Source organism: Neomonachus schauinslandi, chromosome 7 (assembly GCF_002201575.2).
Source record: "Neomonachus schauinslandi chromosome 7, ASM220157v2, whole genome shotgun sequence".
Lineage (NCBI taxonomy): Eukaryota > Metazoa > Chordata > Mammalia > Carnivora > Phocidae > Neomonachus > Neomonachus schauinslandi.
This window is the reverse complement of record NC_058409.1, coordinates 7,791,908-7,863,996: the sequence shown is the minus strand read 5'-3', so window position 1 is coordinate 7,863,996 and position 72,089 is coordinate 7,791,908.

Here is a 72,089-nt window from a genome sequence, read left to right as displayed (position 1 = left end):
GGAACTGCTTCAATAAATGATCTTTAAGATTCCCTCCTACCGGGCACCTGGGTGGCTCAGCTGGTTAAGTGACTGCCTTCGGCTCAGGTCATGATCCTGGAGTCCCAGGATCGAGTCCCGCATCGGGCTCCCTGCTCAGTGGGGAGTCTGCTTCCCCCTCTGGCCCTCCTCCTCTCATGTGCTCTCTCTCTCTCTCAAATAAATAAATAAAATCTTAAAAAAAAAAAAAAGATTCCCTCCTACCTTCCCTCCCTTCCTCTCCCCATCCCTGTAATGACTACTTACTGACAGCCTAATATGTGCCAGGCAATCAAAATCAAACATGGCATTGGTCTTCATGGGGTATGTGATCTATGTTCTAAAGGCATCGCAGACTGGATGAAACAAGAACAGCTAGTTCCTAAGTGACTTTATATGCTCACTATTGTTACCCCATTGTATGGCTAAGGTGGCTGAGATTGGGACAGAGTCAATACCTCAGTCTGGCTAAGATTCATAGAGCCAGAAAGGAGAAGGGCTAGCATTTGAGCCTAAGTCTGTCCTACTCCAAAGCCCATGCCATTTCCATTCTGCTGTCCTGCTAAATTAAGAACGAGCTTAAATTGATCCTGATTACGTATTATACCTCACTAGCAGAGTAACTGATTTGTATTTTCTCATGGCTAAAAGAGCTGTATGATATTCACTGCTTGTTACGTTTCTGAAGGGCTGGTTTTGAAGTCTTTATTAGCATACATTTAAAATTCTGGTCAATTGTCTGAAATGCAAAATTCCTTAAAAATACTTTCCCCCTCAACTTTGAGGTAGAAATAAACTTCACTTAATAGAGAGTGTCCCTGGCTTGACCCAAAAGCTCAGTGAGCAGATGTCTCTGCAAAGATTTGTACACAGGCTGTTAGGAGTTTGGCTGTGGTTGAGGCTGGAGGTAGTAAGGTATGAGTATACTTAGGCTACAAAAGTCAAGTCCACTCCCAAGTGAATTTCTGGTAGGGCCATAAGGTTGATACCAAAAAATGCCACATTCTTTCTCACTAAGAATTCTGATAAATGCCTCCTCTGTAGGTGATGTCAGCAGGTGCTCTGAGGTAGCAGGTCTTGGTGTATCAAATCCACATTCCTGATTTGAAATCCCAAACCCCTGGCAATATGGCCCGACTCTGTATTTCTGTGCCTTGCCTTCTGCCACTGATCCCTTCCCCTACACAACTATGCTTCAGCCACAGCAGAAAGAAAACCACTTTCTAAATATTCCTCTAAGTCTCCAAACTCTCTATAAATGGTATATCCATCTCAGGCTTCTTACAGCCTGGAAAACTTAACTACCTGCTTTTCTCTGAAATCTCAACCCCATGGGGGCGCCAGGGTGGCTCAGTCGGTTAAGCATCTCCCTTCAGCTCAGGTCATGAACCCAGGGTCCTGGGATCTAGCCCCGCATCAGGCTCCTTGCTCAGTGGGGAGCCTGCTTCTCCCTCTCCCTCTGCCCCTTCCCCCGCTCCTGCCCCTCCCCCCACGTATGCCCCTCCCCCCTCTTGTGCTCTCTCTCGTTCTCTGGCTCTCTCAAATAAATAAAATCTTTAAAAAATAATAAAATAAAATCCCATCGCCAGGGAAACCGATCCCTCTTCCTACTTAGTTTTCAGAGAATGTGCACAACTGTCTGGTACCCTGCTCATCATCTGTCCTCATCAGGGTGCAGGGCATGGGGGAAGAAGTCTGGACTGTGTCCTCTTCTCTTTTTAAATTCCTAGTCCCTAGCTCAATAATGACCCAAAATAGGCACTGAATGCATAGCAAATGCCTAAATGAAGATACATGGAAAGGAAATCCAGCCAAGAACCAAAACTCCACCAATGGGCATGTCAACAGCACAGGATGAGTCAGCCCTGCATTCTCAATCCACCACCAAGGTCATTGCTCTGTAGGACCGTGTGTTCCATATTCTAATTTACCTTAAAGCATCAATGTAATTCTCAATTTGGGTTTCCAATTTGAGGCGAGACCCTTAAGGTATTTTTCATTATTTTTTAAATCCCTTTTAATCACTTTTTAATACCTATCAGAAGCTTGAAATTGAAATGTTATAACCAGACTGCCCTGATTTTCCTGGGCTACACTTATACAAGGGAGGGTGTCCTCGGATCTGTACTGTAACTGACCTGATCGTTTCCCTCTAAGAAGGTTTGTCTTATTTGAAGCAGCATTATTAAACCAATAACACAGATAAAAGGATATGCCCAGACTGACGGTTACCAGAGGAGAGGCAGGTGGGGGGACAGGTGAAATAGGTGACGGGGATTAAAGAGTACAGTTAACATAATGAGCACTAAGGTACAGCATTGTCGAATCATTATATCGTACACCAGCCACTGATACATGCTATGTTACCTCGTTAATGTAAATTAAAATAATTAAAATATAGAAGTAATTAAAGTATAACTACAAATTTATAAAATTAAAATATAAGTAATTAAATCAAAATAATTAAAATTAAAAATTTAATAAAATTAAAAATATATATAAATGCCCAGAAAGAAAAGCTTGGGAATGTTTTTAAAATATACCGAAGACAGGGGCGCCCGGGTGGCTCAGTCGTTAAGCGTCTGCCTTCGGCTCAGGTCATGATCCCAGGGTCCTGGGATCGAGCCCCGCATCGGGCTCCCTGCTCAGCGGGAAGCCTGCTTCTCCCTCTCCCACTCCCCTGCTTGTGTTCCCTCTCTCGCTGTGTCTCTCTCTGTCAAATAAATAAATAAATAAAATATACCAAAGACAAATTCATGTGTTTGAATCAATGAAGTCTCTCCCAATCTCTGTTTCCAAGGACACAAAGTGACTGATAAAGACAGGAGCTGGTCTTCCCCAAGCTCTTCCTCTTATCCTCAGCCACAGGGAGGCCTCCTGCTATTCAGAGCTGAGAGACACGGTCGCCTCTCCCCACTCTTGTTTTGTGTTTGGCCACGCTTTTTTTTTTTTAAGATTATTTATTCATTTATTCATGAGAGAGAGAGAGACAGACAGAGGCAGAGGGAGAAGCAGGCTCCCCGCGGAGTAGGGAGCCCCATGCGGGACTCGATCCCAGGACCCTGGGATCCTAATCCCAGCCGAAGGCAGACGCTCAACCAACTGAGCCACCCAGGCGTCCTAGCCATGTTCTGATGATGCCTCAAAGAGACAGCCCCCCCTGCCCCATTGCTGGGTGGGCTCAGGCCCCCCGCTGAATACAGATCTGTACTCCAGCCTTAGCGGCTTCAGCCCCCGCTTCTCCAGGTCCCCAAGCATTGCAAGTGAAAGCCAGTTCCAATGATTATCCTGAAGGTAAAAAAGGAAAGGGAAGGCTTCCAAAGGGCCACCTGTCACCTGGACGGGACTGTGCAGAAGAGGAGAGCAGAGCGGCAGGTTCTGAGGACGCTGGGCAGGGCCCTCTGCCCTTTGATCCTAGGACATGAACACCCCAGCAGTTTCAGTGCTCTGCATCCTATACACCCTATGGTATAGAACCCCACAATCCAGGATCCGGGGTGGCTGCTGTGGCTGACCAGACTCGCCACCACACTGAGCCTCACTGCCACATGAGGTCCCGGTGGTGTCGGCGTGGTTCTGGGATCCCCCATCCAGGACAAGTGTGCGCTGGTGCGGGATCAGCATCTTGGCTAAAGCAGACCCCCGCTCCCGAGGGGTAGTGGTGGACGTACCCACAAGGCATCACGCCAACGGCACACGAGCCTGCTTGGCTGGCAGAAAATGCTTAGAGCTCCAGACATCGCAGGGCCTGCTTATGCCAATACCTCCATCTCCAGAGTGCTTCTCAGATGAAACAGCCATTTAAGTAGAGTGATACAGATTTAAAAGGAAAAATGGGCATCTTTCTACCGTTGCCATCAAATTCCTTCCCAGGAGTAATTCCCTATACCCCCAGACTTTTTTTTTTTTTTAAGATTTTATTTATTTATTTGACAGAGAGAGACACAGCGAGAGAGGGAACACAAGCAGGGGGAGTGGGAGAGGGAGAAACAGGCTCCCCACAGAGCAGGGAGCCTGATGTGGGGCTCAATCCCAGGACCCCGGGATCATGACCTGAGCCGAAGGCAGACACTTAACAACTGAGCTACCCAGGTGCCCCACCCCCAGACTTTTTATTCATCACTCTTAACACGTTTTACAAAAACCTACACTTATCTTTTGGAAAACGTTAAGTGATAGAAGAACAGCAAAATAGCAAAATGGATTAAAAAGAGATGTAAACAATCCCTAAATAGGGAACAAGGAGACGCGGCACTCATGTATCAGGGGACCTCAGACCAGGGACAAGGCTCTCTGCCCAAGGATCCCCCTTTGCCAAATGAGAAATTGGAATACATGATCTCTAAAGGTCCCTCCGGCTCTCAAATCACATCTATTCCGGTTTTGTCCTAATTATTCCTCTCTCACTTTTTCCTAATAAATTCATAGCAGAGGTCCCAACAGGGGTTGGATTGCACATAATGGCGCGGGCTTCTCTGGTAGATGACAGGAAGGATGTTGTTTGTCTCCTGAGCGACCAGCAGCAGACCTGACATCTACTGAAGACACCAGCAGCCCCAGAAACTTGAACCAAAGAGGAATTTGGGTCAGACATGGCAGCCAAGACTATTACATGTCACAGAATATCCATGCTATCCACTGGGAACCACGCCCCCCCCCACCTCGGGACAACTGGGGAAGAATTTAAGGAAGGCTGGAATTCCTACAAAGCCCTAATGGGATAGAGTAGTTATCTATTGCTGAATTGCAAACCATGCCAAACTTAGTAGCTTAAAAAAAACTATGTGGCTCACTGTTTGGGCTGGGCACCACAGGCCGTTTCTGCTGTTTGTCCCCCGTGAGCTCAAGACATGCACCTGTAGTGAGCTAAATGACTCTGCTTCTGGCTCAAAGCTGGGCTGTGTGTCCTCTCTTTATCCAGCGAGCTAGTCTAGGCTTGTTCACACAGAACCAGCATGATGGGTCCCCAGAGCCACAAAACACGAGCCCAGCGTGCATTTTTCAAGACTCTGCTTGAGGCATATTTACTAACGCCCCACCAGCTAAAATAATTCACATGGCCAACTCAGATTTAAGGGGTAAGAACACAGACACTACCTCTCGGTAAGAGGATTTGTAATGTTACATTCTAGGTATAGGAGTGGAACGAGGGAAAGAATTTGTGGCCATTCGTACAAACTATCATGCAGAGAAATACAGATGTACGCCTGTCAAGGTGACCTTATTTTTATTCCCACTTCACGCTGCCAAGTCAAGAGATGAAATTATTCCTGCCTTTTACTCAGCAGCAGGTTTTATAGTAAAATTTCCACGAGAAATGAAATTTGTGAGCCTGCAGATCAGAGAGGAATTGGAAATCCTTTTTGCAAACTGTCAGCCTCGCTGAAGCCTTGGGACTCCATCCAAAGTTATACGTGGAAATGCAAATGTAGGAAATTCCTCGCGGATGGTTTGCTTCTGTATCTCCTATTATTCCTGCCCTTCCGAAATCCAACCCCCTGAGCTCATGTCTTCAGGCAAGTCACTCAATGACACCTCTAAGAAGTTCATGAGTCATCACAGCTAGTTGGAATTTTCAAATCCCTGAGGCGCATGGCTGTGAATTGTACATCTCTTCGATCTCCAGTCTGTGTTTGGCAATTCAACTGAGCATGATAGTTTCATCTGACACTCATTTAATTCATGTTTCTTACCAATTAACTGTGCAATAGGCACTGAGCTAAGAGCGTAGATACAACAAAGATTGGAAGGAGGGAGGACGGGAGGGCAGAAATGCACCTGCCTTCTTGTATCTTGCAGTTCAGTGGGACGGAAACCCCATAACTTTTGCGAGAAATGAAGTTCAAGAACTTGGATTCATTTTCAAAATCAAGGTGAATTTTGCATTTTGAAACCACCGCCCCTGAATCGCTTTTAATATCCAGCGCCTGGTCTCCACCGAAGAGGGTTTACGAGTGATGGACTTTCTTCTTTTCCCTGTTAAATCGTCACCAAGTTATTTTTAATTCTGGCAGTGTCCTCAAGCTCTGAGGACATTAATTTCTTTGGGCAGTGGAAGAAAAAACTCTTGAGTCAATTTCCTCTTACACGGAACCGGCCTCTCACTCAGTTCACACTTCAAAGGAAGCTCGCTTCACCACACTGAGCTGGGCATCACGAAGGCAGGGTGAAAACTGGGCGGGGGGGGGGGGGGGCAGTGTCATTGCCCCGAATGTTTTTCTTTTAAAACCCACAAAGGCCAGTCCTCCACAGATTTGAAACGAGTCCACGTTTAGCCTCTGGCCCATCTGTCCTTTCAAATCCTCTTCTTAGTGTTTTCTGCTCTATTTAACTGTATGCGTTGTATGGATTTTTTTGCCGCTTTGTGTTTTTTTTTTTTTAATTGACAACTCATAGTATTCGTCTCCTTGTGGAAGTTTTCATTTTCATAGGCTACCTTTAAATTCCACCCCCCATCCACCCCAGCCTTTAAAATTCCTGCAAGATTAAGTCTATTGATGAAATTTCACGTAATACATTAAGAGAGAGATTTTGGTGGAATGTGCCTCTTCTCAAGGCAGATGCCATCAACTCAGGAGCTCAGAGCAAAGAAATTTTGCCTAGTTTTATTCATCAGTTTAAAACCCCTACATTTTCCCAAAGACATACAGATGGCCTATAGGTACATGAAAATGTGCTCATCACGCATCATCAGGGAAATGCAAATCAAACCCACAATGAGATACCACCTCACACCTGTCAGAACGGCTCAAATCCACAACACAAGAAACAACAGGTGTTGGTGAGGCTGTGGAGAAGGAGAAACCCTCGTGCACCATTGGTGGGAATGCAGGCTTGTGCAGCCATTGTGGAAGACAGTATGGAGGCTCCTCAAATAGAATTAACGTATGATCCAGCAATTCTACCTGAGTATTTATCCAGAGGAAGCAAAAACACTAACTTGAAAAGACACCTGCAACCCAAGTTCATTGCAGCATGATTTGCAGTAGAAAGACATGGAAACAACCAAAGCATCCATCACTGGATACACACAAACACACACACATACGAATATTATTTCACCATAAAAAGGAAAGATCTTACTATTTGTGACAATACAGATGGACCTTGAGAACACTATGCTAAGTGATAAGTGAAATAAGTCAAACAGAAAAAGACAAATCCTATATGATCTCACTTACAAATGAAATAAAAAGAAGAGAAAACCAACAACAACACACACCTAGAAATACACACACACACACACAACCCTGAACTCAGATACAGAGAACAGACTAGTGATTGCCAGAGGCAGCGGGAACAGCATGGGCAAAATGGGTGAAAAAGATCAAAGGTATAAACTTTCAGTTATAAAATAAGTCATGGGAGACCATGTACAACATGGGAACTATAGTTCATAGTACTGTATTGTATATTTGAAAGTGGCTGAGAGAGTAAATCTTAAAAGTTCTCATCACAAGGACAAAAATTTGTAATGTGTGGTGACAGGTGCTAACTAGACTTACTGGGGTGATCATTTTATAACATGTACAAATAGCAAATGTTGTACACTTGAAACTGTTACATGTTTATGTTTTATGTTATATGTTATATGTTAATTATGTTATGTGTTAATTATATCTCCATGTTATATGTTAATTGTATCTCAGTAAAAATTCCCTTCTTAGACCCTCACAGAAAACAAAAATCAACTAAGCAATTTAAAACAGAAAGATAAGAGCACCTGGGTGGCTCAGTGGGTTAAGCGTCTGCCTTCGGCTCAGGTCATGATCCCGGGGTCCTGGGTTTGAGTCCCATATCAGTCCCTGCTCAGTGGGGAGTCTGCTTCTCCCTCTGCCTCTGCCCCTCTCTCCTGCTCACTCTCACTCCCCCTCTCTCTCAAATAAATAAATAAAATCTTTAAAAAAAAAAGAAATTTCTCCTCAAAAAAACAGAAGCTCCAATAAATCTCAGGCAAAATTCTGGAAGTTGTAGATATTATCACTAGAACCCCATCTTGAGGAAACTCGAAGGAAAAATAATTCCTTATCACCAGAACATATTAAAATGGAACCCCAGGTTATAGTGGACCAAGTGAGGGAATCATATTTTGTCTACTGATTTTTGAATTGTCTGCTTAAGCAAGTGTTAAGTGTAGCTTATTTTCTATCATGGGGGTAGATACTTAATACTGCTTTCTTTCCTGAAAGAGCTTTATCTGTATTTACCACTCAATTTACTAGTTATTAATAGTTATTGAACATCCAGCATGGGTCAGGCACTGTGCCGGACAATGAAAAGATCACAGACCTGCTTTCAATAGGTCTCAAAGACCAATGTAAGTAGTGAAGAGTTTTACATGTGAATTTCTGCTGACATGTGTTTATTGTGCAGAGGAGATGGTGGTCATGGACAGAGAGGGAAGTAAGCACAGGCAGAAATTTTAGATACTGGGTGTTTTTCAGGTGTGTGGGACTGTAAAAGGTAAGGCTCTTTTGAATCCACACTGAACCAGGCTCTATAACAGTAAGTTATAATACAAAAATACTATCAAGAGCCATCCATGAAGTCCATGCTAACCAAACAATCAGGATAAAGTCTGGAATACAGATTGAAAAGGAGAGAGTGAATCTATCAATAGGACAGGCAAATGAGAAGTTACTCCAAGGTAAAGAAATTTCACAAATAAATGAGCAACACAATCAAGCCAATTAACAACAACCCACATGTTTATCCTTGGTTCAGCAGAAGGAATGCTATACTCCTCAAACCAAACCTCTGGGGCTTATCTGATAGGAATATTCTGGTAAGATACGTGCCACTGAGGGCAAAAAACAGAACTACTGATATTACATTATATCTGGTCCTTAATACAATTTAAATTTGGACAGACATTCTAGTTAAGCCGTAAGTGTCAACATTGTAAACTTGTTTTGATTAAAGGGTTTCTCTATCAAAAAAAAAAGAGAGAGAGAACAGAAAGAAGCAGACACTGGCTGAAGGAACACAGAAGTTATTACACCTGCCTTGGATTTCATATAAATATATATGATATGTACATATATATATCATATACACATATGGTATATCAGACAGCCAATCCATATCAACTCTAACAAAAGCCGCCTCCTATTCATAAGTGACCACAGAAAAGTCACTCTGTGTAAGCAGTGATCACCATGCATGGTCTTATACCCTATAAGATGGTAGGCAGGGGAGAAAACCACTATAAATGTTATCTGAAAATAGACATTCTTAGCACCACAGAATTTATGTAACAAACATTTATATAGCACTTACTTTTCTTTTTTTAAGATCTTTTTTAAGACTTTATGTATTTATTTGAGAGAGAGCACAAGTGGGGAGAGGGACAGAAGGAGAGGGAGAAGCAGACTCCCCACCTGACAGGGGGCTCGATCCCAGGACCCCGAGATCAAGGCCTGAGCTGAGATCAAGAGTTGGATGCTTAACCGACTGAGCCACCAAGGAGCCCCTAACTTACTGATCTTTGTGGCTACCATAGGAGCTAGGTACTATTACCTCCATGATACAGATGAGTAAACTGAGGCACAGAGAAGTTAATTAATTTTCCAAGTTCCAGGAGCCAGCCAAAGGTAGATCCTAGACAAGAACCCAAGCAGTTTGGCTCCAAAGGTCATGGGCTTCACGACTACACCATTCCACCTCAGAGGGTGCCACTTATGAGTGTGATGAGAAGGAGAATCTGATAGTGTCCTCCTAGCACCAGCCCAGAGAAGATGCTCTAGCTCAAAGCCAAGGGCAGCCGTAATATCATGACCACCACCTACTGAGAGCTTGACATACCAGCCCCTAGTAAATATCCATTCTCTTTCTTTCCCCAAACCCCAAACACAAGCTAGATACACAAGCTCTATACCTAGGAACACTGCAGGAAATACACGAATGCATTTTTGCTGTCTGTGGCAGCAGACACTGTATTTTGACTTCACCCCTATTTCAGGCCCCTGGAAGTTGCCTTCCTTCACTATGGAGGGTGGGAGCCTCACACAGCCTTCCCTGAATCCCCTCAGCAGCAGTGCAAGCATGGGACTGAAGTTTCTTCAAACAGACACGCCTTCACAAAATGTCAGTGTGGGAAGGAACAATGTGATCTGAAGCCCCAGAGTGGGAGTTCGGATTTCCTGACAAGGCTGGAGGTGGTGAAGGGCCTTCTGGGGCAGCCGGAGGGGAGCAAGAATGTTCTCACTAAAAGAAGTGTCGGGGGTGTGGGTTCTTCCTCCTGGCTGTGGGCTTCTGAGCTGCCAGGATTCCTGATTTACTGTTCCCAAGATGGAATCCCTGGGCCTTCCAGAAATTCTGGGAGCTCTCTAACATCCTTTAATAAAAATTCTTCCTGTTTAAAGTTAGCTAGAGTTGGGGCGCCTGGGTGACTCCGTCAGTTAAGCACCTGCCTTCGGCTCAAGTCATGAATCCAGGGTCCTGGGATCGAGCTGCATCGGGCTCCTTGCTCAGTGGGGAGTCTGTTTCTCCCTCTTCCTCTGACCCTCTGCCTGTTTGTGCTCTCTCGCACGTGCATGCTCTCTCTCTCTCAAATAAATAAAAACCTAGAAAAATAACAAAAAAATAACTTAGCTAGGGCAGATTCTCCTGTTTGCAACTAAGTAGCTTTACTTACATAATCTGTCTACTATACACACATTTAAGTTAGCTAGAGTAGATTCTACTATTTGCAACTAATTAGCTTTACTTACATAATCTAATATACACACACACACATCTATGTATGTAATGTCTAGTACATCAAATCCCAAGATCTCACAAAAATCATTACTTTGCATGAAGCTGATGTTCACAAAACTGAAAAAGTAGTCAATTTTAAGATAATATTTTAGGACCAGGGGTGAAGCACACGAACTTTGGGGCCAAATTGCTTGGGCCTTAATCCTGGATCTACCATCGACCAGCTAGCTCCTTGAACTTGGAAAATTTTAATTAACTTCTCTATGAATGACTGGAATGGGAGAAAAAAAAAGGCATCCATTCCTCATACACCTCAGTAACAAAAAGTATTGTTTCCACAATTCTCCATGTAAATACACTATTTGACAGAGAGTTTTAGTCACCTGCCCAACGCCACACACTAGTGAACACGCACCCAGGTCCGTCTCCCTTAATGACACATCTCTGTAGCATCCGGCTCCCCTATAGCTAGAGTCGCCAGATACAAGGGATCAATTGTCAGTAGGGCTTACCTCTTCATCACCATGAGTTTGATTCGTTTTCTGAGGATACTGCTGAGAACACTGACCAAATACAAGTTTCTGCACCTGCAGAAACCAGTACCAGTTCCTGGCGAGTGATGGAAGTGAACCCAGGAGGGTCTCGGATCCCATGCTGGGACAGAAGCCAGTGAGGTTATTGGAAAGCTTTCAACCCAACCATGTGCGGGATCAGATTTCCATTTCAAAAGATGGCTGAGGGTTCATGATGCCCCAGAGATGGGAAGCTGGTGAGACTGGCAGGAAGCCCAGTTAGGAGATAATTGTCACAGTCTGGGGTTGAGAGCCTGACAGCCGAAACTATGGGGCAGGAGGGAGATCGAGGGAAAGGAGTAGGCATGCACATGATTAAGCAAGTGGAGCCTCATCAGATTGCTGTTGTACTCAACTTAGCTGTGACTCAGTGAAAATAAAAGGCATTTGGGTACAATGTACACCTTTGAGTTATCTTCCCAAATTCATTCAGAAATGAATAGATAGGAAACGGAGGATGCATTCGTTCTTTCAATAAATCAAACTTACACTAAACCCAAAGACAGTTACTCGGCATAAAATTGTAATACAACTTTCTCTAACTGGAATCCTTGTGTCATACCCAGGAGCACCTGGGTACCTGCATGACCACCCACTCTCCCTTTGCTATGCCTTTGACTTCTAGCTGAAAGGAGCTAATGAGGGAATGACAAATGGGTGTGGTTGGCACCCACCATGGTGGGTAGTGGGAGAAGCAGGTGACATGCATGCCTAGAGTGACCCAAAGACAAAAGGCATGTTAAAACCTCTCGAGGCAGGATTGGGGAACTAGAGGTAGGCAACTGACATTCCAAGGCAGTCTGCACTGATGTTGAGATTTTCACCCTATACCTGGAAAATTATACTGCTGCGGACCTCCATGGCCAGTGTGGAGACCCACAAGACTTTAGAGAGCAGAAAAAGAAGACTGGCCTCAGAAGCTTACTAGCAAGAATTTTTTTTTTTTTTTTAAGATTTTATTTACTTCACAGAGCACAAGCAGGAGGAGCGGCAGAGACGGAGAGGGAGAAGCAGGCTTCCCACCGAGCAGGGAGCCCAATGCAGGGCTGGATCCCAGGACCCTGGGATCATGACCTGAGCTGAAGGCAGATGCTTCACTGACGGAGCCACCCAGGCGCCCTAGTTACTAGCAAGAAATTTTTTTAAAACTACCACGGGGCGCCTGGGTGGCTCAGTTTGTTAAGCAACTGCCTTCGGCTCAGGTCGTGATCCTGGAGTCCCAGGATCAAGTCCCACATCAGGCTCCCTGCTCAGCGGGACGTCTGCTTCTCCCTCTGGCCCTCCCCCCTCTCATGCGCTCTCTCTCTCATTCTTTCTCTCTTAAATAAATAAATAAATCTTAAAAAAAAAAAAAAAAACTACCATGAACCCTAAGTGCTTTCAAAGTCCTGGGAATCTATAGTCAAAGGCCTTTCATCTCCAACATTTAAAAACTGGAGAGATGTTGGCGCAAGGGCTTCTGGGAGGGGAATCACTCATTTATCCATGCCCGTAAAAAGGTGAAGAGGCCGCACGCTAATTCTTTGGGTGGTGATGGGAATGGGGGTGGCGGGATGGAATCTCAGGGAAGAGTGAGGGAGAAATCAAAGGAGAATGAATCCGAGGGTGTGCACAACTGAGCTGGTGATGGCTTCACCGCAGACGGAGCTGGCTGCAGGGTCATGTGTGCCATTCCCAGATAGACTCTACACACCCCTGCATGCTGGAATAGTCTGCAGGAAGGAGCAGAAAGGCAAGCCAAGTATCCACCAGCTCTTCCTCTGGTATCTCTCTGCATTAAATCCCCCACCGATGGGATTGTCGCCTGGCCCCTCCAGCACCTCCCGGGAAGGCAGAGCCTCTTTGAAGTCTCTCCTTTTTGTGGCATTTGCATGCAGGGGACCCTGATGTGTATGCATCAGAAGCAACAGCAACCTGGGCTTTCTCACCCATGCAAACTGTGTAAACGGACATTTGGTCAGCTCAGGCTTCAAATCCGAGGCCCACAGTGTAGACAGGGCTAAGCTGACCTGGAAGAGCCCATCAGTGGGACTGCAGACCATACGTAGCCATAAAGTTTTTATGTGGCCATAAATTTTGTTAAATCCCTATTCCTTCTATAACTTATAAACTCAAAGTTGAGTTTCTACCCAAGTCTGTCTTCCAGAAAGGGCAAATCTTCCATGTAATATTCAGAAATTCATCTCATAGTTATCTTTTAAGGATGACTATTCTTGAGGCTAAGTACATTTGTTATTGGAAATGAGATCCATTAGAGTATTCCATGGCAAAAACAGTTCTTTCACTTGTAAACAATTTCAGTAACAGGAGGTTAAATGTATTTACCAACCTTGTGACAATTAACTGTCAACCATGACCTCTGTGACTTTGTTATAATATTCTGTTATTAAGAACTTACCTAAAAAATCTCCCTCCAGGGAAAAAGCTCATTTTGGTTTGTAAAATAAATGTGTTTCTATTGGTTTTCATTTTAAAGTAAAACACAAAATCTCATTCTTCTACACTTGTAAAAACTATACACAATATATAGGATTAATGATCTGTGGGAATAAAATTCTATTCGTAAATACGTGAACGGAAATTTTGAGAAAGACGTAAATACCGTGTGCATGAACAGCATGAGGAGATGCTCTCAAATTAAATTAGGGTAAATAAAGCAGGAATTGAATGCTATATACTATATTCCCAGACCCCTGCATGGGAAGAGTGAATGGACCACGTGCAGAGAAGAGAAAGAACAATGAGCTTACCGACAATTTTACTAAAACCCTTATATGTTTCCATTCTTTCCCAAATTTCTACCTTACATTCTCATCAGAATTTTAGAATTAAAATGAATCTAAAAATACCTTACATGGAGAGCTAGGAAAGGTAGTCAAACCGAGATGTTTAATAATTCACTAAGTAGAAATCTAATCATTTACATCCTGCTAGAATAAAGATTATGTGAACAGAAGGGTTTGATTTGCTTTAGAGAAGTCACTCACATACAATAGAGGCAAACCCAAGGGAGTTTTTTGAAAATGGAGGTTCCTCTTATTGGTTCCAATTCAGCAAGTCTGGGTGAAAACAGAAATCTGCATTTTGTGAGTTGCCAGTGATTCCAATGCAGTGGGTTGGGACCCAACTTTGATAAAGACTGGCCAGAAGAGAAGCCCACAATGTCACAGAGACTATCTACCCTCCAGGAACAATGCTGTTCTGTCCTCTGACCCCTGAGGCAGATTCTACTGTGGACCATTACACTGTCTCCCCTTATTCTGACACATTCTTGTTTAGCAGAGTTCTTATGATTGGATTTTCTTGCAGTTTGCTTAAAAGGAGAAAATGGACTGCTCTGTCAACACTGGCATTTGAGATTATATGAATGTCCTTCTCATCGTGAACTAATAAAGCAACACTTGGGTTTATACATCAGTCTCTCTGGGCTCAGTTAATGTGAGTCTACCCCTGAAACTTGGGTCCATTGTCACCTGTCAAAACTGGGTACGTGAGTTCTCAAAGCTCAAGTCTTCTTAGCCAGGAGGTAGTGGGCCCCTTTCCCAGAGTAGTGGGTATTTGTTCTTTTTGCCAGCCTGACTTCCATTTCCATTTCTGTATAGCACCTTGAGTTTTCCCTGGGGAAATCAACCCTTTTCTATTCTCTAATTCTCCCCACCTCCAAATCTGAACAGGGCCTATCCATTTAAACTCAACCCTAGAATTTTTGTTAAAGCACAACTAAGCATCAGAGGGAAAACATAGCTCTGTTAGTGCACATCTTAGAACTAGGAGAGAGTATTGTGCCTGAGAATGAAGCCGTCATGAACAAAAGATGAACCAAGAGAGATAAAAATAAGAGAAAGGAAAAGGGAGAGACTTCTTTATATCACTGCTTGAATCCTGGATCCAGTTGGTCCTACACACAGCCTTTGTCTTCTCTGAGCCAACCAATTCTCTTTTTTGAGTCTGCTTGAACCAGACTTCTTTCATGTACTAAAGAAAAGAGTCAAGTAAGACAACACCTCTGTTCGGTTCACATATGGACCTTCCCTTCCCTTTGACAGCAACAATTAGATCCAAAGGTCTATCACTTGTTCAGGGGAACACTTAGAAAATCTATCCTCCTAGGAAGCAGAGACTACTACCTGGATATTAAATGCATGCCAAACCTTTATTTGAGAATAAGGTGAACGTAGTAATTGTCACTAGAAAACGATACCACAGGCTTAGGACTTTTCTTTTCCAAAGACCATGCACGTGCTTGCAAGATGGGGAGGGAACTGAAGTAGGACGTGTTCTACCAACCTCGATCCCAGGACCCCGGGGTCATGACCTGAGCTGAAGGCAGACCCTTAACCTGCTGAGCCACCCAGGTGCCCCAATGACTTAGAAAGATTTCTGTAAAAATGAGAGGAAGCCTGTTTCTTGGTACCCCAAATAGGGAAGAAAAATGGTGACCAGGTATCACCACAGTCAATCAATCACCTCAATTATGGGAAACAGAAGGGGAGATTACTTGGCCACAGTAAAAGCAATAACCAGATTAACTTCACAGGCTTTAATTGAAGCCATATTCTCTTTGTCCACCTTTTTGAAGTCAGGCAAGCTTTGCTGCTATATCCATGAAGCAATTAAAAGGAAAGGGAAAAAAAATTTCATCAGCAGATTACTGAGAAACCAGTGGAAACAATTTTTTTCCAGAAAAATGAGGGCACCGAACAATAAATCCTTCAGTGTGTTAAAGAGACTTTTGATTCTCTTACTCAGTGACTCCGACGGTCACGGATGACGCTGGGTTACAAAATAGAACAGTACCAGTCCTATAAAGCCATTGATATTTAGGAACCACCCAACCTCATGAAATAACTAACCGTGGCATGTTTACACTCGAAATCTCTCTCCCCGTTGCAAAGACCTGACGAGGAAAAGAAGTAACACCTCATCAAGAAGAATGGATGCTCAGCAGAGACGCGCTTCTTGCAAAGCTGTACACAGTATGCACACACTACCTTCTCGACCAGAAGAGACTGAGCCCTGCCAAGCAGGAAAATAAGAATCAAATCCTTGGGAGGTGAAGATAAAAACAGAGCTGCTGTGACCATTTTGCAAACGTCCAGGGAGAATGTCGCATTTGATGGGATGATTGGTGAAGTGACGAGTGAAGACTAGTCTTGTGTTTGCGTTGGAATGGCTACTGAGCATAGAGCTAACAGCAGAATGGGAATCTCTACTAATGGGCCATATCTCAGCTTCAGAATACAGTGGGCAAGAACAGTAACAAAGTAAGACAGTCCACAGTCTTTGTTTTGGTAAAACACCAACCAAATCGAAAAACACACAAAACTATTATCCACCTTCTCGGATTCCCTCAACCTCATCCTCCTCTCTGTCTCTCTTGGTGAACAGCTCACCCGCACACAGGTGTCCCTCCACCCTGGGGACTTGGGAACAACAAGGTGTTGTGTGGCATTGTGCCTGGATCCCCAGGCAGCCACTGACTACATGGCATTAGTCCCTCCGTGGGGTAAGACTTCCTCAATGAGAAAAAAGAGGGAGCAACTGTGAGAAGCCAGCCTAGTATGCTTTTTGGGCGACCAAATTCCCCGTGTGCCCGGAACTGAGTGGTTCTCTGGAACACAAGACTATAGGTGAAACCGGACAACTGGTCACCCTAAGCATTGCCGTACCTGCCTCTGCTCTACTGGTCATGTTCTGGGGAGTTTGGAAACCGCAGTTCCATTGTTACCAATGGAGGTTCTCTGAAATTAATGACCTAGGCCAGTGCTGGTTCCACGGGCCAGCAACATTAGCATCACCTGGGCACTCGTTAGAGATGGACATTGGGCGAATTTCTGCCACTGAGTCAGAATCTCTGGCAGTAAGGTCCAGGAATCTGTGTTTTGAAAGCATGAATTCGAGAGGCACTGGTCCAGCCTGCCTGTGGTAAGATGCTTTCACCTTCTTCAATCTCTCCCATCCCACACAAAGCAAAATCAGATTTCTGATTTGCAGTAAAACATATAAAGAGGATTCCATCAAGGCTAACTGGCCAGATACGTCTTGACCGAGAGCAGCCAACATCTTCAGACACACACATGATAATCATCATTGGAGGCTTAGTCTTTTTGTGCAGTCATTCATTGGAGGGGCTGTATTAAACAATTTTTACACCCACAACATACGCTGGAGTCTGGAGTGAAGGGTGTGCTGAGCACAGCTGTCTGCAGTTAGCAAGGCCTGTGTCCTCCAAATCACATCAAACCCATCAATACGACTCAGGTGGTAACATTTTCTCCAACATGGAAGGCAAAAAAAAAATCTTAAAGTTAGGCAGAAGAATCAAGCTTTATTCATGACTGGATGCTTGGTTTTCAGTTTGAGTTTATAGTAAGAATTATGCACTTTTGAACTAGTTTGGGCTGACGTGTACCTAAGTACAATGGAGAGCTCTCCCAAGCAAATCAATACCCTGAAGTTTTAACCACCTTAGAACAAAAATAAATGTTTTAAGGACTCACCTGTTTATATCCAACTGACATTAATATATGAAGAAAAGCCTAGAATGTAAAACACTTTGTTGGTCCTATTACTGCATGAATTTAAAGTAAAGCAAAGGTATTTCTTAAAACACACACACACACACACTGTAATTTAGACTTTTTACTAATCAGACTACTCTCCCTGCATACAGAACAAAATTTTCAGCAGGATTTCTGTATCCGGTCAATTAACATAGAACTTGATCCCTAACTCAGTGAAGCAAATGGAATTTAAAAAGCTTTTTTCAGAACTCATCCTGGATACATGATGGCTTTCATTTCTCCGTGTTTCCCAAACCTCCTATGTAAATTCAAAGGTAATGCCCAGTTAACTGGTTTTCCTCCTGCATAAGATAATATTATCAGAGCTCTTGTGGTAAGGTTCAAGATAACGGGGAGAGAGGTCGCTCCTTCCAAATTTCTGACCTGCAAAATTCTCATCTTGCTCAGATGTCTGAGCTCCCCCACCCACACAATCTGTGGGCAGGAAAAATACCTATGATATTATCTTCCACAAAGATAAAACATACAGAAGTAGGTTGGAAAAACACCTGTTCTCAACAAACTCACTTCCCCATGTTACGACCACGTGACAGGTACATCTGGGAGCCTCACTTTCCCTAACTAAATTTTTTTAAAAAGACATATTCCTTATGTAAATAACCATAAGCAGATTTTAATCGCTGATGTATTCTCTATACAAGACTTCTAGGTATTTCATAAGCGAGCCACTGTCATTAAAACCTGATAAAGTATAAATAAATCATTCCATTTATAAGGAGGCTAAGTGACTTGTACATTCTTTCTCCAGCCAAGAGAACAGTCCAGCAATACTACTGAGAAATGAAAAGATTCTTCTCCCGCTTCCTCTGCTTTCCAGCTGCCCAAGCATAGCTAATCAACCCAGCTTCTATCACTGATCACTTCCCTCAAGGAAACTGTCATGACTCTCACCTGGGCTGTGGCTCCTGCCCAGTACCAAGATGGTGACCTGGAGATGGGAAGAGTTGCACAAAGCTCCCTGCATGGGATGAGTTGTCAGCTTAGGTCTCCAGAGAGCAAAGGTCCCAACAGGAAAGCTAAACTTGGCCATCCAGTCCAAGGAGGTGAACTCAGAGTCAAAACTAAACCCCAGCCCTAAAATGTGGTGACCCCTAGACCCCTGAATAAGAACAATGGAAGAAGGTGGAAGAGAAGTCATAGCAGAGTCCCTCATAAGGCACTCTGCCTTACTTAAAAGCAGCTACTCAGTGGAGTCTTAGATTTCATTCATAAAATGAGAACATTACGTTCTACCTATTTCATAAAGCTGGTACCAAAATCACATGAAATAATTCAAAGTGAACATGATTTGTGCATTGTAAATATATATGCAGACACAAGGGATCCTCACTAGTACTAAGTTCACTCCATTCTCCCCAGCACCGGGGATAATGTGGGGGGGAGGGTGTCTTGGGGTTGGGGGCCTGCACCAAAAGTGACCCCATGAATGTGTGAATTCTAGTTGTCTATTTATCTGCCTCCCTAACTAGACTGCAATTTCCTTGAAAGTGGGGACAGTGAGTTAGTCATCACTGCATCTCCATTTACATAGGAAGACATCCAATCACTGTTTATGGAATGTTGAATGAATAAATTCTGAATCCTCGCTGCTATTCAGACTCCTGGTTGGCCGTGAATTATGCGCAGTGGGAAACCATGTGGCGTAATGTGCGAAAGGAAGCTGCAGGTGCCCGTGTGCCCAGGGACAGCTCCCCATCTGCCAACATGGCTACTCCCTCATTTTCGGACAAGGAGCCTTAAATTCTCAAAATGAGAAGCATTCCTCGAAGTCAGTCAACAAAAGAGGCATTGATAATGAAATGCCGTGGAAGATCAGAATAGTTCAACTTTGGACCCATATCCTCTGCCAGGCACTGTGCGAAGAACCTCCACCTCATTATCTCATTTAAAACTCACAACACCAGGGGCACCTGGGCGGCTCAGTCACTTGAGCATCTGACTCTTGATTTTGGCTCAGGACATGGTCTCGGGATCGTGAGATCGAGCTCCGTGTCAGGCTCTAGCCCTGTTCCTTCTCCAAAGCCTACAGTCGTAAGCAATACTGGACTTGGCTGTCTGAGCAGAGACGTCCCTATGCCTTCATCAACGGAGAGAATGGGATGGTCTCATCTCGATCGGCCAAGCAGGAAAGAATTTTTCCTCCTCCTCCGTCTCTTCCTTCTGCGATCTGCACACATACCATGAGCCAGGCACTCTGCTGGTGCTGCCGATGGGCCAGGGAGAAAGGATGAGGGGTGGCCATTTGAGGAGAGAGGACAGACCGGCAAAGAGATGTGAACCGCGAGGACGTGGTGGCAGGGAACTCATTGTCAGCAGGGGGATGGGACGTGGTGACCTGGGAGGCCCTTGGCAGGCCCAAATGCAGTAGGGTCGGGCCAGCCCCTCAGGCCTGGCCCCAGGAGGGTTCTGGGAAGGCAGTCCTGCAGGGAAGGCCTGTCAGGGCTATGTGGCATCCACGAGGGACAACAGAGCCCGAGGGCCCATGGGACTGGAGTGGTCGGCATGTTGTGGCCAGACCCAAGCTAGTCCCCTGGTGTTTATCAAGTATGCCTGCAATTCACTGGCCTTCACCTTATGGCTCCATTTGTACCAACATCTTTGGATCCTTTCATCCAGCCCCTTGGTCCTCCCTTCTCTTCCTGGTGTCGCTCTATTCCTGTGCCCGCAGGTCTGCTGCAGGCCGGGCCGAGTTCCGGTGCAGAGCTCATACCCCCACCCCCAGCCACCCTTCTCTGACCCGAGGGGCTCTCCTGGCCACCCCGTGTCTTCACTCCCTCCTCCTCGCCACTTCTGGCTGCTCTGAGTACTCTGGGTACCCACATATGACACTGGCCCCAACACCCTTGGGTCATATCCTCCTAATGGACTGGCACCACCATCAGACCTGCTTCACCCTCAAGAGGGACTGGAAACCACACAGCCTCTGCCTTTAGACACTGGCAGTGTCTAGCCCCCCCGTCTCCCCCCCGCCCCCCGCCCAGGACACTTCCCCTCTACTGCTCCACACTTATATTGTTCATACCTTCTATCATCTGATCAACCCATATGTATAAATACCTATTTTACTTTACACTCTGCTGGGGATAAGAAAGACAAAATATCTCCACCCTGAAGGAATTCACAATCTGACAATGACAACCAAGGGGAGGGACTTGAACTCTATCATCTGTGGGCTTAGAGTTCCCGTGTTTATGTCTGTTGCCCCAAATTCTCCCTCAAGCTTCAGACCCACACCCAGCTCCCCACCTGACATTTTTACTTGGCCCTCTAAGAGCATTCCAGAAGTAATATATCTAAAATATGATGTCCGTGTCTTCCCTGGGCTTCCTCTTCTCTGTAAGCAGCATTGATATCCTCACTGTCAAATAAAAATCCAGGGGCGACCTATGACTCCTCTCCTTCCCTTTAGAACCCCTACATGTAATCCATCAACAGCCTGACCCATTCTACCTCCAAAAAGGTCCTGCATACACTCACCTCTCTTCAAGTTCATTCCCACCACCCAGATCCATCACTGGGCTGCTGCCGTTCCTCCAGGCCTTTAGCACCCAGCACCAGGATGTTCGCTGGTAAATGCATCCCGGGCTGGACAGCAACATACTCTTGACCCCAAGACTTACGCCCCATGCAATACGCAACCTGCAGAAACACATACTCCCACCACAATCCTCTCTCTACTACTGCGGTGGCCTCCCAAGTGACCATCCCATATTCTCCACACAGCATCCAGAGTGGCCTGTTTTTTTGTTTTTGTTTTTTTGTAGCCCAATACGGGGCTTGAACCCACGACATTGAGACCAAGAAGACCTGAGCTGAGATCAAGAGTCAGATGTTTAGCAAACTGAGCCACCTAGGCACCCCCAGAGTGGCCTTTTAAAATCTTAACCCCGGGGCGCCTGGGTGGCTCAGTCGTTGGGCGTCTGCCTTCGGCTCAGGTCATGATCTCAGGGTCCTGGGATCGAGCCCCGCATCAGGCTCCCTGCTTGGTGGGAAGTCTGCTTCTCCCTCTCCCACTCCCCCTGCTTGTGTTCCCTCTCTCGCTGTCTCTGTCAAATAAATAAATAAAATCTTTAAAAAAATAAATAATATATATCTTTAAAATCTTAACCCCAATCACATCACTTCCCTGCTCAAAACCCTTCATGCTCTACCTTGACCTCCAAGGCCCTGCCTGACCTGCTGGCCCACCCTGACTCTGTTCTTGTCCTTCAAAACATCAAGTTCCCCGCCCTCAGACTAAGGTGTCTACCTGTGTTCCTTCCTACCTGCCACTTTGGACCACAGTACATAGAAGAGGATTAGTCTTAATATTTGGTTGAGCCTCTACTGTCATCATTAGATGCATTCCTTGTCACATTTCATTATTTACTAGTTATTTGCAATAATGTAATAAGCATTCCTGGCCCTAAGCTAAAACACAGCTGAGACCTTGCCACTGACTTGGGTCTAACTAACCATAAGGTCCCCTGGCTTCTCCCCATTGGATGGAGGCAAAGCACAGATCCCACGTTCATCATCCTCTTGCTTTCCTATTTATATAATGTGATTATATCTATACATACACTTGACCTCTGAACAACATGGGTTTGAACTGTGTAGGTCCACTTATCTGTGGATTTTTTTCAATAAATATGTTAGAAAATTTTGGGGGATTTGCAACAATTTGAAAAAAACTCACAGATGAACCACAAAGCCTAGGAACAGGCAGACACTCTGAGTTGCAAGTTAAGAGAAAGGTATTATCGGGCGCCTGGGTGGCTCAGTTGGTTAAGCGACTGCCTTCGGCTCAGGTCATGATCCCAGGGTCCTGGGATCGAGTCCCACATCGGGCTCCCAGCTCAGCAGGAAGCCTGCTTCTCCCTCTCCCACTCCCCCTGCTTGTGTTCCTGCTCTCGCTGTCTCTGTCTCTGTCAAATAAATAAATAAAAAATCTTTAAAAAAAAAAAAAAAAAAAAAAAAAAAGAGAAAGGTATTATCATAAAATTACAGTATATAATACATATAATACATATGTAAAATAGGTGTTAATCAACTATTTATGTTATTAGGAAGGCTTCCAGCCAACATATTCCTAAATAGTTAGGATTTTTTTTTTTATTTCAGTAGTGTTTAATGTCATAAAAGATTATCATACTATATGTAATCTTTTAGACTTAATTCCCACTTAATAATATATTGCTAAAATCCAATTTGCTTTATTCGTTGTTGACTGCTGTGTAATATTCCTCTGTGTGACAATATCACAACATTCATCCACTTTTCAGCTATGGACACTGAAGTTCATTCCAAGTTTTCATTATTGGGCCACATTGAGATATTCTTTTATACCCATTTGGTTGGCTCCAAATTAAAAAGTCTGACATTATCAAATGATTGAATAGGACAGGACGTAGCTTCCATGGACCTTTCAGCATCACTGGCAGGAATATGAATTGGTACCAAGACTTTGGAAAACAGTTTAACATTATATCCTAATTTGAATATTCATTTACTTGTGATCAAACACTTGAACTTGCTTCCAGGCTTATACCTAGGAGAAAATCTTGCACGCGTTCAATAAGGAACACGAACAAGATATCTCAATATGGCCTAGATTGGCATTTCCCTGATCACTAAGGGTCATGTTTGTCACTTCATATGTTCCCTGGCTATTTCCTCTCCTCAATGCTTTGTGGTCTCAGACTGAATGTCCAAAAGTCACACAAAGAGAACTTCCCTTGGCCACTGTTCAGGACATCACTCTGTTCTCCTTCCTTTGTGGTACCTACTAGGATCTGAAATTATCTACTTTGTTAACTGGTCCATTGTCTGTCTCCCTCAGGACTAAAATACAAGCTCCAAGGATCCTGCTTGCTTTGCTCACTCCTCCATCTCCAGGGCCTAGAACAGAGGGGATGGATCAATACGTGAAGGCAGAGATGCATAAGGGATTCAGAGGTGTGGTCTACAGGCAGACACTCCTTGAGTTGCAGTCTCAGCTCCCCCACAACCAGCTGTGTGATCATGAACTCATTACTGAAATCATCTGTTCCTGGGTTGTGCCATGTACAAAACAAATCATAGTAATCCTTACTCCATGAGGTCCTTATGAGGTTTAAATGAGCTAATACTTGCAACGGTCTCAGGAAATACCACAGACACAGCAAGTGCTCCCTAAATGTGGATTACAATTATTAATGTGTGAATGCAGATATCACTACTCCGTGGCTGCCCAGCACAAGGCACCAAACCAGCCTGGTCTAGTCCTCATGAGCTTTCTCTTCCTCCCACAGGTTCTATATCCACCCTGGTCTTGCAGATGCCCCTTCCCTCCTGCAGCCCGGAGGAAAGTGGATAGTACTTGGGGGAAAAGTTTGGGGGAGGGGGAGCTCTGTCTTTTCCCAAAAATGGCCTGGTCATCTGGCACATGAAGAAGCTGAAGAACAGCACAGAGTAAGGGCTCAACAATGTTTTATGAATAAATGATTCATAAGCCATCAATCCATACACACTACAACCTCAGCATTGCATTACACACAAAATCACAACATCCTCCCTCTCTCCCTTTATTGTGATGCCTATTTTCCAAGAGGAGAAAGCCAAGTCAGCAAGGGGGATGGCAAAGAAATAAAAGTAGGCTGGATAAGGGAAGAGGGGAGCAGAGAAGTGAGACAAGGAAAAAAGGACAGAAGGTGGACGAGATGGAGGGGAGATGGGAGATTTCTGGTCGCCCTGAGGCCCTGGGCTCTAGTGCAGAACATTAAAATGCTGGAAATAAAAACCTAAGGGAGTCCCTCCACCACCCACCCACCCAGGGTAATTATTCTTTTTAAGGCATGAATGGGGGCGGGGGGGGGGAGGTAAAGCAGAAAGAGGCCTGGGAAGCCCAAGGCAAACTTCATTTCCCCATCTTGCCTGCGAGAGGATGGTCCCCAGTAAATCTGTGCCCTCCCCCCGCCCCCCCCCCCCGTCAATGTCACCTTAGTGGAGAGCTTACCTCGTTCGGCCACCAGGAGCCCCGCTCCATCTGGAGCCTTCCTTGCCTCAAAGTGGTAAACGCGGCCTTGGTGAAATGCGCCAGGAGGCAAAGCCCAAGTGAGATTCCACGGAGAATTCCGGCAGGTTCCCTGGGAAAAACTGTTTCCATTTGAGAAGGATCGGGAGTCCTGGCCGGGCACCAGCTGCCTCTCCGGCTGTCAGATTCCGTGACTGCTGACGGCCCGGGAGGGCGCCGCGCCCCTCCCTCCTCCCGGAGTCCCGGGCGCCGAGCACCCGCCGGGGAGTCGCGGGGCGCGGGGGCCGGGCTGGGGGCGCGGCGGGGGCGGTGGCTCGGGCTCCACCTTCCGAGGACCCAGCTCCTCGCAGGTGCCTCTTCCGCACCGAGCGTGCCCGACACCGAACCCGCTCGCAGGCTGCCCTGCCGGGACTGGGGACTCCCTCCTTGTGAGTCCTTGGCTGGCAGGGACGAGCCCGAGCGGCGGGGACCCAGAGCGCTCGGCAGGGTATTGCAGACCTTGAGGCTACCGAGGGGTGGGCATGCGCCCCAAATAAACCACACGCATACACATACACAGTTTCCACTTGACCGTTCCCTCCCGCGGAAAGTAACTGTCCTTAAGCAGCCCCAGCAGCGCGGGGGAGGGGCCCCTGCGCTGAAATCTGCAAGCCAACATGATCGCCAAGACCAAATTTGGGGACGGTTTTAATGTTAAGGTTTGGATTTAAGCCGCTCGAAGAAAACGGGGGGGGGGGGGAATGCAGCCGCTCGAAGAAAGAAAGTGGGGGGGAATGCACGGAGCAAATACGTGCGTGTGTGTGTGTGTGTGTGTCGTGTGTGTGTGTGTGTGTGTGTGTGTTTCAAGGCCGAATTTTGGGTGTTACCCGGAGCTTCCGAGGAAGAAGCGTGAGGGAGGGAAAGCACAGAGTGTGGTTCTCCCGGGGCACGGTTAGAAAGGCGTGTTCGGGTCCACCGCCAGCGTGCTCGCCCTGTCGCGGGGCCCGGTGGCGCACGGAGCGGCGAGGCGCCGTGGGGGTTAACGCCGCCCGCAGCGGCGGCTTCCCCGGGCCGAGCACGCGCCGCGGCGGGTGGAGGGGAGAGCCGGGAATCTCCCGCCCGCTCCCCCTCCGCCCGGCGCTTCCAGCCCCGCGCTATTTATAGCTCGGCTCCCAGCTGCTGCAGGGAACTCACCAGCCGCGCCAAGCCTTCCGAGCCGGGGGAGCCTTTGACTGACGGGGGAGTCTCATAAATTCTCTGAATGGCAGAAATGTCTCTAGCCCTCCGGATTTTGATGGCTACTGTTGAGTCTTCCATATATTCCATTGCCACGTTTAATAAATAAATAAATAAATAAATAAATAAATAAATAAATAAATAAATAAATAAATAAATAAATAAAATAAAGGGAAAGAAGCGAGAGGATTTCGAAACAGGTGAATTGCAGGCAGGCACTTTGTCACGCTGGGGGCCTTTTGTTATCAGATGCCTGGAAACGGAGACAAAATTCACTGTGGGTTTACTGGCTCGTTTCATATTTTCTGCAACACTCAACCTGGTGGGGTTTTTGTCTGCCAGGCACATGGCCACAAAAATAGAGAGATGAAGCCATTTCAAGAGCCATGAAAAATCACATCTCTGCCCTCCAGCTGCCCTCTTACTGGGGGTGGGGGGTGTCGCAGGGCTGTCTGTCAGCATATACACGCACCCGGGGGGGGGGGGGGAACTCTGTGTCAAATCCCACACCAACCCCCCAGAGGAAACAGGCTAGTTATGGTGCTGCGTGTGGGTTCCTGGTCCCAGCGGATCCTGGTAACGGGAGTAAACATCTCTTGTTCCCAGTGGTACCTTCAGCATAAAATGGAGCATACTGCATCAGTCTAGAAGGTCCTAACGCTAATGACTTGCTCCCAAACCCTTTCCTTCAAGTACTCCTTCCTGAACTAGTTAATTGAGTCCCTGTGCTTTGCAAAATCCCAGGGACCCCTGGGAGCTTTGGAGGAATGCCAAACAGGATCCGTCTACACAGAACTTAGGGAGGAAGCCTCTGTTGGATAGGTGTGCAGGGAAGCCTGAAGACCACCCAAGGGCAATCCTGTAGGTCCAGAGTAGGGGTGCTAAGCTCCCCCACCTCTACCCCTCCCTCCCTATCCTTCACTTTACAGGTTCCAGGTTTTTCTATTAGAACTGATCTGAATATAATGTTATTATTTATTTAACTGTATTTAATGAGAATGATCTGAGAATGGGGCTTCTACTAATTGAACTCTCCAGTTATCTATGGGCCAAGCACGTACCCCTTTTGGTTTAGATCCTTGTCATTGAAATGTTTTTTCCCTATATTCACTTTCCTGCCCTAGTAAAGAGAAGGTCCTGGACGTACTGTTTCTGGGATGAGTCAGGATCCCAGAGGTGCATCAGGCAAATGCAAGAGAAAGGGCCTGGAGCCCCATGTCCTGAGTTCATCCTGACTGTTTATATGATCTTCCTGAATTTATTTTACCCATTTGTGCATTTGTGCTTTGGTTCCTTATCTGTAAAATGTGAAAAATAGTAATAGCTTCCTCATGTGGTTCTTATGAGAATAAATGAGATAATCTACATAATTTCCTTAGACCGGTACCTGGCCTGTGATAAAACTCAATAGACATCGGGGCGCCTGGGAGGCTCAGATGGTTAAGCATCTACCTTCGGCTCAGGTCATGATCCCATAGTCCTGGGATGGAGCCCCACATCAGGCTCCCTGCTCTGCAGGAAGCCTGCTTCTCCCTCTCCTGCTCTCCCTGCTTGTGTTCTCTCTCTGGCTGTCTCTCTCTGTGTCAAATAAATAAAACCTTTAAAAAAAAAAAAAAAAAAACCTCAATAGACATATTATTACTGCCCAAATACGAGCTGGAGTTGATTTGGTTAAATCTGTACAAAGAGGCATTTAAATAAAATCTCTCCCATCTCTGTAAATCTGTGATCTAAATGGGTTTCCTTTTTGTTGTACTAAAGCAGATACCCAAAGCATTCCGTATACTTGGGAGGCCCCTGGCCACTGACCCTGCCTTTTCTTTCTCCAGGGGAAAAAATATTCCCTCGAAAGGCCTTTAAAAAGTCAGCTGCTGATCTATGTCACACTCTGACGCCCAGGGTAAAGCATTGCCCGCTTATAGTGGTTCACTGGTGTCCTGAGGATAATATTTTGATCTATGAAAAGTTCTTTAAACATAAAAGCGCTCCCTGAAGTTTTCCAAGGGACTATGCAGGGTAAGTATTTCAATTTAACTGGAAATTCTAAGCTCACTAGAGGTTGGTATAGTGTCTTCTTTCCCCTCCTAAAAATTCGGCTCTAGAGGGTAGGACCTAGGTCCTGTAAAGAGTAGTCCTCTGACAGAGATGATCAGTCATCGACCCTGGGATCCAGCTCCCTTCCTTTAGAAGAGAATCCTTGATTCTTAGACACGCAGTCAGATGTGGCCCGTGGATTCTGGCCAATGAGCTATAAAATAAAGTGTCATGTGGAAGCTTCCAAGAAATCCTCCCCCAGGATACCTGATGGTGGTGATGATTTTATATTGGGTCAACCTAGCTAAGCTGGAACAATGCTTCCAAGAATCCATTTGTCTGTATGGCTCTGGGCTAGGATGGGGCACAGGAAAAATGTGCACAAGGTTTGGAGGGTAGAAGGGAAGCAGCAGACATGTTTATACTCGGAAGGTCAATGTCAAGTCAGGTGACGTGGGAGCTCATGCACCCCGTCATGCATTTGCTGGCTCACCGTGTCGGCATGACAAAGCAACTAGGTCTGCAGCAATTCCTGCTGGATCCTGCTGCTTCTCTAGCTCCTGGACGAAGGGCATGCTAGCTCCATGAAAGAAGGTGCCAGGTTTTCATACAGGTCACCAGCATCATCAGAGTGGAGGCTGGGAGATGGTTAGAGATTAGTGCAGGCTCTCCTTTGTCCTCCTGGGTTCCAGGGTGTCCTTGTTCTCTCTCACATTGTGTCTGTATTGGTCAGGGTTCCCCCAGGGAGACCAAACCCATAGGAGACATATATTAAGGAGATATATTATGTATTAAGGAGAATTATCGCAAGAAAGTAGCTTACACTGAGAGCTAGCGAGGCAAGTCCAAAATCTGTAAGGCAGACCATCAGGAAGGGCAAGGCAGGCTGGACCTCTCAGGCATGAGATGAAGCTGCAGGCCAAAGGTGGAATTTCTTCATCTGGGAAGTCTGAGTTCTACCTTTCAACTGATTGAATCAGGCCCACACAGCTAATCAAAGATAATCTGCCTTGCTGAAACTAATTATACACTTCAGTTGCATACACAAAACACCTTCCCAGCAACAGATTCCATGACTGGGGACAACAACCTAGCCAAGTTGACACAGAAAACTGACCGTGAAAATGTCCATCTTTCCCTCGAAAGAGCCTATCCAGCTGTCTTCAGGCCCAGCCTCATATACAGTACCAACACAGAACACAGTTTAACTCATGCCCACAGCATTTGAAACCCATGTTGTTCAAGGATCAAGTGTGTTAGGATGGCCATTGCTTTTCTTGGCGCTCTGGTTACAGAGTTGCCTCAGTTTTGAGTGATCAAAAGGAAGCAACCAATTTTAATGTCTAAACCCTATGCTCTTAAGGTAGACGATACAAAGTACACCAATAACCAGATTTCCTCTAATTTTGAGTAAACAGAGGATCCTAATTCTCCACGACCTTACCAACATGGAGTTTTCCAACTCTCTCATCCTGAAGCCACATGGGGGGTCTTCCCGCATGGAGTGGGATGATGTCATAACAGAATCTTAAAATATGTGGTGCTGTCTTAAGTAGTTGCTCTGCAGGTAATGGGGAAACTGATCACAGAAGTTATAAAAAACAGTGGAAAAATATTTGGTAACACTGTTACCTGCAAGAACTTGGGAGCAGATTATGGACTGATGAATAAGCACCAGTGGAAAATTGGTGGCAAGCCTGATGATGAGTTATGTGAATAGACTTCTCTAAATGGGCAAAAAAATGTGAAGATACTTGTATCCCATGGGAATGCTCAACAAAGAGTGACCTCAACAGAGTAGGATTTTAATAACTAACTGAATAGGATGACCTGTTCTATGGATACTAGTTAGCTTCTCTTTCCACCCACCCCATCATCATCCGGTGGCCTCAGGAACAAAGCGGCCATGATGGCAGGGTTGGTTATGCATGGATTCAGCAACACAGATTTCCATTCACCAAGACTGACCAGGCTATGGCCACTGCTGAGTGCCCAGTCTGCAAGCAGCGAGAACAAATCTGAATCCCCGATATGGCACCACTGCCCAGGATGAGCAGCCAGCCATCTAGTGGCAGGTTGATTACATTAGACCACTTCCACCATGGACAATGCAACGTGTCGTTCATACTGGAAAAGACACTCTGGATATGGATTTGTCTTCCCTGCACACAATGCTTCTGCCAAAACTCCCATCCGGGGACTGACATAATGCCTTATCCACTGTCACGGTATTCCACACGGCACTGCTTCGGATCAAGGAACTCCCTTTACAGCAAATGAAGTGAGGCAATTGGCCCATGTTCACAGAAGTCACTGGTATGACCATGTTTCCCACCCTGCCCTCCCCTCTCTTGGGTGAATGGTGGATGGTCTTTTAAAGATCTAGTTAGACTTCCAGCTAAGTGGCAAAGAACTTGACCAAGTTGCATTCTACGTTTTCCGGAGAACAGAAATTAAAGATGATGAACTTGGATGTTTAGCAGAGGGAACTTCTAGGCAAGGTGTTGAAGGTAGAGCCTCGTTCCTTAGGAGAAACTGTTTATAGTAAAATGAGAGAGAAGAGTGAGAAATTCATTACTGAGCAAAAAGGCACCAGAACTTGAAGATTTAGAAAATGCTCAGCCTGTCCATATTGCAGAAAGAAAAAAAGAGAAAGAGAGAGAGGAGGGAGGGAGGGATGGAGGCAGGGAGGGAGGGGAGGGGGGGGAGGAAGGGAGGGAGGGAGGGAGGGAAGAAAGAGAGAGAAAGAGAAAGCATGTCCTGGAGAGAACACCAAGGGTATGGTTGGAAAATTATTTGATAACGAGATCATAGGTTCGACTCACTGGTTTAAGCAGTCGTCCTGGCAGAAGTGAGGTATAGAGACAATAAGTATTATGTCAGCAGGGACACTACCAGCATGGAGTAAACAGGGCAGAAGTGGAATGAAATGAAGGAAGGCTATGGGAATTCTGGGAATCTACAGGATGGGACAATAGAGCTATCTGCTGCCAACATGCATATGATTGGTCAAGAAAAGGAAAGAATGGCCCCAAGGGTGATTCAGAAATCCAGAGGGCTGTCACTGCCATCACAGACCTGGGGGACAGGACCATCTCCTTCTTGTTTTCAGAGGGCAAGGCTGTCTCCTCATTTTCATGGGGCCAGGGGCAAGGCTGTGACACAGAGCCTCAGAAGACAGTGCTGCCCCCCAGTCATGCCCCAGTAGGCCTGGAGAGCAAAGAGAGTGGAGCCAAGGAGGATTATTCTTGAGCCTTCAGATCTAATGGGGGAAGAAAACAGATTTCATGGAATTCATCTTGCTAGGTTTGGGACTTGCTTGGGACCTGTCACCCCTTTTGTCATTTTCTCCCTTTTGGAATGGGAATGTCTGTCCCATTCCTGTCCCACCATGACAGCTTGGAAGCACCTAACTTGTCTGGTTTCACAGATTCACAGCTGGAAAGGAATTTTGCCGCAGGATGAATCATGCCTCCAATCTCACCCATTCCTGATTTATAGGATAGTAAGAGGAGACTGTGAGGCTGATGCTAGAATGACTTAAGAATTTGGGGACTGCTGGGAGGAAGTGAATGTTTTTGCATGCAAAAAGGACATGAGGGCACCTGGGTGGCTCAGTCGGTTAAGCGTTTGCCTTCAGCTCAGGTCATGATCTCAGGGTCCTGGGATCAAGTCCCACATCAGGCTTCCTGTTCAGCGGGGAGTCTGCTTCTCCCTCTGCTTCTCCCTCTGCCCCTCCCCCTCCCCCCACTGGTGCCCTTGCTCACACACTCTCTCCCTCTCTCAAAAATACATAAATAATTTTTTTTTAAGTTTACAAAGAAAAAAAGAAAAGGACATGAATTTGGGGGCCAGAGAACAGAATCGCATGGACTGAATGCATGCCTTCAAAATTCCTATGTCAAAGCCCTAATGCCCAGTGTGACTATATTTGGAAACAGGACCTTTATGGAGGTAATTAAGGCTAAATGAGGTCATAAGGTTGAGGCCCTGATCCATCATGACTGATGTCCTTACGAGAAGAGAGAGAGAAAGAGACAGACACCAAGGGCTCTGCTTGCCAGGGAGTCTGCTTTTCCCTCTCCCTCTATCCCTACTCCCACCCCCCAGCTCGTGCTCTCTCCTTCTGTCTCTCATGAATAAATAAAATCTGTAAAAAGAAAAAAAAGTCGCTTAACAGACTGAGCCATCCAGGTGCCCCTATGTTACTGTTTTTAATGACTATAGGTACACAATTTACCAATGTTAGAGAAGAGTCCTATTTATCTTCATTGCAAATTCCCATGTTCTTTATTTGTTCAGTCAGAGTCCATAAAAGAAAAACTAGAATAAGTTTTCTTTCAAAACCAGAGAAAATATATAGCGAATGTTCTTAAATTTTTTGGTAAATTATGGTATTGTGTAAAATGTGGATTCAAAGTCTTCTTGGTTCACTATGATACTGTGGCATAATAGATCTTGAGATAGCTCCAACACTTGAATTCAATTATTAAAATACAAGTTGACCAACAAGCTAATACAACTTAACCTTGTCAAAGAAATTACTCTAAGTGTGAATTAAATACCTACTATCTCACTACTTTAGTCAATTAGCAAAGACTACATTTTAGATAAAGCATTCATTAAATTAGAAATTAATAACATTTCCTGCATTGGTTCAGCATACGTTGGTCTTACTGTAACTCCACTACATTTCAAAATAAACCACTGCTTTCCAGAGAGTATATTTTGTATGTGTTAACATATTCTGCAAAATGTCCATTTACTCTATACCATATTTTTCACAGTCGCTAGGAAAGAGTATTTGTCCCTCTCGCTAAGGGTGAAAAATTTTGTTTTATTTCACTGTCCATTCATTTTTTAGGAGGAAAATTAAATTTTGTGTGTGTGGCAAATTTAGCATTTGTTTGCAAGATTGGCCCAGTATCGAAAATGAAAAATACTGGTACAATCAGTGTTTTCTCTTTTGAAGATATGGATGATTTTGGTGAGTGGTGATAATCTTTAATTATTACTTATAGGACTATGGAAACAGAATCAAGTTTTTGCACTATTATGAAATGGAGTATAATAGCATTAATTTGTCATGCTCAGGCACACATTAATTCATTTAAAAAATACATATGAAGAGCCTACTTATCTTAGGTACTGTCCTAGGTCCTGGGGAGGTAGAGCAGTAAATAAAATAGAGAATCCCCTACCCTCGTGAAATTTGTGGTCTGTCAAGGAAGGCAGATAATGAACAAGTCTTACCCATTGCATTTAGTACAGGTCTGTCTTCTAGGACTGGTATTAGAGTTTCTGAATATCTCGTATTCTACAGAATCACTTAAAACAGGAGTGTATCGGAATAAGCTAAGCTATGATGAGTTAATACCAACAACAAATGCCTCTTAGTGACTTAAAACAACAAATGTGAATTTCTCGCTGAAGCTAGATATCCAAAGTTGGTTGGCAGAGGGCATCTGTTCTTCATAGTCTGATGGAGGCAACATCGTCTTATAATACTGCCCTTTCAACCAGGGTTATTTAGGGTCCAACTTAATAGAGGAAGAGGGAGCTAGAAATTCTTGAAATGGAATGAAATACTTGTGCCCCAAAGGGATGTATGTCATTTCCACTCACATTTCACATAGCCATCCTAATTTCAATGGACTGGAAAAGTGCAGTCATCCGGGTAGCCAGAAGTAAAAGAGAACAGAATCGTGGCAGGTACCAGTAATGTTTCCCACAGACCACAAATTGGATCACCAGATTTTCAGTTCATTCTTCTTCCCGCCATGTTATATGCTCCACCCTCAACAAGAGAGATGATCTCCAATTCTCATTTAATTATGGCATGAAGATCAAAGTCCAGGATCTCTGAGTGGCGCACAATAGTCTTCATATCAAAGCATAATGTGTAGTGGTTATCAGATTATTCAGATGTGGTCACAATAAAAACATAATTTATCTCCTTCCATTCTGTGCTACATGCCCAATATACAAGGGTAGGACACAGATACGATAACAGCAATCAACAACCCCATTTATGATGAGAAAAAATGGAAGGCACACAGGAGTTTCTGGTTCATATACTGTTTCTGAAATCCCACTGGCAGATATACTGAGGGCCCTATACTCTGCGAGTGAGGACTGCTCCTTAATTGGACCCTGAAAATACTTTTAGAAGGAATTTTTGCTCGCTGTTCTCCATGGCCCCTAGCTCTGCCCTCTTGGAGACTCTTCCTTTTCTATTCTACTGCTTGGTCAAATCTGAAATGAGCATTGTGGAGTGTGCTGTTACCTCAATCAGATCATTTTCTGTGTGTGGGCATCTGGGTGACCCAGGGTCATTTTAGATCTGAACTAGTCATGGGCTTCTGGTTCTTTTTTGTTTGTTTGTTTGTTTGTGATTTTTTTTTATTTTGTTATGTTAGTCACCATATAGTACATCATTAGTTTTTGATGTAGTGATCCATGATTCATTGTTTGCATATAACACCCAGTGCTCCGTGCAGTACATGTCCTCCTTAATACCCATCACCATGCTCACCCATTCCCTGCCCCCTTCTAAAACCCTCAGTTTGATTCCCGGAGTCCATAGTCTCTCATAGTTCGTCTCCCCCTCTGATTTCCCCCCTTTCATGTTCCCCTTCCTTCTAATGTCCTCCATGCTATTCCTTATGTTCCACAAATAAGTGAAACCATATGATAATTGTCTTTCTCTCTTTGACTTATTTCACTTAGCATAATCTCCTCCAGTTCCATCCATGTTGGTGCAAATATTGGGTATTCATCCTTTCTGATGGCTGAGTAATATTCCATTGTATATATGGACCACATCTCCTTTATCCATTTGTCTGTTGAAGGGCATCTCAACTCCTTCCACAGTTGGGCTATTGCAGACATTGCTGTTATGAACATCGGGGTGCATATGGCCCCTCTTTTCACTACATCCGTATCTTTGAGGTAAATACCCCCGTAGTGCAATTGCTGGGTCATAGGGTAGCTTAGGGAATTGATTCCGTTTACAATAGCACCTAAAACCATAAGATACCTTGGAATAAACCTAACCAAAGAAGTAAAGGATCTATACTCTAGGAACTACAGAATACTCATGAAAGAAATTGAAGACACAAAAAGATGGAAAAATATTCCATGCTCATGCATCTGAAGAATAAACATTGTTAAAATGTCTATGCTGCCCAGAGCAATCTATACTTTCCACGCCATCCCGATCAAAATACCAATGGCATTTTTCAAAGTGCTGGTTCTTTTTTTAGTACAACTCTGTCAAACTGTAATAGGGATCTTACCTATTTGATTCTAGGAATCTCTATCAGCCGGGAGCCACACCCTTCATTCTCTTTAGGGCAAGGTTCCCCAAACTGCTCCACGGACAACACTGGTCAAGCACATCTCTCTCTCTGCTGTTTGACTTAATGGGAGGCACCCCAGGTCTTTTGGCATTGGTGCAAGACCCACATCCTACACTCTTAACCTTGAGTCTTTATCTCAAGTTGAAAAGTTGCAAATCAGGAATTCTACTTCTGGCCATGATGTAGAAACCCAGGCCAGATTTCACCTCCTGCTTTACACAGCCAGAAACCTGGGAAACAACTGTTTTCAAACACTGGGTATGAAGCAGCACAGGATTGTGATCACTGACAAAAAGGAAACTGAGCTCTAGATGGCCTAGCCAGTTCATTTGGAACCGTGAAGCAGGAAGAGGATGGCCAAAAGAACTACAGTTGTCTCAATGAGTTAAGAAGGCAGAGGTAAGAATTCAGGGTGTCCTGGTGGCTAGAAATTGTGGAGAAGAGATCCAGAGAGGAAAAATGCCACAGAAAAAAGCTCCAGGAATCTGACTATGAGTTCCCTGGGCTGTTTAGCTGAACAACCATCTGCTTGTGCATGGGATGAAATTCTGGAAGTTCAAGCAAGAGATCAACTGGAGCGCCATGAGCTGAACAGTTCCCAGAACTCACCCAGGGCCACAGTGAAGAGTCCCCATTAACCACTCAGGAGAGACCAAGAAGGGCCACACTTCAGTTGTGGGGCTACTGTAGACCCTAACAAAACTTACAAACAAACTTGACAGGATCTGACTCAACAGCAAGTAACTTAATTGTTCATCAGAACAAAGCCCAAACTCCTTAAAGGCAGACAATAAAATCAAGAATCTCAACAATATAAACTTCACGATATCCAGGATACAAAATGATCACTAGATACAAAACATCGGGAAGATAAGACTCATAAGTAGAAGAAAAATCAGCCAACAGAAACAGACCAAGGAGCCAATAAAAATCTGTAGAGAAAATGCAGTCTTCTATTTATTTTTATTTTTTTAAAGTAGACTCTGTGCCCAACATAGGGTTTAAACTCATGACCCCAACGTTAAGAGTTGCATGCTCTACCAACTGAGCCAGCCAAACTGTGCTGGTATTTTTAAATATCTATAAAGAAAAGAATTTTGACCTTTACTTCATGCCATACACAAAATTTAACTTGAAATGCATCATTCATGTAATCACGGATGCTAAAGTTGTAAATCTTCTAGAAGAATATATAGGTACAAACTTTTATGACTCTGGGATAAGCAAAGTGGTTTTTTTATATATATAAACACCAACAGGACTTTATCATTATTAAAACAGGAACTATTTGAAAGACATCATTAGGAGGCTAGAAATAGGAACCACAGATTGAAAGAAAATATCCAGTACATACATAAAACACATATAAAAGTTCTTTATGTATAAAGTATATTTTTCCTTTTTGTCAGTGATCACAATCCTGTGCTGCTTCATACCCAGTGTTTGATATAAAGTATATTTATACATAAAGAACTCTTACACCTCATAACAAGAAGACAAATAGCCCAATATAATATGAACCAAAGATTTGAACAGACACTTCACAAAAGAGCATATACAAATGGTCAGTAAGCACATGAAACAATGCTAAACATCATTAGGCATCGGAGAAATGCAAATTAAATTCATGAGATACCACTATACACAAATTTGAATAGCTACAATGAAAAGATGGAGAACCCCAAATGTTGATGAGCATGTGGAGTGATTGGAACTGTCATATATATAATTGCTGCGAGGAAGGTAAAGTGGGACAACCATATTGGAAAACTCTTTGGCATTTTCTTATCAAGATAAACATGTACAAATCCTAAGACCCAGCAATTCTGATCTAGATAAATTACCCAAGGGAAATAACAACATGTATCTACACAGAGGCTTGTTTATGATTGTTCAAAGCAGCTTTACTTTTCATAGACAAAAAGTGCATATGGCCCAAATTTTCATCAGTATATGAATGGATAAAAAAATTACAGTCGTCCCTGCAACGGCATACGACTTAGCAAAAATCATAATGACTTTTTTTTTTTAAGATTTTATTTATTTGTCAGAGAGAGAGAGAGCACAAGCAGTGGGAGCGGCAGGGAGAGGGAGAAGCAGACTCCTGCTGAGCAAGGAGCCCAATGTGGGACTTGATCCTGGGCACCCCAAGTGACTCTTGATCTCAGCTCAGGTCTTAATCTCAGGGCTGTGAGATCAAGCCCCATACTGGGCTCCAAACTGGGCATGGAGCCTGGGTGGCTCAGTCGTTAAGCGTCTGCCTTCAGCTCAGGTCATGATCCCAGGGTCCTGGGTTTGAGCCCCCCATCAGGCTCCCTGCTCAGAGGGAAGCCTGCTTCTCCCTCTCCCACTCCCCCTGCTTGTGTTCCCTCTCTCACTGTGTCTCTCTCTGTCAAATAAATAAATAAAATCTTTTAAAAAAATGCTGACACAGAGTAGCCATCAAATTAGAATTGGGGGCGCCTGGGTGGCTCAGTTGGTTAGGCGACTGCCTTCGGCTCGGGTCGTGATCCTGGGGTCCCGGGATCGAGTCCCGCATCGGGCTCCCTGCTCGGCGGGGAGTCTGCTTCTCCCTCTGACCCCTCTCATGCTATCTCTCTCTCATTCTCTCTCTCAAATAAATAAATTAAAAAAAAATCTTTAAAAAAAAAAAATTAGAATTGAATACTCACCGATGTTATCTTTCAAGAATGAGGATGAATAAAGCCATTTTCATTACCTTTAGCCTGTCCCTAGAGAAACCTGTAAAAATTGCCCCAGGTCAAAAAACTGATGACCCCAGGAGGAAGGTCAAAGATATAAAAGAAAGAGAATGCACAGAAGGGTAAACATAAGGTTAGTATGTCCTTGTGGGAATTACTCTACCGCGTTTCCAGGGAGATGTGCATGTTCTTCCAAATCTCAAATCCCAAGAAAATCAGGTGAGACACTGAGAAAATTGAGAAAAGCATAATCCTGCCAGGAGGCTTAAAGTTTAATCAATACAGCGATGTTACTGGTTCAAAGGAATCCACCAACCTCAAGCTGAAAGCAAGAAAGCAGGAAACGCTAGCAGGTGCCTGGAGGGTGGAGGAGAGAAGTCACCATGACCTCGTCCGTCTGGCTGGAAACTGCCACGACATTGTAAGTGTGTCCCGTCTGCTGCCAACAAGTCACTCTTGCAAATAAAATTAAGATCAAGAAATGTATATGCATAATATACTCCATACAAATCCTTTGAGTGGCATTCTAAAAAATGAGAATTTTGGTAACAAAATAAGTCCTTGTATTGGCCACGACAATATGTGATTCTCTGAGGTGCTATTGGTCTTGCTAGGAGATCCGAATGTTACTTTTTTTTTTGGAAGCTACCCAATAATAGTTGCTGGGTGTTCTACTGTTTGAATCTTCACTCTAGGCCACCCTTACAGAAAGTGCAAAGCAAGAAGATGTACATGTTGAATGTGATGGTGGAATATTCTCTCATAAAATCAGAAGCTGATCTAAAATCCAAACTAGGGGCGCCCGGGTGGCTTAGTCGACTAAGCGTCTGCCTTCGGCTCAGGTCATGATCCCGGGGTCCTGGGATCAAGCCCCACTTGGGCCTACCTGCTCAGCGGGGACTCTGCTTCTCCCTCTCCCTCTGTGCTCTCTCACTCTCAAATAAATAAATAAAATCTTTAAAAACAAAATAAAATAAAATCCAAACTAGTAAAATAATATATCAATTCCCTCAGCAAAACTAAAACCAGAGCAAGCAGACAAAATATTTTTATCACCATAAAATCATTATAAAAGGACATGGGCTTGGGGCACCTGGCTGGCTCAGTAGGAAGATAGAGCACAGGACTCTTGATCTTGGGGCTGTGAGTTCAAGCTCCACGTTGGGTAGAGATTACTTAAAATAAATAAACAAATAATAAATAAATAAATAAATAAATAAAATCAGCCCACTAAGATGTTTATTGGCTTTAAAAAAGTAAAGGACATGGGCTTATATGAAAGATATATGCCCTAACACCCAACTTAAGCAGGCTTTTGGATGCACTCAACAATTTGACCCATGTCAGTACAAACTTAAGAAATTTTTCTGTGATGATATGATACATTTGTACATTTTATGATTGAACCATAAGGAATTGCTGGGTGTGGGGGGGGAGGGAGAGAGAGAGGGAGGGAGTGCAAATATGGCAAAATGTTTTTAAAAAGTTAGTATGGTCTACAGCTTCAGCCACAGCTAACGTGATGCTCACAGAGAAAATTAGACCCCTAGCTGCTTATATTAGAAGAAAAATAAATGACAGAAGTTAAACAAAGAAAACCAGAAAAAATTCAAATGAAGTAAAAGGGATGACATAATAAAATAAGATCTGAAATAAATAAAATAAAATACAAACATATAATAAAAATGATCAACAAAATCCAAGTTGGTACTTTGAAAAGCTTCACTTAAAAAAATCTCCACCAAGATTAATCCAGGAGAAAAAAGCAGGCATAAATAAACAATTAATAATGCAAAGGGAAAGAGAACTGTAGATAGAAGATAGATTAAACAGACAAGAGCATATTATGAACTTTATATCATAATATATGATACATTTCATAGTATATGAAAACTTGGATGAATTGCACACATTCCCAGAAAAGTATAAATTACCAAATGGACTCAAGAATAAATAAAAAATCATAAAGTAAGAAATTGAATCAGTAGTGAATATTATTCTTATCCATGAGGACAGCATCAAGCCTAGACAGGTTTTTTTTTAGGCAAGTGCTACTAAATATTGTACTTAATAGAAATAGTTATAATAGTAGTGATGATAATAACAGTAATAATAATTACAAGCTTAAACTGAGGGAAAAAGAGAAGAAATACAATCCAACTCATTTTATGAGACAAGGATAAATCTAATATGGAAATGTGATGGATACTCTAAAACTACAAATTACTGGCTGTTTTTAATAACAAAATATATACAAATATTCTAAACAAAATATTAGTAAACCAAAGAAGCAATATAAAAAATAGATATTACGATGAAGTTGTGCCAGTCCAGAAATGGAAAGGTGATCAGTCAGTAGATAATCTCTTAGTTTATTATTAGTGTAAGACTAAATAGAACTTTTTTAAGTAGGTGCCACACCCAGCATGGAGCCCAACCCAGGACTTGAACTCACAACCTTGAAATCAAGACTGAGATTAAGAGTTGGATGCTCAGCAGACTGAGCCACCCAGCCACCCCTAAATAGAAATGTCTTTTTTTAATTTATATAATTTATATAATTAACATAATTAATTATATTTCTTTCTCATTAATATAAATATCTGAAGGATATAAAATTTCCTTTGTGTGAAGCTTTAGTTACGCTCTTGTACTTTTTTTTTTAAGATTTTATTTATTTGAGAGAGAGACAGGGAGAGAGAGCATGAGCGGGGGAAGGAGGGGCTGAGGGAGAGGGAGAAGCAGGCTCCCCGCTGAGCAGGGAGCCCGATGCAGGGCTCAATCCCAGGACCCTGAGATCATGACCTGAGCCAAAGACAGATGCTTAACCGACTGAGCCATCTGGGTGCCCCTGCTCTCATACTTTCAGTCAAAAATTTTTTCTCATTTTTGTAGATGTGTACATAACATTCAACTCCCATTTTTTTTCCTCTTTGATACACATATTTTTAGCAATAAATTCTCACTTTTCACATAGTTAGAATTCTGATTGTTGACTTTACTAGATTATGATTAGAGAATTCAGCCTGTAAAATTTCTACATTTTAGAATTTGCTTTATTTGTCCAGGTACATGACTGGCTTAAGAAAAAAAAAAAACAGTTCCATAGGCATGAAAAAGCAGAGTGTCTTTTACCGTGCTGTACAAAGTTTTGCATCTAATACTATGTTCCTATCTCTCCAAATAGCCATAAAACTATAGATATGTATTTATGTTGGCTGTATTATTTGAACCTTCTCTTTAATTCATTAAATTCAGAAGGACATACATTAAGAGGTATCATTTGTTTTCAGTGTGATCTCTTTGTATTCTGAGGACTTTTTGCTTTATACACTTAAAGTTTGTGGCTTTCTTACCTTCTTGCTGGATTGTAACTTTTATACCACCTAACATCCCTCCTCATCTCATTAAATGCTTTTGGCTTTGAATGTCCTTTTATCACAGCAGCTACGTTCCTGGGTTTTTCTGGTTTGCATTTGCCTTATGTATCTATGCTTCATCTTTTATTTTTGACATTTCCTCCTCTTTTTGTTTCAAATATATCTCCTACAAATATCATAAGTACTGGATTTTAAACTCAACGTGACAGTCTCTGTCTTTTGATGGGGGAATTCAAACAGGGGAATTCAGCACTTACCATTTACTGCCACAAACAATATACATGGCTTTATTTCCTCCATCTTACTTAATTTTTACTATTTAATAAACTCAGTGGTTTCCTCTTGTCTCCTCTTCTTACTTTTTTTTATCCTCTCCTTACTTTTACTGAATGAATGAACGCTCTCTACATCCTACCTCCTCTCCTCAGTGGAAGTCTTGCTTTTCCCTCTGATTCCTGTCCTCGCTGACCAGATAAAACATTTAGAAAGAGATGCTTATACTTTACCTTTCAGGTCCTGGGTTTTGCTGAGAATTAGAATTAGAATTGTCAAGTACCAGGCTAACTCATTAACATTCACCCTAACCTTCATCTAACAAATTTCAATTATTTTCATGTACATTTAATCACTAATAATGAAGTGCTCCTTGCTGTTCTTTTTCCTCTCCTCTATCTTCAAATTTCTGTTTCGACTCAATGAGAGCATTTGCTTTAAAATAAGGTATGGGGGTGGGGGGGGCAGTGCACCAGGCTGGCTCAATTGGAAGAACATTCAACTCTTGATTTCTGGGTCGTGAGTTCGAGCCCCATGTTGGATGTAGAGATTACTTAAAAAAAAAAAATAAGGCATGGGATAGAATGCTCTCTGGCAACATTTATGTTTCAAAATATCTCTTGATTTGCTATTGCTACATAGCAAATGAACACAAATCTCACAATTTATAAAACCACAACGAGATATCACCTCACATCTGTTAGAATGGGCATCATCAAAAAGACAAGAGATAAATGCCGGCTGAGGACATGGAGAAAAAAGGACCCTCGTGCACTGTTGGTGGGAATGTAAATTGGGTAAGCCGCTCTGGATGATCATCAAAAACTTAAAAATAGAAGTATCATATAATCCAGCAATTCCACTTCTGGGTATATATTCAAAGGAAATGAAAATACTAACTTGAAAAGATATCTGCACCCCCATGTTCACTGCAGCATTTATAATAGCTAAGACATGGAGACAACCAAAGTGTCCATCAATGGAGGAATGGATAAAGAAAACGTGGTATATATACACAAAGGAATATTCTTAAGCCATAAAACATGAGGACATCCTACCATTTGCGACAACATGGATGGACCTTTGAAGGTATAACGCTAAGTGAAAGAAGTCAGGAAAAGACAAATACTGTGTGATCTCACATTCTATGTGGAATTTTTTTGAGAGAGGGAAAGAGATCAGACTTGTGGTTACCAAAGGCAGAGGATAGGGTAGGAGGGACTGGAGGAAGGTCATCATAAGTTATAGACTTCCGGTTACAGGATAAATAAATACTAGGGATGTAATGTACAACATGATGACTATAGCTAACACTGATGTATGATATACAGAAAACTTACAAAAGTAAATCCTAAGAATTCTAGAACATCACAAGGAAACATTTTTTTCTTCTTTTTCTTTTTATCGTTATCTATAGCATATTAGATGACAACATTAGCTGAAACCACTGTGAAAATCATTTCACAATATATGTAAATCAAACCACCATGCAATATGCTTTAAACTTAGACAGTGATGTATGTCAATTATTTCTCAGTAAAACTGGGGAAAAACATTACAATATAAAACAACACCCATTTATTATCCCATAATACAATTATGGTCAGAAATTCAGACAAACTTGGCTGGAATGTCTGCTTAAGCTTTCACAAGGCTGAAATCAAGGTCAAGATGGGTTCTTATCTGGAACTTCTGGATAAGAATCTGCTTCTAATCTCATCGAGAGTGGTGGCCAAATTCCTTTCCTTGTGGTTGTAGATTGCGGGTCCTCACTTTCTTGCTGACCGTCAGCCAGGGGCCACTCAGAGCTCCCAAAGGCTGCCCACATTCCCTGGCATGGGGTCCCTCTCATCCTCAAAGCCAGCAAGGTGTGACTCTCTGACTTCACCTTCTGCTACCAGTCAGAGAAAACTCTCTGCTTCTACAGAGCTCACCTGATTGGGTTGGATGGACCCATGTGGATAATCTCCATAACTTAAGGTTGACTAACTTGGGTCTTTGATTACATCTGCAAAATCCCTTCCCATCAGTATCTAGATGAGTGTTTGATTAATGAAGAGGGTGGGCTGTGAGGTTCTCATCTTTACAGTCCTGCCTATTATGCTCTCCTCACAGATGAATGATAAATGATACATCAACCAGAAATCGAGTTCTTGGGTCACAGTTCTTCCCTCTCAATGACCCACACAATTTATTCCATTGTCTTCTACTTTCTAGGAATGCTGATAAGCTACTGGAATGCTTTTTCATATATAAATAGCACCCTTTATCCTCCCCTCCTCCCCCAGCTGGAATCTCTCGAGCCTTTGAATTGAGGCTCCTCAGCAGAATTCTCCTGAAGCTATGCTCCAAACCCTTTACTGTTTCCTACATGATTATCTGCCTCTGTATTTTAGCTGTCTGTGGTGAGATATTTTTTTTCAAAGTTCTAATTCTGTGCTCTGGAGAAATCATCCTGTTTTTAGTTCATCTATCCAATTTTCAAAGGCACAAAAGATGGTATCTCGCTCCCTAAGTACTTTTATTTTTTTTTTTTAAGATTTTATTTATTTGACAGAGAGAGACACAGCGAGAGAGGGAACACAAGCAGGGGGAGTGGGAGAGGGAGAAGCAGGCTTCCCGCTGAGCAGGGAGCCTGATATGGGGCTTGATCCCAGGACCCTGGGATCATCACCTGAGCGGAAGGCAGATGCTTAACGACTGAGCCACCCAGGTGCCCCATCGCTCCCTAAGTACTTTTAATGCTCTAGTTTTATCTCCTTGAGAGTTCCCAAGGGTTTTTATTTGAATTCCCTTCCATTAGCTCTAGTTCATGCAAAGCCATCTGTTCTGATCGCCAGGTCCTGCTCTTCCACGTTGCACGGTCCCCTTGAACGGGTCGTAAATTTTCTTCACCTGCTCATGGTCCTGTCTTGCATCTGCACTTGTGCGGGTCAGGCAGTCGGTGTCTCCCCACTGCAGCAACTCAGCAAGCATAGCATTTTCCACACTTGTAAGGCCAGGTATGTAAAATTAAAACCTCTTACCTTTTTTTTTTTTTTTTTTTTTGAGATACCCAGAGACTGTTTCCATCCTCCACATCTCACAGAAACAGTATTCTCCAAGCCACAGAAAAGGGGGGCAGTTTTACCCATTACTGCAGCCTGCCCCCCCCCAGCCCCATGGGGGCCAGAAGAATCAGGAACCTCATTGAGGTAGCTCCTCTCAATGAGGAACAACAGGATTTCTCTGCCTATGACCCTTTGGGGTACTATCAACATTATCGTCTTCGTCCCAAGTTGAGTCAAGTCTAAAAGGAGAGTTTCCAGAAGAAACCATACTAGAAACCAGCACAGGTTTGGTATTTTAGCTTAAATTAGCACAATCAGGTGAAAATATTTTAATAAATACACAACTGATTTAGAAGACATTCTATCAGGATCCTAAGCAAGGTTTCCGGGAAAATGGCAGCCCACGTGCCTGAGCCTAAAACCTTCCCACCTTTGACTTTGTGCTATGCATTTAGGAAAGATGGGGCTGCAGTCTTCTGGGCTCTGGGAAGAAGAAAAGATCAGTAGTAGAAAGAAAAGTATGCTTCGCCAATAATTTTGAGGTTCAAACCCAAGTTTTAAAACTCCCTGAGGGAAAAACATCAGACAGATGACAGTAGATAACTAAGAGCAATCTTTGCTGCAGGCATCAAGAAGGGCAAGCTTTCTCCCTAGTGTCTGATATCTCGTCCTGCTCAGGGTGACGGAGCGGAGTCCCCACACCCAACCTATCCTTCAGACCAGCATGCACACATGCCTGTGGGTATACACACACACATAGAGAAAGAGAGACAGCAAGTTTTTTCAGAGGTGGGGCAATACAATGGAGCCTTGAACAACATGGAGGTTAGGAGCACCAACTCCCCTGTGCAGTCAAAAATCTGAATATAATTTTGACTCCCCCAAAACTTAATTACTAACAGCTGCTGTTGACCAGAAGGCTTACCAACAACATAAACAGTCCCTTCATGCATATTTTGTATGTTATATGTACTATATACTGTATTCTTACAAAAAACTAAGCAAGGGAAAAATTGTTAAGAAAATCATAAGTAAGAGAAAATATGTACTATAAAAAATCTGCATCTAAGTGGACCCGTGCAGGTCAAACATGTGTTGTTCAAGGGTTAACCATATATTTATGGTAATTATCTTTTAGTGTTGGAGTTATAGATCATGACTACTTCCTGTAAATTGTTTATATTGTCTAAAATTTATTTCATGAGAGTAATTTTTTTATAATAAAAAGCAATCTTTTATAAAATATAAAAAGAAATCTTTAAAAAATGTGGGGCTCAAACTCACGAACATGAGATCAAGACCTGAGCCGAGATCAAGACCTGAGCCGAGATCAAGAGTGGGATGTTCAACTGACTGAGCCACCCAGGCGCCCCCTGAGGCCCTTATTTTTTGTGGGATTGCTATTCTATGCTATGAGAGTTTCAATGAGTTGATTATTTTGATTGCAAAATCAAAAGATCAAGGTATTTGGAAACACTAAAGATCAAAGCATTTGGAAATACATAGATAACTGCCTTGTTTTTGTTATTAAAATATTTAGTGTTTGGGGGTGCCTGGGTGGCTTAGTCAGTTAAGCCTCTGCATTCGGCACTGGTCATGATCCCTGAGTCCTAGGATTAAGCCCTGCATCACTGGGCTCCCTGCTCAGCAGGGAGTCTGCTTCTCCCTCTTCCTCTGCCCCTCCCCCCGCATGCTCTCTTCCTCTCTCTCTCAAATTAATACATAAAATCTTTAAAAAATATATTTAGTGTTTGGTAAATAGAGCCTTTCCTGATGCACAGGTCTTATTACTTGGATTCAAAATACTTAATTGAGGGGCGCCTGGCCAGCTCAGTCAGTAGAGCAAGTGACCCTTGATCTCAGGGTTGTGAGTTTGAGGCCCATGTTGTGTGTAGAGATTATGTAAAAAGAAAAAAAACAAAACAAAACAAAAATTTTTTAAAACTTAATTCACTGGGAAATCACTACTATACATAAAATCAAAAAAAAAAAAAGGAATAGAGTCTGATATATCACTGTTTTGTTCTCCTTTACTCACCCATTCACCAAATCAGATGCACAGGCATTGTAGATTCACTCATCCATCCGTCCATCCATTCATCATCTGTCCATCTATCCATCTATCCATCCATCCATTATCCATCTTTCCACTCAGCTATCAAATAAAGACATTGAATGCAAGGCACTATGATATACACAGTGAAGGAAGTACCATCGTCCCCCTCTTATTTGTGGGAGATCCATTCCAAGACACCCAATGGATGCCTGAAGCTACAGATACTACTGAACCTGATACATACCATGTTTTTGCTACATGTACATACCTATGATAAGGTTTAATTTATAAATTAGGCATGGGAAGAGATTAACAATAATAACTAATAATGAAATAATTGTAATAATATACTACGAAAAAGTTATACGAATGTGCTCTCTCTCTCTCTCAAAATATATTGTGTCCTGATTCCACCCTCCTTCTTGATGTGAGATGATAAAATGCCTATATGATGAGACACAGGCTTTGTGACATGGTGATAGGCTACTCCTGGCCTTCTGACAATATGTCAGAAAGATGGTCATCTGCTTCCGGGCTGCCATTGATCTTGAGTAACTGAAACCATGGATAAGCAGGGTCTACTGTACCCAGACAATGCCCCGATTCTCAATTATTATAACGTAATCAGGGAATCAAATGGTATCAATTTGAAACCTAGAAATAAAACAAGTGTATAATAGTTTAATCCTCAGTCATAATAAATTAGTAAGAGTGATAAAGCATAAGATATTAAGAAGCATAAGATATTAATTATTTCATTAATAGTATGGAATCTGTTTAAGCAGTCCTTACAGAAAATGGACTTCAGCTACACTGCTAAAGAAATAAAAACACATTTTTTGAGAGAGAGTGAGAGAGCAAAATAATCCAAGAAAACAGAAAAGAGGCAGAACATGGCAGCCAAGGTACCTACCCTCCACAGGTGACACCAGATGAGAACACCATTTGTACCTGTCCTGTAGGTCACGAGGGCATAAAGCCTTCCTGAAGAGTGAGAGTCTTTACATGTTGCCTCAAATTCACAACAATGGCAACTTACTGAGCAGAAAATGAACGAGGGGCTAGTTTGTGGTTGATTTACTTTTAGAGGTGCTACCAGACTCATCTCTTCTAGTCACTGTTCATTATGTATTCATGAGCCAGGCTGGCTATCTTTCATCCTTTATTGTATTCAGGGAAGAAAAAAAAAACACATAAAACCATTTTCCTGGCTGAATGGGTGAAATAATTTAAAAGCCAATATGTTAGCCTGGCAGCTTGTCTAACAACCATGAGACTCTCTGCAGAACAATAATTAAAGTAGCTCTTTCTTTATTATGTAAATTATTCATTCACTTTTTTAACACCGGGTGAATGTTTACATTTATATGGAATGAGTACTGAAGATAGTTCAGCCATTCCAAAAGTCACCTCTCATCAGCTTGTCAAACTTTCATCATGAAGTTACCGCCCTGCTGCATCCCTGGGGACCGAATACCTTCACCTCACATAACCATAAGAACACAATAAGATGAATGCTGTGTTTATACTGAGATTACAACGGACATTGAAAAGCCATGCATCTACTCAACGGGAACAAAAATATCCACCAGGGCAAGAATCCTCCCATTCATCCTGAAAAGACTGGACTTCATGTCTCCATCTCCCCGAGGTACAATGCATGGAGACAAACAGGGGAGATGAGATTTCTTAATACTTACAAGTATAAGCAGTGAGTTAAGACTCCAAAAATGATCAGGGGGTGCCTGGCTGGCTCCATCAGTGGAGGGGTTGGGATCTGGAGCCCCACGTTGGGTGTAGAGATTACTTAAAAGAAAAGAAATAAAAATAAAATTACCTGGGCACATGAGGTCCCACCACTGAGTTTTTCACCATCTGTCACCTTTCTCATGTGCTCATTTCCCACCTCACTTGCTTGGGTTCTATGCCATCACTCCAATCACTTCTTGGTCCATATGCTCAGTCCTCTTGCTGCTCTCTCTCTGCAACACTCAACTCACTCACCTCCCCCAAGCTGAGTCCCACTCTGCTAACACCTATTATTGTCAGTCTCTTACATTTTAGCCATTCTTACTTGAGATTAGTGGCATTTCACTGTGATTTTAATTTGCATTTCTCTAATAAACAATGATATTGACCATCTACCCACATGTGTTTAGCCATTTAGATATCATTTTATGTCAAGTACACGTCCAGATGTTCTATCTATTGTTTCCATTGGGTCATTGGTCTTTTTTCCTATCGATTTGCAATTCTTTGTACATCCTGGGTATGTATCCTTGGATATTTTTGTATTTTTTAAATGTCTATTCCCTGTCTAAACCATATCTTTTCACTCTCTAATTGGTGGTTTGTGATCCACCGATATTCTTAATTTTAATGATGTCTAAGTGATCATTTTTTCTCTTAGGATTAGTGCTTTTTATGTCCTATTTAAGAAGTCTTTGCTAATGAGCTTACATTTATTAATTTCTCACTGAGAAAAGAGAAGCAACCCAGTTTTTATACCCTGTGTAACAACACATCCAGTGAGCCACCTGCTCTTCAACTCATATACTCTGCCCTCCCTCTTACTACAACAGATGAATTTTCCCTCCTTACCAAGGCCAAACCTGCTACTGCCTCCCATCCCCTCTCATCCGTGTAAGACCTTCTGTCTTGCAAATATCTTTTTTCTCTTCTGCATCAAGTTTTCCCTCTCTACTAGATCATTCCCATCAGCAGGCACACATGCTTTAATGTCACCCATTGTATCTATGAGGGTACAGCAGGAAACTGATGGCACTGAATGAGGATAATTTGAGGAGAATTCATCAAGAGACCATTTACAAAGGCAAGAGTAGGGTGTAGAGAAACATGGAAGATAATGGAGTACCATGGGGTTCGTAACAGAGGCATCATTACCAAGCTTCGGTCCCTAGTAAAGGAAGAGCCAACTAGCACTCAAAAAGAGTCAGCCATAAAGAATGACTACTGAGGGGCGCCTGGGTGGCTCAGTCGGTTGAGCGTCTGCCTTTGGCTCAGGTCATGATCCAGGGGTCCTGGGATCGAGTTCCGCATCGGGCTCCCTGCTCTGTGGGGAGCCTGCTTCTCCCTCTCCTCCCCACTTGTGCTCTCTATCTCACTGTCTCTGTCTCTCTCAAATAAATAAAATCTAAAAAAAAAAAATTAAAAAGAATGACTACTGAGAGAAGATACAAGGGGAACCAGCTAGCCAGAGGCTTCCTCCTGCAAGGACAGGGCTAGGGGGATAAATATCATAAACTTACTTTCCTCTCTTCCTCCAATCTCCAAGTGGGGCTCCCCATGGGCCAAACGCAACTGGAAGCCAGAGGTTAAGATGGCTTTTTATGTAATCCATGTAGGTCAGCTTCCTGTGGCATAGAGAAGGGTGGAGAAGGATGGAGATACCTCTGAAATGACAAATGGCAAGTAGGCAGCAGAATCCATCCCCTCACCCCTCCAAGTCCATTCTTATTTTTCAAATGGGTGGAAAGCATCTATCCCCAGTAAAAGGGACACCCATTTCCTTAACTCCCATATTAGCACAAAGGGATGTCAATGTGCTCATACTCCCATCTGAAATCTAAAATATTAGTATCGGCAGTGTTCAGTGTAGAAGATAAGAGGATGGAAGTAGGATAAAATAATTAAGTGATTACCATCCCTTCCTCTACAGCTGGTGCCAATACTTAAGTTGGTAATATTACTGTCTTTTTCTATCACTCATTCCATGTTTTCCTCAAATTCCATTAACACCTTGGCTCGATGCAGTTCTTTTTAGAGAGAAGCAACCAAAAACCTCATTCCTGCAAAATCGGTATACTTACTGGTCATATTATTGGACTGCCCAAGTTTTCCATTGACTGATACTACAGGGCAAAAAAGAAATACTCTAGGGGCGCCTGGGTGGCTCAGTTGTTAAGTGTCTGCCTTCAGCTCAGGTCATGGTCCCAGGGTCCTGGGATCGAGCCCCGCATCGGGCTCCCTGCTCAGCGGGAAGCCTGCTTCTCCCTCTCCCACTCCCCCTGCTTGTGTTCCCTCCCTAGCTGTCTCTCTCTCTCTCTCTGTCAAATAAATAAATAAAATCTTTAAAAAAAAAAAAAAGAAAGGAAGGAAGAAAGAAAGAAAAGAAAGAAAGAAAGGCTCTAGTCTTTCTCTTGGGTTCCAAATACAATCTTCTTTGCCCCTATTCTATAGCAGAAACACAATTCCTCTTGGAGCTTAAGACCACTTACCCCAGTTGGTACAGAGACCCATTTCTTTGTCAGTTCACCAGCATGAAAAACCCAAAATGGCTGGGGGGTGGTTTCATTTTTTCAATTCATCAGAACTATGACTATGTTTCCTTGTGGAAGCATTTCTCCTTTGGGCACTAGGACCTCCAAACTCATCAGCCATGGGGACTGGAAGCAAAAACAAAACAAAACAATACAATACAAATGACTCCCTTGCCTTGATGCATTCTATGGGGAAAGCACCCTATACTGGCTGTTAGTTTAAGGCAAGAATCTCATCCTTCAGGACAGCACCCCAATCCTTCAGGATACTCTGCTCCAGCTGGCCCCATAACTGAGTCTTTACTGGGCACTCTGCTCTTCTGTTATGCCAGCTACTACAAGGAGGCAGGGTAAGACCATTTCACGAGGAAGAACCTCACTGTCTTTGCCATAAAATGTGTTGCTTGGTCAGAGGTGATATCGCATGGGATACGTTGGCAATGAATAAATCAGGCATTCTGCTAGTCCACAAATGGTAGCTCTATCAGAAATCCTGCAAGCAGAGAAAGCAAAAGCCTTGTGAAGTAGGTATCTTCCCTCTAAGGACAAAATGATACACTCTGAATAATGGGAGAGGTGACTTAGCATTAATTCACCACAAGGTAGCCAGCTTGACTCGGTAAATGGTACCATATGGGGCTCGGCACCAACCTTGAGTTTTAGAAGGTTGGGCTTTCAGGCAGATCAGCCTAGGTAAAAAAAAAAAAAAAAAGCCTATGAGTAGCCTCTATCCCTGCTGCTATGGTCAAGTGGTACATGGATCCATTAGTTTGGTTCCAAGGTGACTGGGAAAAGAAGCTAGCATCTAGAGAATGAGTCACCCTGTCCACCTGATTTCTGAGGGTCTCCTTCACAGTGGTTGCCTATGGAACACATTTACCTGGGACATGAATATATTTAAACTCTGTGCCATTCTGAGGGGAATATCCACATCTCTTGCTCCCAGAAGTCCTTCTCCATCATCTTCCAATTTGTTCCTAATCCCTGAGTGGCAGGTCACCATGCTAGCTCCTGCCCGTGAGTCAATGTAGATTTGCACCCTGGGCCAGCTAACTTAACACCGAGTAGACAAGAGATATACCACTTTAAGTTATGCCCATTGGGAGCATCCCCCTTCAGAGTGTCCACCCCACCCCCAGCATACCCAGTGAGGGCGGAATATAATAGCTGTCTTTCCTTAGCACATGGGGCAAATACACCTGTAACCAGGACCACACTTTTCCTTCTTCCTTTAACTAGTCAGAGGGAACCAGTCATGCAGTCAAAGGCAGCGAAGCATGAGAAGCAGGTACCACGGGGATCTGAGCCACCTGAACTTGCAGTTTATTTTTGCCTTTTGGACCTGCTCACCCAGACCTCACATTCCACTTCCATTTCATAATAGAGCGTGGCTGTGCATGTCCAATTTTATGGCTCAGTGGGTTAGATAACGCAGTCCATGATTGGCAGCTGAGGTCACATACTCAACGTGGAGACTCTGAGACATTGGTTGAGTCTTCACCAGGATCCAGTAGAAAGCCAGGAGCTGTTTTATTTTCAGTACATAATAGTTGTTGGTTGGTGAAGGACGACGGATCTTACTCGAAAACCTTCTCTTCTCCTACTGTGGTTTGTACGGTATAGATTTTTAAAACGCATTTTATTTGTTCATGCTCAAATATTTTTTTACCAATACTGTTTATTTTTTTTATTATGTTCAGTTAGCCAACATATAGTCCATCATTAGTTGTTGATGAAGTGTTCAACATTCATTAGTTGTGGATAACACCCAGTGCTTATCACAACACGTGCCCTCCTTAATACCCATATTTTAAAGTAAATGAATGCCATCTTGGTATCACACCCCTAAATAGCTTTTTCTGCATCTCTAAAATTGAAAATACTTTCTACTTAGCCAAACGAACATCATTGTACTTAACAAAATTAGAATTCCTTGATAGCATTTCATAGTCGGTCCATATTTAAATTTCTTTAGTCGTGCAAGAAATGTTCCTTACATTTAACTTAGGACACCTGTGCCTATTCTCTGGGCTTGACCCTCTTTAAATGAAAATTTGGGGGGGAAAAAAAGGCAAAATCAGACAAAATTCAATTAGCCTGCCTAAAATTGTATACATAAGTAGCCAAACTTCAAAGAAAAGCAAGAAAATGTAGGATACAGTGGTTAACTCTGGGGAGAGGGCCATAGTTGGAATCAGTTAGGTACAAACAGGGAGCCTTAGAAAGCTGACAGCATACAATTCTCTTGACCAGGATGATGGTTGCATAAGAATTTCCTTTATGAGTATTCTTTAAATTATAACCATGTGCTTATATGCATTTGAAAACAAAGTTGTGATATAACATATGAATAATTTTAATATATTAAAATATAATAATATATAATAATAATAAAATACTTTTGGAACACAAACGGATATGCAATTGTCAAGCATTATTATAATAAATAAAAACAGGGGCACCTGGATGGCTCAGTTGGTTAAGCATCTGCCTTTGGCTTAGGTGATCTCAGCATCCTGGGATCGAGCCCCACATGGGGGTGGGGGGTCCCTGCTCAGCAGGGAGTCTGTTCCTCCCTCTCCCTCTGCCCCTCCCCACCCCAGCTGGTGCACTCTCTGTCTCTCTCTCTCAAATAAATAAATAAAATCTTTAAAAATAAATAAATAAATAATAAATAAAAAGAGCATTCATAGCATTTTGATTGATAGTGGCCAAATCTAAATAAAGGCGTCTTTTGCAATGTGCGTTTAAGTTCAACCTATCAAAAACCATTACTGAGGATCTATTTTCGAGGAGAGCATTAGAATAATGACATTTTTACATAAGGCCATTGGCTTATATCATGACTTATGACCATCAATTTTAAATCCTGTTCTGTCTGGTATTCTAAATAAATTCCCATGCATTATAAAATTATTACCACAGTTTGTTTTGACAAAGGTTCTAACAAAAGCTATTTGAAAATTTTACAAGAGGGCTCAGGAAGGAAGTTCTACAGTTATAAAATATTACATTGAAAAACTAAAAATTTCCCTTTATTGTCCTAAAACCAATGGACGTATTAATCTCTTGGGGAAAAGAACATGCCCTAGCCTCTCCCAGAGAGTGCAGCTACTGAGTGGCTTAGAAGGTTGCAAATAATAGATCATTTCAACATCTCCATTTCCCCAGAGCTTCAGCCTCACATCCCTATGGCATTTTGGGGGAAATTTCTCTTTCTCAACTTTTAAAAATTGAGGCCATCTTTGAGTGGATGTTTAGATATTCCAACCCAGCAGATGATAAATATCCCTTCCAAGTGCTTGAACCAGCACATCAAATCCTGACTCCTGGGTGGTACCCCCATAGCAATGGGTATTTGGCCCATTTGAGCCTTACTTTTCATCCCCTTGTTCAAACCCCATTAGAATTCACCCCCACTTTCTCTCTAGGTTCCTACTGTTGATAGAGATTGCTGAGGTCTTACACATTTTTGATCTCTAGTCTATCTCTGTTCTGAGCAGCCCTTCTATTTAAGCCTCCTGGCTATTCTGATTTCCAAGTCTTATAAAGTGCCCTGGAGGCAATAAGAGGTGGGAGGGATGGGTGCTGAAGAGGACTGGCATGGGTTTGGGAGCAGGTGCACCAAGTGGAGTCATGGAAAGGCTTTTACGGAAGTCCCTCCAGAGGCAAAGGGAATTCTGGGGAGCTTCAAGACTTTTTGGTCTGGCCCAGATCAGCCCAAATGTCTCTACGCTATTTCTTGGGGTCCCACTTCTTCCCCTCCTCTGCCCTTACCTTAGTGTAAGAGACGGTGAGGTCTTCAACTCTGCAACCCTTATAATCTGTCCTTGGATCAGCCCATAGTCATATCTTTTATATATTTTTTTAATTTAAATTCAATTAATTAACATATAATGTATTATTAGTTTCAGAGGTAGAGGTCAGTGATTCATCAGTTGTATATAATACCCAGTGCTCATTATAACACGTACCCTCCTTAATGTCCATCACCCAGTTACCTCATCCCCCTACCTCTCTCCCCTCCAGCAACCCTCAGTTTCATATCTACCCTGAAACATTAGGAGTCAAAGCATTCCTTCAAAGCTTTCATAGAGACCTTCAGGTTTTCCATGTGTTCTTTACTAAATGCCCATGGCCTTTAATGTTCCCTGTGTATGCTTTCTAGGACCATACTAAGAAGCCCGGAGAGTCCACATCTTTATAATCACTTTGTGGCTATGGTGACACAATCTCCCATTCTATCATACCAATGATAACCTGGGTAACCATAATCCCGCCACCTGCTGTGGGGTACCCTGTTCCTCCGGCGCCCTGCCACCATCAAGGAGATTCTACTCCTTCGAAACAAAGACAAATGTCATCCAGGAATACCACTTGGAGGACCTGTTCCTTGAAGCCACTTAATTTAAGTCCTCTTTGAATTACTATAAAATTGTGCTGTTTTAAGCCACTAAGTTTGCAGCAATTTGTTACAGCATCAATAGAAAACTAATATATCCACTAACAACTATTGTTCCGGGGGGGGCCATCTTCCTTCATTTCACTGAATGGCTGGCATATAGTTACCTAATGATGGTGGGATACAGCTCTTGGTACATCCTAAAGGGGACTAAAAAGTATTTTCTATCATCCAGGTGTTTATACTTCTTATTGAGTGCTTATTACACACCCAGCTCTCTCACTCTCTCTCTCAAAAAAATTAAAAATATTATTAATAATATACACACACATTTTAATTATAACCCCAGAAATCATTACCCTGAAAAATTACTGCTATTACCCTTCATTTTAACACTATACAAAGTCTTGGAGTAGTTAAGGTACTTGCTTAAGGTCATAGAGTTAATAGGCACCAGAACCAGAGGTTAAGTCCCAGAACTGTAGCAGTCCAAAGTCCATGCTCATTTCATGACACAATGTGGCTTCCAAAGAGCCAGAGACACTTGACTCTAGGTCCCTTAGCTAGATCATGCTGATCCTTCTTCGAGTATAGCAACCAAGAGATGTATGCATAATATTAAAAATTAATGCCTACTGAATAGGATCTGGAAGGAGAGGGTGTCAATGGGCATAGCTCCCCCATTTTATCCTAGTCCTTACTCTCAATTTACTCACCTCAGCTTGCCCCAGTAAAGAGAAACTTTTTGGGAACCAGAGACATCCAGTAAGCACAGAGTCTAATCTCTCAATCATAGCCCCGGATCACATTTAATCAGGTTGGATCCAATACGGAAGCTTCCAGCCCTGCTTTATGAATTACGGGTTGGAGAATGGCCATACAAAACTGTAATGTGACTAACCATTGACAGGGAGCTCAAAACATCACTTTCTATCTATTAACCATGGAACTAGAAATGTACATTCTAGAAACATTGGCATACATGTGTATCAAAAGCATCTTCCCACCTATGATCTCAGATGGGCATCAACTTGGTGTTATTAACATTGACAACTATGAAAGTCTGTTTTACTAACATCCGACTTTATTCACTCCTCCCCACCCCCTACATTTACAGGCTTAAAACCTAAAAGAATGAACTAAAATGCCATATGCTACAGGACCTTATCATTGAGACTCTGGGACAGTGTGTTTTCTTATCAAAATCATTCATTTCCCAATAGCGCACTCTGTATTTTTCTTCTGTAATTGGTGTTACACAGGTAAGAAATGGAGTCCACAATCAGTTTTTACCCCCTTTGAAATTATATGGTTCTGCTGCTATAAATAACTAGCATTTCATTTCTATCAGCAGGAACCTACAAGTGATTGGCTCTGAATGCTCACCTGCATGGAGGATTGTCAGAGTGATTTCTTCAAGATGAGAAATGAGCTGGGCAACCCAGCTCGCCCAGGTGAATGGGCCACGAAGGTCCCCATCCATCCTACCAGCATGCTGTTGCTACGTCGTCTTCATGCCATTGACTCAAATAGCGGGACCCAAACCAACAATGCGAAGTTGCTAAAGTGATGTCAAACAAGAAAGCTGGTTAAGATGTAACCACCCACAATTAGAACTAGAATCTAGGAATCAGGACTGGGACAAAGAATAAGTGGCCCTTTGTCAGTAAAAATACCTTTTTTCCCCCAATAGCAAAAAGCGCAAGAGTGACACCTGGTGGCCAGTATAAGGCATCACAGAGGACTGAGCCACAGAATATTCTCCTCACCAACCTCGCTCTGGGGAATTTTGAAGATAGCAGAGGACTATGATGTTCATAGAGAAAAAAGATCCATGCTTGCAAGAAAAGTATTCTTCTCGCTCTGGTTAGTAGCTAAATATCAGAAGTGACACCACACTGCAGCTGTTTTGAATGAATACAAGTTAGTGTGTCCAAAGAACGATAGTTCAAGGGGAAAAAAAGTCTTTAGAACAAATTCAGATAGCCATTAGGAGTCGGGACAAAACTCTTTTCTGTGATAAATAACAACTTTAAATAAAGCCATTATCAACCACTGCACAGAACTTGGTCACTCATTCAGACACCCAGAACTTAATATTCATCTAGGGCAAATGCCTCCAACCCTTGTTTAAATCAAAACCCCCTCCTATTTAGACTGGCACCTGGCTGGCTCAGTTGATAGAGCATGCAATTCTTGATCTTAAGGTTCTGAGTTCGAGCCCCATGTTGAGTGTAGAGATTACTTAAGTAAATGCATCTTGGGAGGGGCAGGGTGGGGGTGCTCGTGAGCAAGGCAAAGAGGGGCAGAGGGAGAGAAAGAATCCCAAGCAGGCTCCATGTTCACTGTGGAGCCCCACATGGGGCTCAGTCTTATGACCCAAACACCATGACCTGAGCTGAAATCAAGAGTGAGCCACTCAACCCACTAAGCCAATCAAGCGCCCCTTAAATAAATACATCCTAAAAAAAAAAAAAAGACTTCTGAGCATAACCAAGTTAATTTTCAGTCACCTTAACCACCTTATCTTTTATCAGATAAAACCCAGACCAAAGAGCCCATTTCAAATTATTCATCAAATAAATACATGCATAAGTGAACAAAAAAAGTGCAAGCAAATGGAAACCAGAGTAGTTTATGGAACACCAGTCCAAGAGAGTACAAAGATAAACAACTTTAAAAACATAGCTTTCCAGGAGCAACAGGAAACAAGTTTCCAAGGGATATCAGAAACGGCTATAGTCCATCCTCATACTCGGGAAATAGAGATGTGGGAAAATGTGTTCTAGTGAGTGTGTGGGTATTTATGCCTAAGGTGATCATCAGGCACTCATTTGAAACTAGAACAAGCTATTTCATTCCTCTGAGCCTCAGTGTGATTTGTAGAATGAGCAGGTGTCTATAGACTAGATCAGCAGTCTTCAAACTGGCATATGAGAGTACCCCTCAGAGTTCTCCAAAACCCTCCAAGTGGAGAGTTGGGCATGGAGAGTTTTAGGAAAATAACTATCAGAATCTTCAACTTCATGTGTTTTCTTTCTTAAAACTCATCTGCTGGAAAATTTCTCTTCCTTCCCCTCCCCCACCATCTTTTACTACAGCTCTTTACCTAGTCTGTAAGAAAAAGTATACCCACAACCAGCCTGGAATCTTAGTTGTGTCTTCTCCGAGGAACACCTTCGGGGCACCAAACCAAGGGCTCAACCACCAACTCCTTCAATCAGTGGATACTCCATTCACGTCATTCCATATATTTTCAATAAAATATTACCTTTCATGCTTAATAATTATCAGTATGCATTATCAGTATTGTTTTGATCATGTGTTAATAATTATAATAACTCACTCAAAAAAAACTTTTTAATTCTTATAGCCTATGGTAATGACAAACGTTTTGAAAAATTAAACACACATACATAGTTACAGAAATGTATAAGGGGATGGCCAACATCAATGAAAGACTTTCAGAAATAAAGTTATACTATATTTGGATAAAATTCTGTGTGGAAGTTGAAATGGAAATGCAAGTTCGAGGAGAAACACAGATAATGCAAAATGACTAATTGTTAGAGAGTTTTTTCATGTATATGTTAAAGGATTTGGGGGGCTATCAAATGTCTGTTGTGTTTATATTCTACTGTAGACATAAAAAGAATGATGCCTTATTTTTAAATGTCAATATTTGCAACATATCAGAAATCACACTCAGCATTTATGTAAACTTATGACAAAAAAAATTGTATGCCAATTTTAAAATGTGAATGTTTTTCAAAATTCTGTCAGAAGGGTTGTGAGCATAAAAGTTTGAAGGCCACTGAATTGGAGTATTTCTAAACCTTGCTTTTCTCCTTTCCTATCTGCCATCTTTAAGGCTTTATAAGATAGTGCAAGTGTTACGTGGGGCTTTTGGGTTTTTGGTTTTGTTTTGAGAATACATGATCTCTATGGGGATCTAGAAAGAGCAGAAGTCTGTCAGCTGGGAAGCTTCTGATTGTCCAGGCAGAGAACTCTGGGTCCAGTACTCTAACCACCCTTCACTCAACAATACCACTCTAACAACAGAATAGAAAATCACAAGTTCACACACAAAGGAATAATAACTTCTTAAAGCCCTATTTTGGGTTCCAAGCACAGACCTCCTAATCATTCAAATTCCAATTCCAGCACAAGAATGACAAGTCTTTCTCTTCTTTAGTCTTTACTATAAAGAGATAAATAGCTTACGGCTAGAAATAACCAGAATAACCAAATTTCAAAGCATTTTTAGTAAGCGAACTGTCTTTCACAACAGTTTCAGAGAAAGATTACTAATAATTGGCTTTCAACACAAAGAGGTCCTAAGTACTTTGTCCATTTTATTCAGCTTTACCTTGACCTTTATTAGAATCTAGGGACAGGCAGTCTTTGGCGTAGCAGATCTATGGGGCCTGTAGAGAGGAACACATTTTCCCTGGGATCAGTGTCAAATGGCTATCTGCCTGGTTGCCTATGGGTGGAGTTAGAAATTCACCACTGAAAATTCCAAGTGTTTTAGATCCATGGCATTTGCCAGACAGCTTGGAGGAAGTGTTCTGGCCTTGCCTTCAAACTCTCTGGGCTGCAGGAAGCGATGGGCGATGGGAGGGGGGGGTGAGATAGTGAACTGAAAGGAAAAGTCCACAGTTTCCAATGTAGCTTTTGAATAGGACACTGATCGGTATCTGAGTGGAAATAGAGGGGCCACCAAACAAAGGTGGGGAGAAGGGGGGAGTCAGTATTCATTAAAATGATAAATTTGTGACGAGCTGAATAACACATTCCCCAGATGGTCCAACAGCAGTCGAAAACCGTGCCTAGCTTCTTTTTCTATCCACATTATTGAGCACACAGACTGGTGCAAAGTCAGAGTTTTGTCCACTATGTTTATTTCGAGCATACCTCAGCTCCGCGTGTCACGAGCTGAGTGTGCCATTCCAGATCCTTAGAATTCTGAGGCTCTAACTCTCAAGGAATTGTTTGCAGGCATTTAAAAACTGCCTGAATAATTTTCACAGGGCATCACTTAACATTTTACTGACAATAAGGAATGCATGTTTGAGATTCCCTCACAGGGTGATGATAATTTGTCTTAAACCTTTAACATGGCAAGAGACAACAAATTTAAACATTAGTTTAAAAATGGAAATGAGCCACCTGGAAATGAGCAGAATCTTGGTCTCAAATGATATTAGAAATGGCAGGATATTGCAACCAGTTACAGTAAATAGAAACTCTGTCCATGGACAGTAGTAACAGCTACCAATCACTGCTCATTTGCTACTCGTCCAGCCCTGTGCTAACTCTTTAGGATAATCCTATAAGTATCGCTATCCACTTTAACTGAGGAAGAAACAAAGTTAGAGAGACTATTTTTACCTGCCTATGGTCTGAGAACTGGTTAACTGGAAGAGCCAGGGTTCAAATCCATTTGGAAACCTAGATGGATTTCAGAAGAATCCCCAGCCCTGAGATTCAGTGGTTGTGAGCTGATCTCCCAAGAGCCATGAGAATGGCTTGCCCATACATGGACTGTGTAGCAATGAAGAGAGCTGGAATGAGCTGTGTGGGTGTCAGCCCTGTGCGGCTGAGCCCTGCACAGTTCTGTGTGAGGTCTTACTGCGTGTTAAGACTCCAGCAACTTTCAGTGTGGGGGATGGCTATCTGATTAAGCATTCTGATAGGCTTCCCACTGTTCAGCTCTCCATTAAAAGCAAGTGCAATACAATGAACCATGCTCAGTTAAGTCCATCCATAATTTAAGACCAACCCAACTGGACCTGCAAGATTTTAAACTATGCAGTTGCCAGGTTTTAAAAAAAATGACTTTTGGGGCAAAACCTAGAATAATGCAGTGTTTTCTGCATGAAGATTCCCATGTGATGGCTGAGATTTTAATTCTATTTGTAAAATAAATTGTTTTTCAAAGAAATCCACGGTTAACATGTACAATACATGCTTGATTTCTCAAAGCTTTAGAATGTAATGTCATTGTTTTCTGTGCCTCTGTCTGATGCTTTTTACATAAAAGCAAGCAATGAGATTCAGCTCCCGAAAAGCACTTGTTATTGCCACGATGCTCATATAGTTACACCCTGGGGCCCAAAATTCATCGCTTAAAAATGTATAAATACTTTCTTACAATCATAGGATTGCAGGATCTACTGAAAGTACCAGGTCAGCAAGTTTTTTATTTATTTATTTATTTATTTACTTACTTACTTACTTACTTACTTACTTGAGAGAGAGAGAGAGAAAAAGAGAAAAGGCGTGGGGAGGGGCAGAGGGAGAGAGAATCCCAAGCAGGCTCCAAGCCCAGTGCAGAGCCCAACGTAGAACCCAACACAGGACTCGATCTCACAAAACTGAGATCATGACCTGAGCCAAAATCAAGAGTGGGATGCTTAACCACTGAGCCACCCGGGCGCCCCAGCAAATGTTATTTAAATGTACCAGGAAACACCAGGCTCGATTCTGAGGTAGAAAAGACCAATTAACAAATGACTGAATTAGGAAAACCCACATTTGGTATTCCAATAACTTCACCCCAGAGCAAGTCCAATCTAGCCAGAGTCATTGAAGAAACTGAAAATGCAAATATAGCTTGGGCCTTTTGTGAAACAAACTCAAACAGAAAGAACACTTTTGTTCAAAAATATACACTGGATAAGCTTGCAGTTGTCACATGTCCCTTTTTCCTGATGATGCACTCAGGGACATATGTGGGTCTATCTAGCTCTGTGCATGAAATTTATCCTGGTAAACTGGCCCAAGAGTTAGCACGTGGACATGACTCCAGAACAACACTCTAAAGCACTGCTACTTCCTCCCTGTGTGGCCACAGAAAAGCCACTTAAGTGAGGTACATGTTCTTGCTGCAGAAGGTTGCTTTGAGAATTCAGTAGAATACTATACATGAATATCTAACACCATGACAGGTGCATAGTAAATGCTCAGTAATGTGTCATAGCAATATGTGATTCGACTTCATCCAAAACTGATATAAATCTATGAATTTAAAAGATTGGTCATTGGGATCAAATAGATCTGCCTTCAAATCTAAACTCTACTACTTCCTGTTGGTGTGACTTTGAGAATGTTATGTAATCTCTCTGAATCTTCCTTTTCTAAATCGAGATGTAATTGACACATAACACTCCATAGGACGCAGGTTGCAGGTGTACAACATAAGGATTCGGTATTTGTACATCTTGTGAAATGATCACCATGATAAGTCTAGTTAACACATTTTTCTTTGTGCAATGTAGATTTTCATCTTTCCATTGGGCTGATTAAACCGACAGTTTGTGATTACTGAAAAAAGAAAACTAGATAATACGTATCAAGTGTCTAACATTACAACAGTGACACATAGGAATCAAATAACAATCTGTTGCTGGTAAGGTGGTTGAGTGCACAAGATGAATGAACTTCTCCAGCCCCAAAAGAGCTTCTATCCTTATACCTCTAGAGGAAACGCAGCAAAGGAAGGGAAAGAGCAGGAGTAAGAAATAAAGAAATGCTGAAACTTATGGACACAGAGGGTGAAAGAGAAAAGGAGAAAAAAAGTAATGGAGAGTTTGGGGCTCCTGGGTGGCTCAGTTGGTTGAGCATCCAGCTTTTGGTTTCGGTTCAGGTCATGATGTCAGCATCATGAGATGGAGCCCCGGGTCCGGGCTCCGCACTCAGTGGGGAGTCCGCTTAAGATTCTCTCCGCCCGGGGCGCCTGGGTGGCTCAGTGGTTAAGCATCTGCCTTCGACTCAGGTCATGATCCCAGGGTCTTGGGATCGAGCCCCACATCGGGCTCTCTGCTCAGCAGGAAACCTGCTTCTCCCTCTCCCACGCCCCCTGCTTGTGTTCCCTCTCTCTCGCTGTGTCTCTCTCTGTCAAATAAATAAATAAAACCTTTAAAAAAAAAAAAAAGCTTCTCTCTGCCTCTCCCCCACCCTAAAATAAATAAATCAATCTTAAAAAAATAATAATGGAGAGTCAAGGTGTGTGCTAGTAGAAGTAAGGAAACAACTCAGAGATGATGAACGAATTCAGCTTCATTTGACACACCCATTTCTTGATAACACCCTCCAAAGTGAGGGAGGGATCTCAACTATTCTTTGTGAGCAATTGAGGGTTTTCTAATTTCAATAGCCTATTAGGAACCAGAACTAGAAGAAAAGTGTGCTTAAATTATTTTACTTCTCAAAATCATGCCTCTTCCATGACCAATGGAGTATGAAGGAAAGGGCACCCCTCGGGTGCAGGCAGTTGCTTTTTATCATCACCATGGTCAGATGTGGGGTATCAATGAATCACCAGATTCTGGCCTCTTAAGGAATTGATCGTTCCATGTTTTGTGTTTGCCCTTATGGGAAATGTGTGGTATATTATACCTGGTGAGTATATTTCCTTTTGTCTCGTATTCCCAGAATCATTCCGTGGGTAATATGTGAAGGGGGTTTTTAAGTTGAATGCTGAAATATTACTATTCTCTCCTATAAAGACATTTCCTTTGTATGGACTTTATATGAACATTTTATACTAGAATGAAGACATTAGAAACATAATGTGTCACAGCTTAACAAGATTGTCACCAAGAATCAGTCCAAAGCAGTTTGCACTCTCAGCCAGTCAAGCAGTTAATGATGGAGCAAATCCCCTAGTTAATTTGTCAGTTGAAAAATCAGTGGAAGAAGCTTCATATAGTATATCGCCTGCATCCTACTCAACAAACTGTCACCCGGAAATCCCAGAAATGGCTGATGTGTTAAAATCTCCTCCCTTCCCTTTCAAATGACTGCTTTCTGGGGAAAACAGTCTTTTTGTCAATGCCTCTCCATGCTCCAGTGACAAGGCTGATGGACAAGAGGCAGAGAGAGATCAACAGCTTGCCAGCCTGCTCAGTGTTCTTGGAAAGCCCAACACGGCGAGGGAGGACATTCCTGCCACCAGAGTCAGGGACCCACGCCAGCACAGGTGAATGGGAACATGTCCCATGCAGAACTGACTTTTTTGACCATTCTTACTAAATTCAAAATGCCACAGAGTCCAAAAGCACCATTTAGCCATACAATCATTCCTAGAAAGTTAGCATGTATGATCTTAAATATTTCCAAGAGGTCGAACAAAAGAGAACAACAAGGGGTCTTCCCACCGTCTTCTGAGGGTAACGTGAGTGATGCACAGGAAGTAGAATGAGTCCATGGCCACTAGACCCTGAAATGTCTCCTTTGCTGGGAGGTCCTCAAGCCCTGGACTCTGGACTCATGCCTACAAATACCTGAATTTGCTTCAACTGTGTTTCCAAGCACAAGGAGCAACCTACAAAGGGAAGAGGAAGGCACAGGCAAAAATGGAGGGACAGACAAGCAGTTTGGTTGGATAGAAAAGAACTTTTATACTCAAAAACTTGAAAAAAAAGGAAAATGGGCTTAGGAACAACAAAATGCTAAAATTCGAGTTGGTTGTAGAATCTGAATTCTGTGTACATCATCTAAAGCTACTTTTTTTTTTTTGTCTTTTTTTAATTGAAGTATGGTTGACATGCGATGTTATGTCTCAGGTGCATGACATAGTTATTCGACAGTTCTGTCCGTTACAAAATGCTGCCTTCAGTAAGTACAGTCACCATCTGTAACCTTACAAAGTTATTAAAATATTATTGACTATATTCCCTAGACTGTACTTTTCATCCCTGGGACGTGTTTATAACTAGAAGTTTGTACCTCTTTATTACATATAGGTATCCCCTACATCATCCCTCCTCCCACCCCCCTCCCTTCTGGCAATCACCAGATTGTTCTCTGTATTTATCACTCTGTTTCTGTTTTGTTTGTTCATTTGTTTTGTTTCTCAGAATCCCCCACATGAGTGAAATCATACAGTATTTGTCTTTCTGTGTCTGACTTGGGTCACTTAGCATCATATCCTCCAGGTCCAGCCATGTGGCTGCAAATGGCAAGATTTCATTCTTTTGTATGGCTGAGTCATGTTTCCTTGTGTATATATACCTTATCTTCTTTATCCATTCATCTGTCAATGGACGCTTGGGTCGTAAAGCTATTTTCTTCATGTGCCAGTTTTCTGGGAAGGCTATCTGAGAAAATCAGCTACTTCTATCACCTGCCTCAGCCTCTTGGAAAAATAGGCTCAGAAGAGAAAAAGAGAGCTTCTCATCTAATAGCTTTCTCCTTAAAAAGGAAAAGTGAGGTCAGAGCACTAAGAGGCTTTCCCCCAAGGTTACAAGTTAAACTAGAGATAGAGCTGAGACCAGAGACGCATCCTGACTCCTTGTGCAGTGACATTACTCTCTACTGTGTATGTGACAAGGAACAGTGAAATATCCTGCTCAGAAGTCTCCAAACCAGTGATTCTCACTACAAGGCTACACTGGAGTTTCCCTGTCGAGGGTGGCTTAGGACAAAATTGGGAAATGGCATCTTATTCCTCCCTGGTGAGATTCTGTTATAAAGACCTGTCCTGGCAACCTGATTTTTCAGAGGTCTTTATGCTAACTTTCTACCCTGCATTTTCCTCCTGAGCAACTCCCCACAGTCCTTGACCTTGCTCACAATCACGTCCTCTTCTGCTGAACTTACCTGTCCTGAGCCCCCTTCTCTCAAAGTCTCAACACACACTTGGCTGAAAAATCTGAGAAACTTACCTGATAAACTTGGACCACGAGCTTTCTTAACCTGTCTCCACTTAGCTGAGTCTCTGGATTAGGCGGCGCTGTCCATCCCCTCTTGAGCCCCCAGCATGCTGAGGACTTGTGTGTATGGTCTGTGTGTTTGCAGTATTCCCTGTGTGTGAATGTGTGTGTTTGTGTGTGTTTGTGTGTGTGTGTTTCTGTGTGCACACAACACCTTTTTTGACAGCAACTATATAGGGGATGGTTGATAACTTCTATAATATCTTTCTGGTTTCACAGTGGTGTTCCTAACCAAAAGCATGAGCACAAAGTAAAACAGCTCATTTTGTATACCATTCCCCTTCACACCCTGCCAACAGCTACTAAAAGTTAAGGTGTTCGAGACTTAAAATTTGATTACCCTGTGACTGAACGCATTAGTTCTGAATGAAAGAAACTGCTTGCTGACCATTCATTGTCTTAACTAAGCATAGCCTCCATCCGGAGCTATTTTTCTCAAGGATGTACTACGCTATTTATATCACCTTGACATTTTTTTTTACTATCTTTCTGTTTTTATATTTGCTTTCCTCAATTTTGCTACAAACATTTTAATGTGTTGAATGGCTTCCAACACTTTATTTTTCATTAGCATAATTAAAAATTTTTATTTCTGCCTTTTATTTCAATTCTCTGGGTTTTTAGAAAGCACCAAAATAGTTCTTTTACTTCTTGGGGAAAACGGCTCCTCAGGGAAGCACCACATTGATCATGCGTTGAATTCTGTCTACCTGAGCACAAAGCAAATTAATCCCGCTCTTGGGATTATTGACAGATTGGAAGAAAACATAAAAACGGTCTCCTGGGAAGCTCTAGCTTATTAAAGTGCTTGCTGACTTAAGATGATTTAATAAGTTCAGAACCAACTACTCATCTTTGGCAAACCTACAGAGCCAAACAGAAGCCTGAACACAGTATTTCATAGAATTTAAGAAATGTTCCCCTTCTCCTATACACATGCATTTTTAAACATTTTGAGAATCTTGTTTTGAAGTTTATTTCTTTATTTATTTTTTAAGTAATCTCTACACCCAACGTGGGGTTCAAACTCATGACCCTGAGATCAAGAGCCGCATGCTCTACCGGCTGAGCCAGTCAGGTGCCCCTGGAGAATCATTTTAGATTTACAGAAGAGTTACAAATATTGACAGAAGTTCCTGGATACCGCATACTCAGTTTCTCCTAATGCCAACACCTGTATGGTACGTTTATCATGACTAATGAGCCAATATTGATACTATCGTTAACCAAAGTCCTTACTTTATTCAGATTTCCTTAGTTTTTACCTAATGCGTGTTTCTGTTGCAGGATCCTATCCAGAGTACAATACTACATTTAGTTGACGTGTTTCCTTCGGCTCCTCTAGATTGTGACAGTTTCTCATACTTCCCATGTTTGGAATCACTTTGACAATCTTGAGTAGTACTGCTCAGCTACTATGCAGAACGTCCCCCAATTTGGGTTTGTCTGATGTTTTTCTCATGATACAAATGGAATTGTAGGCTCTTGGGAAGGAAGACCACAGAGGTCAAGTACCACTCCCACCATATTATACCAAGGGTACATGCTGTCAACAGGACTGATCACAAATGATGTTAACCCTGATCGCTTGGCTGAGGTGGTGGCTGGCAGGTGGCCAAAAGTTACTCCTTTTGGCTCTTTCCAGACTATGCTATTTCAAAGGAAGTCACTATGAGCAGCCTACCCATAAGAGGTGGGAAGTTTTGCTCCATCCCTCAGGAGAGATCATCTATATAAATTATTTTTAGTTCTATGTAGAATATGTGTGTATTCTCCTTATGTATCTATTCAGTTATTAACTTATATCTGTATGGACTCATGGATACTTATTTAATATTTTGTATTAGAATCCAGTGTTAAACCATTTATTTCATTTCCCAAATTATTCCCACTTTGGCCACCGGGAGCTCCTTCAGTTGGCTCCTGTGTCCCTTTGATATATCCCCATCAATTAATTTTTTTTTTTTGAGGACTTCCTTTCTGGCACTACAAGATGCTCCATTTCTCCAAGGAGCCCTGTTTCTCTTTGTAAGAGGATGGTATTTAGAACCAAAATCTGGGTGTTGGATTTGCTCATTGCCACAAAGACAGTGCTACTTCTAGACTCTGTCAGATAACAGAGTAAGAAACTCTATGTATATACGCTAACCCGAATATATACACATATCTACATTACATCTATCCTCTGAGGATCCTATTCTATCTCCCAAGTGTTGATCCCCTTCCAGAACTGGCCTATTTGAGGATATGGTCTCGTGCTTTGGGGTGGTTTTTTTTAACATTTGCTTAGAGTGTATAATTTTTATTTAAAGAGTTAGTTTGATAGGAATTAGTCATGACCAGAATCAGGACCTGTCTTCTTATCTATAATATGAGGAATAAGAACTATATATGTCCTCGTTCCTTTTGGAATTTTTATGTATATCAAATAAAATAATACATATAAGAATTATTTTTGAACTTTACAGCACTGTTCCAGGGGTCATTGAACAGATGAGAAAATTCAGGCCCAGGGGGATGAGCTGACAGTTGAAATCACAGAGCTGGCCAGTACCAAAACTAGGATAACAACCCATGTGTCCCAAGTCCCAGACTAGGCCTGTTTTATCCATGCCATGCAATTTTTTCCTTTTTCAAAGTGTGTCCTCACGGCCCAAGACAGCCACCAGATGTATCCAAATTTGGTGAAATATTGAGTCAATTCAGTGAATCAAAATTAGCCAGAGTGGTTGCTTGCCTGATAAACTAGTCGAATGGCCAAAATGGTTGCTCCAATAACAGCTTATAGAAGTATTTAGAGGATCAGAAAGGGCAAGCTGCATCTTTCACTGGCTGAAGAGGAACAACACGCAAAGGTGGAGATGCTCATAAGTTGTCTTTTGTGACTCTTCACTCCCCGCTGAGCATCCCATATCCCCTTTTCCGACTCCAGGTTGGTCTAGACCCAGTATTGATAAGAGAGGTAAAATGAATCCTTTTGCTTTTGCCTCCTCTTATTTTATATTAGACATGACTGATTGAAAATAAAGTCTCCTTCGAGCAAGATTATGCATTACTTTATTTTTGCCTATTATGCCAGCTGAGACACCACACGGTCTGTGTGGGAACAGGGATGGGAATATGGGGTGTTCTTTTCTTGTGTGCTCCTCCAGCAAGAAAGTCACAGGGACCATCCGGATTCTCGTTAAAGCTGGTGCATTATTCTGGGCTCTCTGCCCATCTGAACTTGGGTGAAACAAGATGGGAACAGCAAAAACAAGAAACTTTTCGATGGGGCGGAGCAAGATGGCGGAGGAGTAGGAGACCTGGATTTCGTCTGGTCTCAGGAATTCAGCTGGATAGGGATCAAACCATTCTGAACACCTACAAACTCAACAGGAGGTCGAAGAAAAGAAGAGCAACAACTCTCTCAACAGAAAAGCGACCACTTTCTGGAAGGTAGGACGTGCGGAGAAGTGAATCCGAGGCGATATTCGGGAGGATAGACGGCGGGGGAGGGGCCTCCGGCGGCCGCTTCTGGCAAGTGATAGAGCCGCGGAGCACAAAATCGGAACTTTTAAAAGTCTGCTCCGCTGAGGGACGTCACTCTGGTGGCTAAGCGGGGGGTGGAACCCTCCGGGACAGTGTGGTCTCAGGACCCACGGGTCACAGAAAGACCGGGGGTGCCTGAGTGTGGCAGAGCTCCCAGGTATCAGAGCAGGGAAGCCAGCTGCAGAGGTGGAGCCCAGGCGCGGGCTCTCAGCTCGGGGTGGCCATAAACCGTGATCCGCCGCACAGTCGGGCCCCTGCTCCTCCAGCAGGGACCCAACAAGCGGCAGATCCGGGGAGACTCCCCTTCCTCCCCCGGGAGGAGCCACGCGGGAGTGCGCCGCAGGGATCTGCTGGGTTTGGAGACTCCACCCGGGGTCGGGTGCCAGAGATAGAAACGCGCGGTCACAGGCCGGGTGAGCACGGAGTGCGGCTGGAGACCGGGGAGACGGGAGTGACTGACGGCTTTTCTCTGGGGGCTCACTGAGAAGCGGGGCCCCGAGTTCTCGGCTCCTCCGCGGCGGAGACTGGGAGGCCACCATTTTCACTCTCTGCCTCCAAAGCTGTACGGAAAGCCTGCAGGGAACAAAAGCCCCGGAGAGCAAACCTGAGCAGATTACTTAGCTGGGAGGGGGCAAGGGCGGGGCAGTTCTGCCTCCAGCAGAGACGTTTGGAAACCACGGCAACAGGCCCCTCCCCAGAAGATCAGTGAGAACAGCCAGCCGAGACCAAGTTTACCCATCAATGAGAACAGCAGAACTCCAGCTCTAGGGGACTACTGCACATAGAATTCATGGCTTTTTTCACCATGATTCTGTAGTCTTTCAAAGTTAATTTTTTTTAACTGTCTTTTTTCTTTTTTTTTTCTTTTTGAATTTTTCTTTTTCCCTTTTTCAACCAACATCTTATCAATCCCTTTTTTAAAAAAAAAAAAAACATTTTTATTTTTCATTTTTTAGAGTCATATTCTATCCCTTCACAATAGTTACCTGTATTTTTGGCTTATATATATAAGTTGTTCTCTCTTTAAAATTTTGAGATAGTTTCTTCTAACAGATCAAAATATACCCTAAATCTCTAGTATATGGTGTTTTCTATTCCCCTGCCTGATCACATCCTCTCCCTTTTTTTTTCTTTTTTTAAATCCTCTTCTTTCTTTTTTTCAAACAACTTCTTATCAATTCCTTTTATAAAATTTTTTATAATTTCCATCTTTACAGTCATATTCCATCCCTTCATCATATCAACCCTTATTTTTGTACATATATAAGTTTTTCTTTCTTTAAAATTTTGGGAGGCACTTTCTTCTAAAAGACCAAAATACACCCCAAATCTAGTGTGTGGCACTGATCATATTTGATCACATTCTGGTTTTTTTGTTGGTGTTGTTTTGTTTTGTTTGTTTTTGTTTTTATCTTTATCTTTTTCTTTTTTTTTCTTTTTCTTTTTTCTCTCTTTCCCTTTCTTTTCCCACTGCTTCAGGTTTTTTCTGATTTGTTTAGAGTATATTTTCTGGGGACGTTGTTACTCTGCTAGCATTTTGTTCTCTCATTAATCTATTCTCCTCTGCACAAAATGACAAGACAGAAAAAATCACCTCAACAAAAAGAACAAGAGGTAGTACCGACTGCCAGGGACCTACTCAATACGGACATTAGTACAATGTCAGATCTAGAGTTCAGAATCATCACTTTAAAGATACTAGCTGGACTTGAAAAAAATATGGAAGTTATTAGAGAAACCCTTTCTGGAGAAGTAAAAGAATTAAATCCAACCAAGTAGAAATCAAAAAGGCTATTAATGAGGTGCAATGAAAAATGGGGGTGCTAACTGCTAGAATAAATGAGGCAGAAGAGAGAATCAGTAATATAGAAGATGAAATGATGGAAAATAAAGAAGCTGAGAAAAAGAGAGATAAACAACTACTGGATCATGAGGGCAGAATTCGAGAGATAAGCAATACCATAAGACGAAACAACATGAGAATAATTGGGATCCCAGAAGAAGAAGAAAGAGAGAGAGGGGCAGAAGGTATAATGGAGCAAATTATAGCAGAGAACTTCCCTAATTTGGGGAAGGACACAGGCATCAAAATCCAGGAAGCACAGAGAACCCCTCTCAAAATCAATAAAAATAGGTCAACACCCCGACATCTAATAGTGAAACTTACGAGTCTCATAGACAAAGAGAAAATCCTGAAAGCAGCTCCGGAGAAGAG